The 57,379-nt window shown below is 30.9% G+C and overlaps 2 protein-coding genes across 3 annotated transcripts in view; one reads left to right on the top strand and one right to left on the bottom strand.

The window, feature by feature from the left end:
* LOC134683156 (protein mono-ADP-ribosyltransferase PARP3-like) overlaps positions 1 to 13,086 on the top strand; it is a 15,135-nt gene extending 2,049 nt beyond the window's left edge. For both annotated transcript variants that reach the window (XM_063542271.1, XM_063542278.1), the window contains exons 3-12: positions 4,135 to 4,260; positions 4,840 to 5,019; positions 6,386 to 6,512; positions 6,890 to 7,113; positions 7,802 to 7,858; positions 8,434 to 8,538; positions 8,845 to 8,934; positions 9,717 to 9,894; positions 10,847 to 10,990; positions 11,501 to 13,086. In XM_063542271.1, the coding sequence (XP_063398341.1) occupies positions 4,135 to 4,260; positions 4,840 to 5,019; positions 6,386 to 6,512; positions 6,890 to 7,113; positions 7,802 to 7,858; positions 8,434 to 8,538; positions 8,845 to 8,934; positions 9,717 to 9,894; positions 10,847 to 10,990; positions 11,501 to 11,673 (1,404 nt within the window). In that variant the 3' untranslated portion in view covers positions 11,674 to 13,086. The remainder of the gene's footprint in view (positions 1 to 4,134; positions 4,261 to 4,839; positions 5,020 to 6,385; positions 6,513 to 6,889; positions 7,114 to 7,801; positions 7,859 to 8,433; positions 8,539 to 8,844; positions 8,935 to 9,716; positions 9,895 to 10,846; positions 10,991 to 11,500) is intronic.
* Positions 13,087 to 31,522: 18,436 nt separating this feature from the next.
* On the bottom strand, positions 31,523 to 52,049 carry LOC134709707 (paired box protein Pax-1-like). Its single transcript, XM_063569858.1, has 5 exons — positions 51,682 to 52,049; positions 46,880 to 46,916; positions 44,017 to 44,237; positions 42,875 to 43,247; positions 31,523 to 32,031 (listed from the first exon to the last, which is right to left on the bottom strand). The coding sequence occupies exons 2-5, from the start codon at positions 46,890 to 46,892 to the stop codon at positions 31,709 to 31,711; spliced, it is 930 nt and encodes a 309-aa protein (XP_063425928.1). The 5' UTR covers positions 46,893 to 46,916; positions 51,682 to 52,049; the 3' UTR covers positions 31,523 to 31,708.
* Positions 52,050 to 57,379: the final 5,330 nt, after the last annotated feature.

Here is a 57,379-nt window from a genome sequence, read left to right as displayed (position 1 = left end):
CCAACATGGCGGATATTGTACTTAAATAAGCTTATTTTTTAGGGAGGGTAATTGAAATGTGTTTTAACGTATTGCTACTATCATTATATTGTGAAGGATTCTTTCTTTGGTGCTTCTGATGGATACAATGTATAAGACATATGTCTTAAAAATTCTTACTTCTTTAAATATTCAAAATGGCGGACATAGACATATCATTTTTTTATTCAAAGTTTCAACTTTTTTCAAAATGTAAAGAAAATAATTTTATTTTGTGCTGGTCATTAAACTTTTGGCTTAAAGTTATCCCCTAAACCACTTATTCTAGCATGTTGTAAATATTTAGATATAAAGTTGACACTTCCGGTAAAAATATGACGGAAATTTCAAAGATGAGTCCTCAATCTATTTCTTCGATGTAGAGTTTTGGATAGATTGATTAAAACAAAATAAAATCACCATTATACTAAAAAATATTTAAAGTTACTACTATTTGGCCAAGAATACATTTTTATTCACAGTCACTATGACATGCACACATCGCAGTGCACGGGATACCCGATTTTCAACATTAAAAATAACCGCATTATCCTTTCTTACATCCACAATGTTCAAGCTTATGACAGAATGATGAGGTCTCAAAAAGAGTTTTTAAAAAGCTATCCTCTTTGTCCTCACCTTGAGTGGGTAGCATAAGAGCCAATTCCAAGCTCGTCTCACTAAACACCTACCTAAGTAAACTGCATGATTTACATGCTGGAAAAGACATGACCAAGTTGAGGGACAGCATCAAAAAGCCTTCCTTTTTGCGCAAATCGTTATTTTCTTGCTTCGTTAACAATGTTATACCCATCTGTTAAGTTTGTGCGATCTTACAGTAAAACCCCGGTGATTTAGTCTGATTAAATCACTCATTGCCTAGTGCATTTGAAAGGCCATTGATAGATATTCATCTAAAGTCTTTTGCCCTCCCAAACACAATTCATAGTTCGTCTACCCCTATGTGACAGAATAGCGAAACAGTAGTGACAGCATCATCATTAACGACTGTTCGAATCATGACTCGTTTAAGTTCGTGTTTGACTGCATCAGACACATGCACCATGATTTTAGTGTCTGCCTCTAAATGTGAACTTGGTGCTGAACTTGAAATACTTCACATGGTGGATAAGATAGAATATCCTGACCATTTGTTGCTATAACTACCATACGCATCCAAGACTTCATCCACTCGTATTTCAGTTTCAAGGTATTTTATTAAGGTAAGGACATAATACCCAATCAGCATACTCGTTAGGCTGCAATTCACAATCGGAGAGCTGGTTTCTAACATTTACAAAGACTGCGGTATTGTTTCTCACATCGTTAAATTCCAAAAACACATATTTTCTTGCCTTGTTAACCAAATCTGTTTCTTTTTTTTCGATCTTACAACAAAACCACGTATCGTTTTCAATGACATTAAACTTATCAAATCCATATTGTGATGTTGGCTGGTCAATCATCATTCTAATTGCTATAGTCACATCTTCAAACTCCATTAATGTCACCAGCGCAGTTCCTTTTCCAGCAAATGTGTTATCTTTTAATGCCTAGTGCATTTGAAAGGTCATTGATTGATATATATCTTATACTTTTTCCCTTCCAAATGCAAACCAAAGTTTGCCTGCCCCTATGTCACGGAATAGCGAAACAGCAATGACATCAGTATATGTTTGTGTCATGACTCATTTAAGTCTGTGTTTCACCGCATCAGACACATCGATCTTGGTTCTAGTGTCAGCCTCTTCGTGTAAACATGGTGCTAAACTTGAAACATCATCAAGTGTTGGATAACACTGAACATCCTGAGCATTTGTTGCTTCAACTACCTTGTACTCAAAATTGTATTGAGCAAGCTGCTGTGAATGAAAACTTAAAAGTTCTTTCTTACTGTCGTCATCTCTCAGAAAACTTTGCCAATTTTGAGGATGTTTTTTTTATCCTGGATTCGTCAGTGTATTCCCTTTCCCCTAAATGTTGCTCTTGCTTCTTTTAGCAGCTTTCAAACTACCAGTATTGCCTATGTTCACATCCGACACTACATCCACTGTTGTTACAGTTAAAAGTGTTTCCGAACGAGTATGATGATTGGGTATTATGTCCTTACCTTAATAAAATACCTTGCAACTGTAACAAGAGTGGATGAAGTCTTTGGTGAGTATGATAGTTGTAGCAACACATGCTCAGGATATTCTATCTTATCCACCACGTGATGTATTTTAAGTGTAGCACAATGTTCACATAAAGAGACTGACACTTAAATCATGGTGCATGTGTCTGATGCAGTGAAACACGAACTTCAACGAGTCATGATGAACAGTCACTGATGATGCTGTCAATACTTTTTCGCTATTCCGTGACATAGGGGCAGACAAACTATGGATTGTGTTTGGGGAGGCAAAAATCTTTGGATTAATATCTATCAATGGCCTTTCAAAGGCATTAGACAATGAGTGATCACACACACTTATTTCTGACCCATACCTTTACCGGTTGTGATACGGTTCTCTCTTTGCTTTAAAAGGAAAAAAAGACTGTGCGGGAGACATTGATGGTATTAGAAGATGTGACTTTAACATAAAGAATGATGATTGATCAGCCTTACTCACCGGGGTTTTACTGTAAGATCGCACAATTTTATCAGATGGAGCTAACATGATTAACGAAGCAAGAAAGTCAATTTTTGCACAAAATGGAAAGCTCATTATAAGTGAGGCTATTCCCACGACTTGGCCTAGTCTTTTCGAGCATGTAAAACGTGCAATATACTAATGCAGGTGTTTAGTGAGACGAGCTTGGGATTGACTCTTATGCTACCTAGTCTAGTCATTAATGGATCGCGAAGGGACAAAGAGGGTTCCTTTTCAAAAAAAAATTTCTGAGACCTCATCATTTTTTCAGAAAGGATGCCGCGGTCATTTTTAATGTGGAAAACCGGGTATTCCGTGCACTGCGATGTGTGCTTGTCATGGTGACTGTGAATAAACATGTATTCTTGACCAAATAGTAGTAATTTTAAATATTTTTTAATACTATAGTGATTTCGTTTTGTTTTAATCAATCTATCCAAAACTCTACATCGAAGAAATAGATTGAGGACTCATCTTTGAAATTTAGGTCATATTTTTACCGGAAGTGTCAACTTTATATCTAAACATTTACAATATGCTAGAATAAGTGGTTTTGGGGATAACTTAAAGCCAAAAGTTTAATGACCAAGACAAAATAAAATGATTTTCTTTACATTTTGAAAAAAGTTAAAATTTGAATAAAAAAAAGATATTTCTATGTCCCCCATTTTGGTTATTACCGGAAGTAAGGGTTTTTAAGACATATGTCTTGTACATTCTAGCCATCAGAAGCACCAAAGAAAGTGTCCTACACAGTGTAATGATAGTAGCAATACGTTTAAACACATTTCAATTACCCTCCCTAAAAAATGAGCTTATTTAAGTACAATGTCCGCCATGTGGGATTTTAACCGGAAGTGGGTTTCTGAAGACATCTTATCTATTTAATTTATCAAAAAGTAGTAAAAAACAAAGGTCTGTACCAAATATTATGATAGTAGCATGATAATAACACATTTTTACACGCTAGCCTTCGATATTGGGCTGATTTAAGTATGACGTCCGCCATTTTGGATTTTACCGGAAGTGAGACATTTGTTTCAAATGCCTCCCTATCTGAAATAAAAGAGTAATAGTTGAGGAAGGTCTATGCCAAATTTCATGCTTGTAACAGGATGTGCACAATTTTTCACTAAGCCGCCGGACTACAATGAGACAACTGTCCACAATAGACCAAAATGACACAGACTTTAACAACTATAGGTCACTGTCGGCCTTCAACAATGAGCAAAGCCCATACTGCATAGTCAGCTATAAAAAGCCCCGATAAGACAATGTAAAACAATTCAAACGAGAAAACTAACGGCCTTATTTATGTAAAATTGTGCACAGAAAAACAGATGAAAGGCTTAACTCCAAATGTAATTATCCAACATGTCAGAACCATTTTTTTTTTTTTTTTAGGTTCGTCTTGAACCAGTTTAAATGCACACAGAATTAAGAAAAAAGAAATAATTGTCATGTTTCGGTTATTTAATTCCAGGTTCATGATGATTATGACTGTATGTTAAACCAGACAAACATAGGACATAACAACAACAAGTATTATGTCATCCAAGTTCTCAAGATGGGACCCACTTACTATACATGGAACAGATGGGGTCGAGTTGTAAGTAAATACCATGACAACCAATTTATTAGCCCTGTATATAAGTTTAAATCTTGAACTCACTACAAAAAGAAAAAAAAACAAAATCTGTTGTATTTTTCCTTGTAAAAAAACTATGTCAACCTATGATTTTTTTGTTGCTTTTAGTTATCTAAGTCACCTATAATAATCAACATTTAGAACAGGTTGTCAAACTTTGGTAGAAACAATACTTTTGATACTGTGTTATACTGATTGTACATCATTTAAAAAATATATATGAATTCTAAGAAATTCTATTATGACGTCCTTATTACGCTTTGTTAACAAATCCATGTTCTAATGAGCACAAAAAATATGTTTGACACATGCGCATGTCTTTTTATATTAATGTTATTTCCATCGTTACAGTATCCTTTTAAATATTTACATTTAAGCAGCAAGCATAAACTTTTATTATATATTTTTATCAAACATCATATATTTACCAATATATCAACAATAATTTCAGTTCTCATTATTTGTTAAAAATCTGAACTCATGATCAAGTTTACAGACATTTACTGGAAGTAAATTTCATTGTAATTTACTCTGTTATAGGGAGAATCTGGCACAACCGCTCAGAAATCATTCGGAAATGTCAATGATGCCACTAAAGATTTTGAGAAAAAATTTAGAGACAAAACCAAGAATAAATGGGAAAACCGAGCTAGCTTCAATCCAGTGCCAGGCAAATACACAATGATAGAGATGGCAGGAGAGGACGACGATGAAGTAGATGTAAGCAAATTTTGATCCATGGTTCAAGGTTGCACTTCTGCAAATATAGACTATGCAATTTCCCATAGGAACTCCCTTATAGGCTTGGCTAAAACAGTGCCGCTTTTACTATGAAGATTCATAAAATGATATATCCTAGAATGGAAAGTTGATTTGCTGTGTGGCATATTTTCAACAATTATATGCCCTGAATTTCTAAGAGATTAAACTTATACTAAAATTCTGTACTTATTATACCCCTTCCTTCACTTTTGATCTTCCTCAGAATTCAATTTAGCCACTACCTGTAACCATGTTTATTTATTCCACATGTATTATCTTAGCCATGTTTATTTATACTACATGTATTATCCTAGCCATGTTTATTTATACTACATGTATTATCTTAGCCATGCTTATTTATACTACATGTATTATCTTAGCCATGCTTATTTATACATGTACATTTTTTTTGTACTATTATCATTGCCAAGTCATGTCGTAATGAGATGAAACATAGAGATCATATCTGTAGACCAGTATGTAAATATATCTCCCCCAAAGAGATGTGGTTTGGGAAACAGCTGTATTTACAAAATCCAAAAGTCAAGGCAGATAGGGAGGCGACATGATTTTCATAATAATAAAAGTATAATAAGTTTCAGTTTTCTAACTTCAGTTTGCTCAAATGTTATAAAAATGTTATACACAGTGCTCATTATCACAAAACACAGATCAAGTTTGAATTCGGTTTTTAGTCATTTTTTCTGCCTTTGGGTTATGTCCCTTACCAATTCTATATGCAAGCTTGGGAATGATCTGTGTCCTATGGAAACATTATCCATTAATTTGAATATCAACAAGGGTTGGTAAGTATGCCTTCTATGCCTCAACCTGAATCATAATTGTCAGGGCTATCACTGTCTCTATATTTTAGGTCTCACTCTGTGATGATAATTCTGTATAGTCAGATCTTCGAAAGTATTTGTTGTAAGAATTCATAACTTATTTTGCCTCTGGCTAAATTAGAGCTTGCCATACATTTTGCTTGACACTATATGGTGACCTCTATATGTTTTTCATTTAGTGAAGCTAGGTTGCTGCCTCATTGATGTTTACCAGAGATCGACCTATATTCTCAAACAGATTGTTACACGAGATAAAACATATACCAGTATTTGGAAATTGGAGTTGTTTTATGAGTTTAAGGAATTTCTTCTCTATTAAAAAAAATGCCAACATTTCTGAGACAATTAGTAAAAAGTTCATATAAGTCAGAGAAGAAACTAGCTCAAATTTATTTTTTTGATTTATTGATTTAGGTAAAATACATATGTGAAAATAGTAAAAAGAATTACATTAGAAAATATTGTTATTTCTTTTACAGGCACCCACTGTTAAAACCCCAACAGGACCAACAGCTGCCTGTACTCTAGATGCCCCAACACAGTCCCTCATGAAGCTGATATTTGACCATGACATGTTCCGAGATGCAATGAAAAGTTTTGATATTGGTATGTTTATTTAGATTCTGTAAAAAGGGGAAATTTGTGTTCAGTTTTTGTTGTCTTCTATTTGTACTACTAGTAATAAGAATATCAAACTTACAAAGATGTAATTTTTAATTTTAATCAAAGTTTATATTTGTAAAATTTTTATTTTAAAATAGGATAACCTTTTCTGTTGATTTTTACAAAAATAATAAAATCACAAAGCCTTTGTTTACTATTTTTCTAGTAACTGAGTATATTTGTTTATGCATATAAATAACCATACAATATGTATATTAAATTTGTATATACAAAATATATGATAACCTGATATAAGCTTATTCATCTTTTGTTATAGTATTCCGCTAAAATTTGAAAGAAAAAAATCTTTTATTTCACAGATGTGAAGAAAATGCCTTTAGGGAAACTAAGTAAGTCACAGATTGCAAAAGGATTTGAATGTCTTGATGATATAGAAAAAGGCATCAATGCTAAAACAACAAAGAATATGTTAACACATCTATCATCTACATTCTATACCTTGATACCACATGACTTTGGACGTCGTATTCCACCAACCATCGATACTCTTGAAGCACTCAGATCTAGGATGGACATGCTTCTGGTAAGAATTTCTGTCATTGATAACAGTTTTATTGACTATATGTTGTGTTAAATTTTTATCTTCTGAAGTTAATTTAGTAGTTAAGGGCTGGTCCAGGAATTTAAGCTCACCCTGTAATTCCAGAAATCATAAGTGGAACAAGGCGAAAAAAATTTAGAAAGATTTGATGTCAAAAAGTTATATTTTTTCTGATCAAAGTATATGAGAACTCTTAAAATGTTATCATTTACAAAAATAACAGTTGAATTTTACTGTCTTAGTTTGTTTATTTAGGCATTTGATTTCCTTGCTGTAACATTCTCCATATGTGCTACAACATTTTAACTTCCATCAATCATTCAAAAAAGGATTTTGTTTGTGGGTTTCTGGATAAAATTTTAGTATTGGTCAATGGAAATGTTTATTTTCTGATACCAACATAGTATTTGTATAATACTTAGCTGTATAAAGGGGGATAGGACCTTTATCAGTACTCTGAGATCTGGTGTTTTTAAGCTCTGGATATAGGGATTGACTCTTTCGGGATCTGTGAATTCTTGTTTTCAAATTTAGGGATGTCAGGAATTTAATTTCTTTCAATTCGGGACCTCAGGATTTCATGTTGTTAAGCCTGGGATTTGGGATCAGGACACCTCTGACCCCCCTCTCCCCTGTATATGATATTAAGATGTTTATGTTTTTGTTACAGGTTCTAGGAGACATTGCATTGGCACAGGAAATGGAGAAGGAGAGAGACAAGATGGCGGTAAGTTTGATGTTTATTTTTTTTCAAACTTCAATATCTAAGACATGTTCTTAAAAAAGTATAAGATATACTAAGACAACATAATAAATTATCTTACAGTTTCATTGTTAGACATGCTAGTATAATATATGATTATAAAGAGATGTGGTAACATTGACACAACTTTGTGCCAGAGATCAAAGATAGAGATGATTACCCAATGATACAAACAAATTCATGTAGTCATTATATTTTTACATTGCCATTTTATTAAATGCCCCATTGTACCACAGTCATTTGGTCATTCCATTAGAAAATCACATAACTAAGAAAGTTATGCTATAAATGTATGAAAATTACAGCATTCATGCTCAAAGTTCATAACTATAAAACTTCAAATCTTTTTCTTAATGTTATTGACATTGATTACAATTTGTTTTATTTCAAACATAGTATCAAGAAATGGACCAGTCATATAGCTCAAGAGTAAAAAATTAGCATCAGTATGGTCTAAGTTTTGATAATGACAATTTCTTTTTGATTGTTTTATAAATTATTTGTTTTCTATGTAATAATAAATAGCTTGTTTATTTCAGGGTTCAAAGAAAAATAAAGACAAACCTGCTCATCCTCTTGATGTCGATTACAATTTACTCAATTGTGACCTTGAGAGAGTTGACCCCAAGAGTAAAGAATATAAAGTGAGTCAAAATATTGAAGACATTTTATTTATCACAGGTGACAAGTGTTCAAATTTTTGTCTAGCTTGACAATTTTGACCCATCCCCTTAAGATCTTCCCTAAGAAGTGATTTCAATCAATGAATAGTTGAGAACACTATCACATTTTAAACAGTAAGCTGAGGAATTGTAAATTTTAGAAAAAGAAAATGTCAGTATACCCGTTTCTTTATTAATGGAGGATTTGGACCGATTACAGTGTTATTCCTCACTTAAAATAATATTTTACACAAAATTAGCCTTATTTTGATTTATTTTTATTATCAGATATTGGAGACCTATACAGATAATACCAAATCTTCTGGATGGAGACCATGTAAGATTAAACATGTATGGAAGATGAACAGACACCCTGAGGTAAGCTGACATCACTGAACAATATTCTTTTTGGACATTTTTTTAATTTTGTATTGATCATATACTATAAATTCAGAAATTATTTTGTGCATTTATTATTGTAATTTTTGAAGAAAGGAAAAAAAATGTGAGAATATATGCTTACGCAGGTAAAGCTGTATACAAATTTAAATGTCAGATTTCAGAATGAGAGTTCTTATATTATTGTGATTATCACGCAGACACATACTTTGCAATCATAAATATCTTGCAAAAATTTCTGAATTTACAGTAGTTGATATATGTCTCACACTTAGTTTATTATATTGTTGTCTGCATCACTTTGGTGAAGATATCTTTAGATTTTGATTAAACCCTCTAGTTATATTACTCTTTTAAACTGACATCATCAGAAGCATACAAAACACTCAGTGGGCTCTTAAGAAGCTTTTTTGAAAATATTACTCTGTGGTAAAGCCAAACATTTTAAAGATAAACATTTGAAAACTCTATAGACCAATTTACAAAATATAGCCATGTTACAAAGTGTCAGCTTCTGAACTATTAATAATGGCTTATCTAATGTGCTGTTTACATATAGTAAAATCTATTTCCAAAGATGTGCTTTTAGTATTTGAAATTTTTCCATCCTTGCTTCTGTTTTTAAAACTTAAATTATTTCTATATGAAGTTTATTATTAAATGCCATCATTGCTATAATTGTTGAAAAGTAGAAATAAAATGAGAATGAATTTCATTAAATTTGTTAGAATATATATTTAATAAAATCTATGATTTTTCAGGGAGACAGAGTCAAAGCACATGATAAAATTACCAACAGGAAATTATTGTGGCATGGAACAAATGTGGCTGTAGTGGCGGCTATTTTGAAAAGTGGACTACGTATCATGCCACACAGTGGTGGCCGAGTTGGAAGAGGAATTTATTTTGCTTCAGAGAATGGAAAGTCTGCAGGATATAGTAAGTACCAAGATTCGTGAAATATTACAATGTACGGTCACTGTAACAGTCAAATTGAAATTAAAAAAAATATGAAATTGAGACTGAAAATTGGGAATATGTCAAAGAGACAACTACCCAACCAAAGAGCAGACAACAGCTAAAGGCCACCAATTGGTTTTCAATGTAGCAAGAAAACCCTGCACCTGAAGATGGTCCACAGCGGGTTCCTAAATAAAATGGTGTACTAGTTCAGTAAAAATGGAAGTCACACTAAACTCCAAAACATATAAAAGACTTTAATTAAAAAAAAACATACAAGACTAACAAAGGCAAGAGGCTCCAATACATTGTCAATGACATAAATCTCATTTGGACTTGTTACTGATATACATTTTATTTGTACTTGAGGTATAAAAGGAATATAAATGCTCTGTGAACCTATCATTTCAAGTTCAGATTTTGGTTCAGATCATTCTTTTTGTGTAAGTAAAGTTGTGTGTTTCTACAGCTTGTTGAACATTTCAATTTACCACTATGACATTCACAACCAACTGTTCAGAATTTTTCCACATACAATAATATGCCTGCTTTTAAGTTAACAGTTATTTTTCATATACCCTATGTCTTGATTGAAAGAAATTGAGCATCTTTAGAGCATCATTTGTTATTGATAAAATGTTGATTGATTTATTGTTGCTTAATGTCCAGTGACAAATATTCAATGCATATTCTGAACAATATTGACAAATAAACAATAAAACGGCAGATGTCTTTTTATGGTCATTCCTTTTAATAATTCAACCGTCAAATTTCAGAAGACAAGCATTGCAATATTGCAAATGAGGCTGGTTATGACACATTGTAAAAGAGACTGATAAGTATCAGACTTTTTGTTGAAAAATACACTATGAGGAAATGTGATATTGTTTCTTCAATGTGTGTATTGAATTATATTTTTTTTATTATTTAGCTCATCCAGCAGGAAAAAGAGGCATCATGTTTTTGAATGAGGCTATTTTGGGTAAAGAAAAACATATTGCCATGGATGACTCTTCACTGATAAAGGCTCCAATTGGGTTTGATTGTGTTGTTGCTAAAGGATGGACTGAACCAGGTAAAAGTTATTTCCCTTCCTATTTTCATGACAGTAGATAAAAACACAAATATTTATATTTAGCTGTATGCAAATGAGGTGATATATATATAAATATATTATATAAGTTGTCAGATGTCAACTCACTAAATCAAGCATGATGAGAAATTATACATCTTAAGAAAACATCTGGGGGAGAATTTTTTTTTGCTTAGCTAACAATGTATGACTAACAATCTCAAAAAAGGTTTAAAATTAAGTACCTTCATTACAATAATAGTGTATATTGTATAACTGTACTTTATGTATAGCTGACCTTAAAGGGGTTTGGCTATTGCATTTAGGTCTGTTTTGGTCAAAAAGCTCTTCAACTGTTTTGTCCTTATTTATCCTTGCCTTTTAAAAATTCAGCTATGAGCGTTCCTGATGAAGCTAGGTCCAGAAAAGGGCTTTGAGGCATGAAATTTATAAAGTGTTGTTTCCATTCTTCATAATTTTGTTTTTAGTTAATACATATTTGATTTATTACAGATCCATCAAAGGACACATTTTTGACATTAGATGGAAAGAAGGTTATCGTACCCCAAGGCAAGCCCATTAGCCAGAGTACATTTGCAAACAAAAGCAGCTTCAGCCAGAGTGAATACTTGGTCTACCAAGAAAACCAAGTACGAATGAGATACATCTTTGAAATGGAAATGTAAGATGTGAAAAGATTTTATGGATAAAGGACAATCTGTTTTTTAACACCATAGAAATGTGAAATATCCTTGGAACGTTGTTTCTATATTTTATCACATAGACAGGAGTTAGTTTTTATTTAGTTATAGAACCTATCAAATGCGAGAGATAAAGTTATTGTATTTTGTTTTATTAGAGGTACTAACCATTTATATACAAGATAAATTGTTAATGTTGTGTTAAGACTCGTTATTGAACAATCAGTTATTTGTTATGTTTGTTTGGTAGTACATTTATTTTAAATTTTAAAACTTTATTGTTATTTTTTTTTATTTTAATAATTTTGTACTGGATGGGCAATCAACTGTTGAATTTATTTGAAATATTGGTTGTTTATTTGTGCTTGGTTGTTGTTCTATTCAAAGGTAGCTGTAAATTTCTGCCTTATATTTTAACTACTTTGGTCACTGTATGTTGTCCAATACTATTTCCACTGGAGAAAAAAACAATGAAAATCCAGATTTGTTGTTGTAAAGGATAGTTTATGACTTTGTTTTTGTCAAAAGATAAATACACCCTCTTTAAAAAAAAAATGATAACTACAGAAAAAGAAGAATATTTTTATAGAAATAAAAGTTTATGTCCTTTTATAGTACATTCATTGGCCTAGTTAAACTAATAATGAATATGTTTTTACTCTTTAAATACATAAAGAATGAATATTGTTTGTTAAGATTTTTTACTGCTGAGTAAATTTGTATTATATATATACTTCACTGTGTTATTTCTAGACAAAAAGTAACATTACCATTCATAAATAACATAGAAATATCCCAAGTGTTTGACACATAATCCTTATAGGATATAGAGTGCATGAGTTATTTCCCCTTATAAAGAAATATTACATCCATTTCAAATAGACCTACTTTTGCTATTGTAAGATAGATAGGAAAACAGGATGCTCATAGAAATTCCTAAAACATGCAATAATATTTTTTTTTAATGTATAGTTATGAAACCATTTGGGAATGTATTTCCACTAAATCCCTGTATTATACGATGCACCAATGTTCTGTTTTATGTATATGTGAAGTTTTTATAAACACACATAAAAATGTTTATATATATATATAACCCTGTATAGATGTATTATCTATAGATTCTGCTTCATCAAAATGTGGCTGTGTTAAACTGAAAACAATGATCTGTGATAGTCTGCTGCCAAAAGGGAGGTAATTGTTGTTTTATGTAAAAAGTCATAAATTTAAAAATAAATAAATGATAAAATACATGTATAAATAAGTTTGATATACGGTAAAAGATTGATAAAATAAAATAAAAAACTAGAAAAAATATCTAATTTGAAATAAAGATAGAATTCACAAAAAAATCACATTAAACATAACAAAGAGGTTAGTGTAATCAAATTAAATGGACAGTGTAATAATAGAAAGGCAAACCTTTTTTCCTGACAACAAAGAATTTCTAATTTTGACAATACTTTCTGTTGAGGTTATGGAAATGTTTGACAGACTGGCTGTTAATAAATAATAAATTGTCAATTGAAAAATCTTTAATTTATACAACCAACACTGCCTAATGTCAGTAGATTTTAAAGCGTTTCAAATGAATGGAACAAAAGTGGTATCAATGAAATTTTTTTAAGCAACAAAAAAAAAGAAAAACGACTTTTTATGATAACAATGATTACTCCCTTCAAGCAGAAGATTCTGTTTCAGTCATACTCTGTATGGAGATGACTGGCTCATCGTGAGCTGTGATTTATAAGTACACTTGTACCCCCACACATGTTTCATGTTTATTTTGCACTATTTGTAAAAAAAATCTGTTTGATTCACAAGCAGTGTATTGTAATTGGTGTATAACGTTAACCTTATTGGAAGTAGGAAAATTTTAATATGATTTTAACTCAAATATAGAGATAAATTTATTGGATAAAAAATATAAATTAAAAAAAAAAATATGATAGAATAGACACATTGTTGTATTTTTTTTTATATGGTCTTAAGGTTAAGAACATTATTTATGGAAGGTAATTTTAATCAAGATCTTTAAAAGTAGTTTTGTACCAATTATGATTATATTTCTAAAATTATTTTTAAAACACTATTAGACCTTTTTATTACAGTAAAGAAAACAAGGGAGTTAAATGTAATGTTCACTATTATATCTTTTATTCCTTCACAACTATCAAATATTAATCACCTTTATATCATATCTCATTATTAACACATCATTGTATAAGACCAATTTCATTTCTTCTTTCAAATTTGTATTACATTTGTATTGTTAAAATCATCCATATTTTTTTTAAAGAATGCACTTCAATTTATTAGAAGTTACATCTGATGTTGATGTTTATAGTTATTTAGCTGTATTGAAAAAGGAAGAGAAATTCTATTTTTTAATTGTGCTAAATCAAAATGTTTTTTGAGTTTTGAAAAAGTCCATTTCATTCATATTGAAAGAAAAAAAGTATGTTCTTGTATTACAGTTCCCATGACATCAACATTTGTTGGAAATAGCATTTAAAAAACAAATTACATTGTTTTATTGATTTATAGTTTTTATCATAGTAATTTTGATTAAAAAAATATGGATCAAATATATCCTGATTTTCAATGGTAAAATAATCATATGTCTCATCATAGCAAAACACTGCCCTGAAGTTTAGATAGTTGTTGTACATGTATAGATAGTTTTCAGTTGACACAATTTAAGCATGACTTATTTCCCTTTTATTGCCATGGTGGGACAAAGGCCTTGTTTGTATTAAATATTTCAATTTGGTTAGTCAAAAAGAAAAGCAATTAGGTACACCTTTGCATAACAGTTGGGGAAAATAACTCTTAACTCAAACTACATCATATTGAAACCTATTTATACCATCACATCTCATTTAACTTCACATTTTTTTTTATCATAAATCTCAACAAACTTTGATCACATTTTGTGTATATATATATATATATACGAGTCTAAATTGAAAAATACGTTCAAACCTATGATTGCGTTGGATAAAAACCGCAATTTTTATACGTGTGCATGTAAAACAAAATTCGTTGTAGAAGGGTCTAAAAACAGCACAAACAACATTTTCCAAACGACCAAAAAAGTGAAAAAGTATATTTAAACAAAACGCATTTGACTAACAGGTCGAACAACTGATGTTCTTTAACCCTGTTAACTGCCATTGGCGATTGCCAAATAAAATTGATCATAAAATGTAACAAAATGGATCTTAATATAAATTTAATACTAAACAGAAAACAATTTTAACTTGTGGCCACGATGTTATGCCACAAACATACGGTGTCAATATTTTTTTAGTACACCAGATCCTGATTTCGACAATAAATGTCTCTTCAGTGATATATATATAATAAGTATGTCCATGCAGGGTGTTATAGTATTTCAAATGTACTGGGAATTTTATGTTACTTGATTATCTTAAACTCATTCACGACCATGTCTGATCATTGTCCATTTAATATCAAAATTTTTCTTAATTAATTATTTATGATTTTTTCCATTGTTTTCCTTTGAATTTTTGTTGTCTAGAAATGGCTGCTTTATAATGAATGTCAACGCTTTTCAAAAGACTTTATAACAAATAATGTTTTTAGTGCCATTTTAAATATGATATTTTTTGAACTTTTGATTATTTAACCTTTATCATAACAGTAATTTTAACATTGTAGACCCTTCATGATTTCAGACAAGACTTACATCCACCTTATTTGGTCTCTGATAGAAAATTGTCTTATTGGCAATCATATGTCTCCATATTTTTATGCCAAGTCAATCACATTTATTTCAACTTTGAGTCTATATACTTTTCTTTTATCTTATCCAAGTACATACATTTTTATTTGGTTTTTATGTTTATGTTTTTTTTTAATTGTTGGGTTGCTGTTTTATGGAAGTTTATCCCATATATTCTTTATTTTACATGCATTGTGTTTTATTGTTTTTATTCATAAAATTTAAATTATAGTAAGGCTGCACATTAAAATCACTCATTAATATAAAATTAATCATTTGTTCATATTATGATAGTTGTTGATTTGTTGTTTGTTTTGTATGAATTGCGATTGTGTGTTTGTGTGTTAAACTGTTAGTTTCACTCATTTAGAAGTATATTATTGTTATAACTACTAATGTAAGCATTAGAGCACTGTAAAATTCAGATATTTTTTGTGTGCATTTGTAATAGCTATTTTTGAGCAAATGACTCAAATTTTTGATTAATTACTGTGAATTCATTTATTTTTCGTATATACCATTTTTTGTTGACTCGAGAAAAAATTGTATTTTTCATGGATGTTTGATTTCATGGTTTTTAAATTTCAAAATATTTTTCATAAATATTTTGCTTTCAAATTAAGAATGCAAGCTTTTATTTTTGCCAAACCTGTCCCATCACAATTCTTGCTATAATAAAAACATTGCAAAAATTTCTGAATTTACAGTAATTGTTGAATTGATTTGATGACTAGTTTACTAACATGCATCACCCTCGAGTGTCTGGTTATGTACTCACTCATACTTACTGTACTTTTTTGTTTGCAAAAATCTTGACATGAATAAATAATTTAGTTTTAGTCTTATTTGATTTTCATATAGTAACAAAAATGTGTATCAAGAATGCTATGGTTTCCTTGATGTCTCTGTCTTGCCTTAACAGATTCAAAAGGCAAAACTAAGGTATATATGTCCGACATCAGTGGGGTTTGTGATATTGGAGATAATTTGGCACTGCCCTCAGTCATGGTCTATTGACTTTTAAACTTTTGTTGCTTACTTTTTTACATGTTTTAGCTTTTGATTAGGTCAGTGATAGTTGGAAATGTTTTATTTTCATGTGGTCATCACATTTTTATGGAGATAATTTGGTCTTGCCCTCTCAGTCATGGTCTATTGACTGAAACTTTTGCATGTTTAGATATAAGAAAATGTGTATGATTGTCAATAAGACAATATGATATGGAAAGAGTATTTGCTATGCAGTGTTATAAGTAGTGTTATTTTTAATTTCCATGCAGAGTTTTTGATCCTGCATCATAAGTTATAGTTAATTGACTTTGAATGTTTTGCAGCTTTCATGTTAACAAATAATTATATTTAGGCTCAATATTTGAATGATACTATCGAAATTACAATAAATGAGACATACCTTTGTGTCAACTGTTTTGAAATTAAAAGAAATAACTAGATTAGGTTAGAATTTGCAGGTAACTACTTTTTTTTGGCTCACTAGCTAAAAGGGGTGGCTGGTGTGAACTTTTGCAGTTACTTGTCATCCAGCTGCTTTTTTAATGCTTAGAGAAGATGTATAAATAAACCTCATGGCTGAAATAATCAGACATCTAGTCTGTTTAGATCCCTATGGTCATAAAGCTCTTCACGTTTCGGGTTTTTATATCTCATTTGAGTTCCACATTTTTGAGTTTGAGTATTCCTCGTGAAGTTAATTAACGAATAGAGCTTCAAATGAAACTTCTTTTTAATGTGTTATTTTCGTTTTCTCTGAACCAGAGACACAATAGACTAACTTAGCTGTATTTGATAAATCTTTTATGAATATTTGGTCCTCAACGCTTTTTAATTTAATACTTTAGTTGGGTTTTTTTTAACATTTTTTATTCGATTGCCACTGATGAGTTTTGAAGACGAAAAGTGCAACTGGAATATATAACAAAACTCAATCCTGGTATCTTTGATGAGTTTATTTACAACCACTGGGCGGATGCCACTGCTGGTAGAATTTAATTCACCGATACTATCACCAGCCCAGTAGTCAGCACTTTTACGGTGACTTGAGTTATCATTAATATGTTCATAATTATAAATTCCCTGTTAACAACAATTTTGAATTTTTGAAATACTAATGATTTTCTATACACATGGAAAAAAGTATTGCAACACCTTGATTTTTTAAAACTTGAGAAATCAGTCTCTTATTTTGGATGGAATATGATAAAATATTTGTAAAATAATATTGAAACGTAGTTAATGATAACATTGGCTTTAAAACGAACAAAAAAAGTATGAAAAAAAAGGTTTTATCGAACCAAAATTTTTATAACAAAATGACGTGTTTTTTGTAAAAAAAAATGCATTTGACAAGTATTACTGTAGTCGAACTTTACAATGTCAGACATTTCAAAATTAATCTTCAGTTGATTGTTCACATTATGGTTGATCGTTATACGCCAAAGAATTAGTACTTTGTGTGCAGCTTCCATTCAAACGGATAACCGCCTCTTAACGTCTTCTGATTCCTGCCATAAGTCGACTCATTTGTTGCTAAGGTAACAGCAACCATTCTTGACGAAGGGTATTGTTTATTTCATGACTTGTTTGAACTGTGGTGTCCTTTCGTGCACTTCACGCCCAATAGTGTCCCATATATGCTCGATATGGTTCAAATTCGGGCTACGATAGGGCCAAGGAAGATAAACCGAATTCCATTGGAACAATGGATCTTCCTCCACGACGTTTATTTCCAACTTTGGCGAGCTCTGCACTATATTGGATACGGGCATCTGTGTATCTGTTCGTAGGCAAAGGTCCCCGAAATGGTATTATCGCACGATAACCAGTAGCGATGAGCTGATCTTGAACAGTTCTTGTTTAAAGGCTCCTGTATGGTCATTATTCTCTTTTTAGGATTGTATTACGTGCAATGGTTTTCCTTCTGACAAACCTTCATTATGCTTAATTTCCCCTAGCAGATGTTATAGGGGGTCTTCTTAACCTCGGAAGGTCTTTAACATCGTTTCTTGCCTGATTTTATTCTCAAAACGACTTATAGTGGAATGGAGATGACCAAAAATACGTCCAACTATCACAGCGACATACCTGCTTCCCTCATGCTGGATATCTGACATCTTGCTGCAGTTATGAGTTGTGGATGACCATTTACAAGGTGTCAATAACATATATTTATAAACTTGGTTATTTTAAGTGTTGAAAACAATGAGGATTAAAACAGCTGTTTTAGTGTTTACGAGTACTGTAGCTGCATGTGCAGATAAGAACTGATAGAGTCGATATTTGTTGATTAAACTCAGGTGATATTTAAATAATGTTTAACAAGTTCGATTTCAAGAAATTATTTAACAAAAAAATAAAATGTATTTTTTTAATTTTAATTTGAATTTGGTGTTGCAATACTTTTTTCCAGGTGTATACCTCAGGAATAGATTTCATCAGTTGTATTTGGCAAAACTTTTGGGAAATTGGTTCTCAATGTTTTCAAGTTCTTACTTTATTTTTTTTTTTGTTACATTTTTTTATTCGAGCGTCACTGATGAGTCTTTTGTAGCTGAAACTCGCGTCTAGCGGAAATAAAAAAAATCAATCCTTGTATCTATGATGAGTTTATAAAAAAAGAATATCATATGTCTCTGTTTTAACAAATTGCTTTGATACAGCTAAAAAGAAAAAAAAACTAAACTATTAGTTTAATAAAATATGATAACTGGGTGCAAATTAACACTTTCTTTCAAACGTCAGCTAGTACATGGGTTCATTCTACTAATTTGCCCATCGTTCACGAAAATCTTTTCAAATAACGACACTGTTATTCCTATTGTAAAGGATACATTATTTGTGAATATTCTACACTCATTGATACCATAGACGTTACTAACCAAAATCACATATCGAATATATTAAATAAATATGATAAGATTAATTCAATGTGGTTGCTTAATTTCAAGAAACAAGTTACAGGTTAATTCTGAATACATAATACTGACTTATGAGTCGGATAACAAAAACAAATATGCTGTATACTATAAAAAAAAAGTAAAATCACTATAACATTTGTTTTTTGCTTTTTCCGTTTTGTTACTGAGCACGAATCAGGAGACCAAGAAATGAGGTTCTTGGATGATTGTCATGACTGTAGAAATAGTGTGGACCACCATAACCAGTTGTTCTTATCCAAGCATGGCCATCTTTTCCCATTCTATATATCACTGTCATTGAGGCTGACATAAAACTAGCAGAGTCAGCATCTCTCTCCCCTGTGGATGTGATGACTTCATCACCTACAACCAACTTCGTCATGGCACGGTTGACACCATGAATTGATACTGTCCATGAAAATAGATATCAACCATCACGTGGAGCCACAAATACACCATCAAAGTTGTTTTAATGACTGCCTTCGTTTATAACAACAGTTTCAAACACGACTGTAGATTCCTTATCTAGGCTGAATTCTCTATCTTTGATTATTGCGAAGAACATCACTGCATCTTCCTTTTTATCTAAAATAAAAGCATACAATTATTTTTTTTGTCAAAGCTTTTACAAATATTTAATGAACACACACAGTCGATTTAATGTATGTAAAAAGGTGGCCTTCGGCTATTGTATGCCTTTTGGTCGGGTTGGTTTACTTTTGACACATTCCTTATTTCCATTTTCCATTTTATGCTACACTGAAAAAAATGTTTTGAAACTCTGTTCTTGGACAGATATCATTTTCTCTTCATTAATTTTGTTATGTCAACTCAAATGATGTTATTACTTGTAACAGCTTTTAGATTATCAATTAATATATATGAGATGTATTATACCTTAATGAGACAGTAGCCAAACAACAAACACTCAACGCAGACAGTGTTCCATGAGGCCATGTATGTATGTGGGCGTTTTTCAATAAAAAACGTACTTTCTTGTCCTAGCCACTTTAAAAAAAAAATGTGTTTGATCTTTGCAAGTATTTTTTTGTGGAGTCAGTACATTGAATTAGATTTAACATTTTTAAGCAAAGAAATAGTTTATTTTTAGAGGGATTGATAAGATATTGATTCCTGAATGATCCAAAACAACCAAAATGGCATGTCCCTAGACCGCCTGTTCAACATTCATACTCTAAAATATCGTAAAGAAATGTAGAAATAAATGTTAATTTTACTTTTTACTTTTGTTTATATAGATTAGACCGTTGGTTTTCCCGTTTGAATGGTTTTACACTAGTAATTTTGGGGCCCTTTATAGCTTGTTGTTCGGTGTGAGCCAAGGCTCCGTGTTGAAGGCCGTACTTTAACCTATAATGGTTTAATTTTTAAATTGTTATTTGGATGGAGAGTTGTCTCATTGGCACTCACACCACATCTTCCTATATCTATGTGAATATGTCCCCTACGAAACGGTCCCCTACGAAACAAATATGAGAGAAAAACGTTTCGTAGTGGACACTACCACTAACATTTTTTAAAATTATTTTTTCAATTATATTCGTACAAAACAAATAACAAGGGTTAGTTTCGTGTAATTTGTATTGTGTTTTATTAACATAGAATAGGGTTGATGTCAACTACAAAACTTTTTGTCCACTACGAAACGGTTTTGTGCACTAAGAAACGCATCAAAATGTCCGCTACGTAACATGAGTTGTACCTTCATGTGTGAAGTACTGTCTAATCTTTATCGATACAAAATGGTTCTTCAATTCAGAAAAAAATGAGATTTTTCTAGTTAATAAAGTAAAACAAACTAGAATGTCTATAGGAAACATTTAAAATTGCAAAAAATATGTGTGTTTAGAAGCAGTACACACATTATGAAAATGATATCATTTTAAAGAGTATTTAATATTGTACTTTTTGTTTACAAACAGGTCTATAATAGAGGTATTCAAAATAACTCTTGAAATTAAATTTTTGACAAGTTGATTTTCCATTTTTTTTAGGTCTGAAAGTTACGGTTTTATTAAAAAAACGCCCATGTAAATTATGTCAACTGTTCATAAGCAGTGTATATAAAGTGCGAATCCAGCTAGTTCATTTTTACTGTTATATGCGGGTATATCTATTGTAGAATAAAGGATCATGGGAAAACTGTATTTGTTTACGTTTTGAAAATATCAAGTTAAGTGATTTGAAGGTAAGTTTCAACATATTTTCATTGTGATATGTCTTTATAATATACAAACATAGCATTAAAGTTCAAATAAGTATTATAAAAGCATCATAATATAGCATATCGATTATTGAAAGCGATCAATTTTGACTATAGATGCGATAAATTATCACTGTTAGTGCAGTCATTATTAATGTAGAATTTTCAAAGATGCGAGGAATTTTTATTGTAGAATTATGTGATAAATGCACTTGCAACAAATGAAAAAACTTAGTTGATGACTTTAGGATTTATGATACATGTATTTTCAAATTGAAATACAAACTCCTCATTCATTCTTCATAAAATATATAGCTTTTCAAACTTGTAACAAAAGCGATTCTCAAAATGTCATAGTGTATTCTTCAGATTACGTTTCTCCTTGATTTTAACCAACATTTAGAAGATATTTTCATATTTTTTGCAGTTAAAGATTGATATGGCGGAGTTTAAGTGCAGTCTGTGTAAAATTGAGACGAGTACATTTGAGGACGTTATCTTCCACGCAATACATACGCATGCGAACAGAGAAATATGCATCTTGAAACGTAATGGTGACAGAAAAGTTTATAAACGATTAACTTTCCCAGTTGTACCTGAAGTTGAGCATAAGAAAGGAAAAATTGTACTCACAAAAAATGCAACCCACTATTTTACTCTATTCTGACTCATATTAACAATGATTAAGGCCATTATAAATATATTTAAAAAGTAGCGTGGATTTTTTTTATCCCTTTTTATCCCGTCTCGTTTCGTTTTTGAGCCATATATAGATGTCGTATGAGACAACTCTCCATCCGAGTCACAATTTATAAAAGTAGACCATTATACGTCAAAATACGGTCTTCAACATGGAGTCTTGGCTCACACCGAACAGCAAGTTACAAAGGGCTCCAGTGTAAAACCTTTTAAACGGGAAAACAAAGGTTCAATCTATATCAAGATGTACGTAATTAGTGGTGAAGTGTCATGGAAATGGATAAAAAAAATAAGGATAAAGATCCCTATACGCTTTATAAGAAACTAAATGGAATACATTTGAAATAAATGGTATTTCTATTGAATTTATTAGAGTGTTTTAAAACCAAACTTTCCTCCGTAAGTTAAATTTTATCAAATCTTTCTCTTACTTTATCTATTGTTTGAGCAATTCGGCTTTATTAAGGCTTTACATCTAATTTCTAATGCATGTAAAGCAAAACTTTGGTTGGCTTGCTTGCTTTGTTTGTATAATTGTGTATACAAACTTTGTAAATAAGATTGACATTTTTAAACAATATAAATAGGCATAGTTTAACCTGTATTTTTAATATTTGAATTAAATTGGGTGTTATCATAATGATTATCCAATAAAAAAAGCAGGCAAGTCAACTGAAGTCTTGCTCTTCATACTTAAAGAAATGAGCTGTAATAGATAAAAAAATAAATAAAAAAATTATACAGTGAAAATTCACCGCATATACAATACTAATGATTCGCTCCACAGTGAAAATGAAAGAATTGTATCATTATTCGACAGTAAACATGACTAACATTACGAAATCATCATAGTGGAAGTTAGTTAAATATGAAGAAACTGAATGACAAAACATATTCTACGTTATACAACTTTAATAATTGTATTAAAATGAATATTTTTTACTGCAACAACATCAGACCTGTTAGTTATAAAGCACCTGCACGATCTGTTCGTGAAATGTCCTAAATATTCACCTATTTTGGTATATATTTCACAGCTGGATGGCTTTATGCGCGATAAAACCCCGCTCGCATCCCTTACTTTGTTTTGTTAGTATTATGTATTTCTGAACATATACATTTTAACTCATTTTCTTCATTTTCTTCAAAAATTATAAAAAGTTCGTCTGTTTATTTATCATTCTACATTAGACATTTATGGCATATACAGTAAAAATGATATTTTAGGATCCGCACTTTACATACACTGATAAGTGTATTCTTATTTTTGTTTACCCACATCTAGTAATGCAATGTAGTTTTTATTCTCGAAATGTAACTTCAAAATAAATGAACCAATAATCTTAGCAGCTATTAATTCTGACATCAAAGTATATTTCATCGAAACAAATGTTTTTGAAAAGTAGATTTAAAAAAACCTCATTTATGTTTATAAATAAATTACAAATGTTTGCCATAATTCAACAAAAAGAACGCAAGTCTTCTGTATCTTATCTTTAGGTCAAACCAAAACTTGAACATAATTATATTAGAATGCAAGAACCGAGAACTACATAACAATCATTTTGAAATTGTACATCGAAAAATTATCAAATCCCAAATAAAACCAAAGTGTGTTATTAAGCTTTTTACAAAAAGGAAAATATCTTGATACTAAGTAGTTATCAAAGGTTCCAGGTTTATAATTAAGTACGCCAAACCCGCGTTTCGTCTATATAAGACTCATCAGTGACGCTCATATCAAAATATTTAAATAACCAAACAATTACAAAGTTGAAGAGCATTGAGGATCCAAAATTCCAAAAAGTTGTACCAAATAAGGCTATGGTAATTAATGAATGGGATAAGAAAATTCTAAGCTTTTCGAAAAAATCAAAGTTTTGTAAACAGATAATTTAACAAAATGACCCTAATATTGATATTCATGTCAACACCGAAGTATTGACTACCGGGCTGGTGATACCCTCGGGGACTTAAAAATGGTATAAGCTATAAATTAATCTTGGTATCTATAATGACTTTATTAGACAACCCAATAAAATAGTTTTTTTTTTAAAGATTGAAACATTTATAAAAACAAAAATAAAATTACGCTACTAACAATGATATGGGTTAAATTTCGACACAAATATGCGAAAACGTGAAACTGGAATTTTGCAAAAAATGCGCAAACGTTATACGCACCTGTGTTTATGTTCTTGATAGTCGATTCCAGAATATTAAGTGACTCCTCCATTTTATCCATTCTACTTTGTAGAAATTCACTTGAAATATCTGTGACATTTTGTATTGACTTTGCATAAACATCGCGTCCAGAGAATAAGGAAAAGATAATAGTTATAACATTCATCTTTAGAATAATCTTTGCCATTTTAAACAACTGTTCCAACGAACAAAAAACTTACTAATGAATATATATATATATACCTCAAGAAAATTATATGATGACAAAAAATGTGAAAGGAAGGAGTTTTTGTATAAAATTTAAAACAACTTTACAGAAACACTGATATGAGAAGACAGATGACGATGATATTCTGACGTTAGATAAACTAAAAACACGAGGGTTACGATTTTTTTTTATCTCATTTTAAAATTTGCACTCTAAAATGAAATAAAAAAAAACGTAATTTAGTTTTAAAAACGTTTACACTGCTTTATCTGCTTTTTTGTTCCAAAAAAAGCTTAAGGTGAGGTTTATTAATCAATTTGATTATTCAAGATATGCATGAAGTGTGTTAATCTTTTGATATAAAATTCGCAAGAAACCAATACACTTCCAAGATAACATTTTTTTAACGTAATGAAGCAGTTCTATCTTGAAATCCATATTATTGTTCTTTTAAAAAGTCCGTCAGTGGATGAGTCATAGTTTATTAATCAAATAAAAAACACCAATATTTCATATAGAATTTCTAATGTAATTGAATAAAAATTAGAATTTTGGGGAAAAGTACCAAAAAGATAAAACCATAAATCGAAGAAAAAAGACAAAACAAAAGACATTAGAAATCAAATAACGAAACAACAAACATAATTTGTTTTACAAAAATCATCGGTAAAAGACCAGAACCAAACTCAAATTGATTGAAGTTATACGTTGCTACTCTGGAAAGTAAGGACAACAGGAATTGACCGATGTTCAAATCTCAATAATCGATTAAAACAATGGAAACAAACAATATCGATAAGAATCGCTTGAACTCGGAAAAAAAGAAACTGGGTTTGTCTACAGGATAAGGGTATCCTTTTGTATATGGATCACTCACGATGCGAATCTACTCTCAGTAAAAATGTCATAATCGGGAATAGGACCCAAGCGTTAAAAAAAGATTATAGAGGTATATTCTGTTATTTAAGGATTGAATACTCTAAACATGTCGCTTAATTGGTTGAGACACAAACACTGTATCGGTCATTTAATTCGTGACGCGGACAGTAAAGGGATTCGAAAATACCAAAAGGTTATTCAAACTCATAAGTCGAAATAAATGTCTTGGCTAAAAAGGAACAGTCAAACAGACGAACAACAGCACATACAACTCAACATAGAAAACAAAAGACTGAGCACCAAGAATCCTACCAAAATCAGTGGACTATCTCAGGTGCTCTTGAAGTGTAAGCAGATCCTTCTCCACATTTGGTAAAGGTCGTTTTGCTCATTTCAATCTCTTGTTGCTTCGATTCTAATATAGTGTGAACATGCGCATGTATTAACTAAGAAAATTTAAACATCCTTAGTTGGGGCAGATGGTAAGTTTCTGCTGATAAATGGAATGTTAAACCATTGCTCATGCCATAGATTCTAGTTTGAAGTTACTCATTCCTGTTAATATCAAGCGAACTGCTTTTTTTGGTGTCCTAAATCTCAACGGGCATATATTACTTACAAGCACTCGCTGAAACGTAGAGTTTTCAGTGACAGGACATGAATAATATATCTGAAAGTGAACTATAAGAAACTTGCAATATTGTGCTGTACGAAATCGGCATCAAAGGTTTGGGGAAAACAGTTAGCTAATACTATGAAGTTGTTCAGAATTTGGACATTCAAAAAAACATACTACTTGTTGAAATGAATAGGCACCAAATTGGACATATGTGCCATCGTTCAAAAAGACCAGCAATGGATGATTATTTTCTGTATATTTACTGTTTAGGAATTTTGGCATAAAGCATAGACATATTAAATAACAATTTACACCACTGGGTCGATACCACTATTGGTGGACGTTTCGTCCCCGAGGGTATCACCAGTCTAATAGTCAACACTTCGGTGTTGACCTGAATATCAATAATTTTGTCATTTTAATAAAATTTCCTGTTTTCAAAACTTCAAATTTTCGTAAAAAACTAAGGATTTTTTTTTTTATCCCAGGCATAGATAACCTTAGCCATTTTTGGCACAACTTTTTGGAAGTTTGAATCCTCAATGCTCTTCGACTTTGTTCTTGTTTTGGCTTAACAATATTTTGATATGAGCGTCTGGCACACTAAATTATAATCTTGGTACATTTGATAACTATTTACACCACTGGGTCGATGCCACTGCTGGTGGACGTTTCGTCCTCGAGGGTATAACCAGCCCATGAATATCAATAATTGGGTCCTTTTCATAAATTTCCTGTTTACAAAACTTCGAGAAAAATAAGGATTTTCTTATCCTAGGCATAGATTACCTTAGCCGTATTTGGAATTTTGGATCCTCAATGCTCTTTTACTTTGTACTTGTTTGTCCTATACATATTTTGATATGAGCGTCACTAATGAGTCTTATGTAGACGAAACGCGCCTCTGTTAAGGAATATACATTTCTCATTCAATAGATATAGGAAGATGTGGTGTGAGTGCCAATGAGACAACTCTCCATCCAAATAACAATTAAAAAAAAAGGTAAACCGTTATAGATCAATGTACGGCCTTCAATGCTCTCATTCGTTGCATACTTTATTGAAGGTCCTATTTGGTTCGATCAGCTCTTCAACCTTTGCATAAATTTTGTGTTTCAAACGTTTGGACTCTTACATCACTAAAGCGACATTAATCTTCCAAATGCGGATCTGGTTCAGTAGAATTGTTACCTTAAATTTAAATGTAATTCAATAGTTTACGTTTTCTTGTATAAAAAGTTTCTTGTTCCAAAGTTTCTTTTACTTTTCATACACACTTTTATTATCAAACACGCTAGTAACTGAAGATATATAAATTTTTGGAAACCAAATGTTTAGAATGTAAAAACTCTGTTAAGTAGATATTGGTGTTGTATTTACGTTTTCAATAACAAAACACAAACTCTGTCATCTACTGCAAGGATTCCTTTAAATATAGTTTCCTTTTCTTATCTATGTGGACTAATATGGAACTCATTAAAACTTTGTCACAATCTCTATGTTTCTAAATTTATGTAAATAAATATAAATAATAACTTAAAAAAATATTTTTTACATGAAGAGTTATGCCTCTTATTACAAATTAAAGCGACATTAGTTTACCGGTGTTTAAATTTCTTAAATCTATAAAGAACTGAATAATCAATGTAGCTAATATAATCTGCTGGAATATATGACATAGCCCACACTTCCTGTATTTTCACATACATTAGAGACGTTGTTTAGAGTAACTTTTTGATCTGTTATTAGGCTTAATACATTATCTCATTCAACGTTGGTGTCAGCTATGTATTCCTGATCAGTATATTTGTTTCAACGACATAGATCATATAAGTTATGAAATATACTTATGTTTGTTACATAGGTCAATATATTTAATATGAGCTGTATACTGATATGATATTGTAATTATCATGTTTATTTATCTTGGCCGAATTTGATTTGTGTGCCCTTATAATATGTATAACTTGCAGAGATGTCTACTCGGTGAGGATTTACTAATTATTAATTTGTTTACAGAATTGGGTAAAAGTTGCTTACACATCAATTTTATAAAAAAAGTTAAATCACAAAAATTCTGAACTCCGGGTAAAATTCAATACGGAAAGTCCATAATCAAATAACAAAATCAAAAGATAAAACACATCAAACGAATGGACAACAACTGTCATATTCCTGACTTGGAACATGCATTTTCTTATGTAAAAAATGGTTGATTGAACCTGCTTTTTAAAGAGTTAAACCTCTTACTTGTATGTCAGTCGCATCTAATTTCTTTATATTGACAATGGCGCGTGAACAAAACAGACATGCTAGGTATAATTGTCCGTGTGCAGTTAAGAAATCACCCGTTCGTAAATTTTACGTAAGTCATTAAGAGCTGGTTGATGGTTATGAAATATCCGTTTCACAAATCGTATCGGATATGTTCCTTATGTCGTAACTACAATCCAGTTCCCTTTTCCGAATGTGACCTACCAAATTCACCGGGTTGATAATAGCCACGCCATATGTGGAGCAGGAACTGTTTACCCGTTCAGAGCATCTGAGATCACCACCAGTTTTTGTAGGTTTCATTTTGCTTATTTTGTAGTTTTCTATGTTGTGTCTTTTGTACTATTGTGTGTCTGTTTCTTTTTTGTAGCCATGGTGTTGTCAGTTTATTTTCGATCTATGAGTTTGAATGTCCCTCAGGTATGTTTCACCCCGCTTTAAGAAATTACTGGACCAATCATAGATACTGAAGGAATGACGAGAAATTTCTATTTGAATTACATGATAATTCCGAAACTATCATAAATAACGATGCGTAATTTGAACTTCAACAGTTTTCTAGAATTTTCCCTTCTACAGTTTTCTAAGAGTTTTCCTTGTACATTGTTCTGGAAGTTTCCTTGACATTCTTAATTGGCAGACACAAGAATTAGACAGACTCACATACATTAATATACCTGTAATCTCAAAAGTTGTCTGGAGTTGTTGGATTAGCTCCTTTTTACATATCGTAAAGAAGGTTATTTTTGCGGTATGAAATCACGTGATTTCCAATGAATAAGGTAGAAAAAATATTTTGAATGTTATTATTTTGGAGAATTCATAAATTTTATACAATACATTGCATGTACACTTTTAAATTGGCGGAATGTATTTTGTCTAATTGTTCTATCCGCGAAAATTTACACTCCGCGAAAATTACCCGATATACGAAACTAGATAATGAACTTCTAAGGCATATATATTTCAATGGATGTCGCACAGTTAAGAGGAAAATCCTAAATAAAGAAAAGTCAAAGGATAGAACATATGTAAAATAGGAAGGCAGTATATCGGAGATTATTACAATGCCAGAGTATTATATAAAAAGTCGATAGTAGTTTGCAGATGTGTATATCTCATAAATTAACTAAGAATAAATAAAGGCAACAGTAGTATACCGCTGTTCAAAACTCATAAATCCATGGACAAAAAACAAAATCGGGGCAACAAACCAAAACCGAGGGAAACGCATTAAATATAAGAGGAGAACAACGACACAACACCGAAACGCAACAGCACACAGAAACGGACCAAGCAACAGACAATACACCACGAGAATAACAAATATAACATCAAAACCAAATACATGAATATGGGATAGACAAGTACCGTGCCACGTCTTATCTCAAAAATAAGAGAAAACAGAAACGACTCAACGTTAAAATGCAACACACACACAGAAACGAACAATATTATAACAATGGCCATCTTCCTGACTTGGTACAGGACACTTTTAAAGGGAAATAAAAGTGGTGGGTTAAACCTGGTTTTAAGGCATGCCAAACCTCGCACTTTAATGGCACAGTTAAATATAACATTAAAATGAAAACAAAAAATTACAGGACTACAATACAAATAAAAAGCAGAACATATTAGACAAAGAAAAGCATGATCAATAGATAACAAAAAGCATCAGGTTTAAAATTCAATACGCCAAAAAATACGTAAAAATTAATGTACAAAAACTGAGAGATTTGAATGAACCCCAAAAGGAGCGAGACAGTGTGTGTCGATAGTTTAAGCGTTTCATGCGGTGCATGCATCACCCGTAATATAAATGAACGCTTTATAGATACCAGGATTAAATTTTGTTTCGACTCAACAAGACTCATCGGTTGCGCTTCACAAAATTTACACCCCAGCTCATTTGTTCTAACAGGGATGATCTGAGCCGGATCACCCCAGTTTGAGTTTCTTTGTTGTGCATGCTTTCCTTTGTTCTGGGATATTTTGGCGGGAATGTCAAATCCACAATAAAGCTTATAACTAATTACACGGAAAAGACTATCTATCAGAATTCACGTCGAAAAAATTCAGTGAATATGATGAATATACACTGACACAACGCGTTCTCGTGGGATAAATATTATTACATTACCATATAAAGTATTTTGAAGAACATTGAGGACCCATTATTCCGGAAGGTTTTGGCAAATACATGGAGGAAATCTATTACGTTTTTGAACAGTTGATTTACTATTTAATTAACCATATAAATGATAATTCATGACAACTCAGAAGTACTGACTACAGGACTAATGATACCCTTGTGAGGGTGGCATCGACTGAGCGTTTGTTAATAAACGTATCCAAAGATACCAGTATTACATGCTTGTACACCAGACGCGTGTTTCATCAAAAAAACAAAACAAACAGTGACGCTCAATTTACAAAAGTTAAAAGAACCAAATACGAAAATGAAGAGCATTGATGACCCAAAATGACGAAAGGTTTCGAGAAACACATCCAAGGTAATTCCCGAAGAAAAAAATCCTCAGTTTTTTTTCGATAAATTCCAATTAATTCTAACAGTTATTTTGTTATTATGACAGTGTCGATGATAACACAAAAATGCTGACTAGAGGGCTGCTGGAACTCTCGTGGTATAAAACGTCTACCTCTGGCCTTTATTAGTCTCATATGGTTTTTAGTTTTAGTTTAATTATATATTTCTGAGTTAAGTATGACGTCCATTGTCACTGAACTTGTTGACAACTTTGTTTAGGGGCCAGCCGGGTGTGAGATTGTCTAGCATAGTTGAAGATCCATTAGTAGCTTAGGTTATTTTCTGCTCGATGGTCGGGTTGTTGCCTTTTTGTCACGTTACCTAGTCCATTCTCATTTTTTTTTAAAACCAAGATTGATTCAAAATATACAAGGAAGGTGTAGCAACCTCTAGAAATAATTCCTACAGCTGACAATATGGTCAAGCTTATTCGAAGCTATTAAATGCATTGCAAGTTTTTGCTCAAAGCTGATTTAAATAAGACAGGGTACAAAGCAGAATACTTTATTAACGTTCACAATATACACAATATAAAAATAAACAACGAAACACAGTTCTGATTGATTTTGTTTTGTAACTTCGTGTTCATGAAACGTCTTTTTTCGTTTATGATTATAGTAGGGTTCATGATACCAATATAAGGATTTTGATTTTCTTTAATCACTTATTTTTGATTTTCCTTCATCGTCAAGTTCATCCCCATAATCAACTAGTGTGGAATCGTTGTAAGAAGTGTAGATTTCTTCTCATTGTTTCTGGAGAATAAAGATCAGACATGTTTGAAAAATGATGTGCAGATAAGTCATAACTATGGTGATGAGATTGAAATGGCAGCCTTCTAGATTGTTTTGCTATTGAAAACGAGTCATAGTCATAAGGTAGAGATTTCAGTCTGTTTTCTTGAAGATTCTTTCGTTTTCCCTCGTTTTCAATTTTTGTGCGAATTAAACTTGGGAATCTGTCCTCAAGACGGAACTCTTCCACCGATCCTTCACTATTGCGGTTAGCTGTTTTTTCACAGTGTATATCTACAAACAAACATAAAATAATGTAAATACAAACTTATTATCTTCGTCATATATTTTGCATCTATCAGAAATAATAAGCGTCCATTCAGTTTTCCATTGTTGTTTGTAACTCAACCGAATTAATCGTTTATATGTAATTTCGTCAATTTTGAATGTTGCCTCACACCAATACATAATTGCTTGGACAATTATCCAATTCTAGAAAAGTACAGGCAGATTAATTGTTTTATAACAATGTGACATACTATTCATATAAATATCGCAAAGACATTGATTACAACGTCCTACTCACAATATATCAAGTATTTGAGTTGAGGGGAACTCTATAAGATCGTATTTGAATTGAAATACTAGTATCATATATAATAAAAATCTTATTTAAGTATATCTAGAACTGGAAACAAAATATAAATATCAATATATTCGACGAATCATAACTATAGTGCATTTTCTGATTGTATATATACTATATACAATTGTCAACAATCCCCTGTAAAATTATTTCTATAAAAACAACTTAAATTTGATCATATATTGTTGTCATAGTTCTGGGGCCAGTTTCACAAAGCTGTCTTAGGACTAATAGGACTAAGACATGTCTTAGTATGGTCGCACGACGTATCTTAGTTCTAAGTGGGTTTCACAAAGTGGTCCTAAAAGAGGGACGAAAGATACCAAAGGGACAGTCAAACTCATAAATCCAAAACAAACTGACAACGCCATGGCTAAAAATGAAAAAGACAAATAGAAAAACAATAGTACACATGACACAACATAGAAAACTAAAGAATAAACAACACGAACCCCACCAAAAACTAGGGGTGATCTCGTGTGCTCCGGAAGGGTAAGCAGATCCTGCTCCAAATGTGGCACATGTAAATTAGGACATATTTTAAAGTTTGTCATAAAGTTAGGACTACCAGAGAGGTGTCTTATGATGGTCTTAGGATAGTCATTATTTGTTTAAATAACACGCAGTTTTTATATCAATTTTGCAAAAAATATCTTATTCTTATCCAATTGTCTATTCTCCATTTCCTGCTCACAACTAAATCTTTATTGGTTTAGGGATTATCATGATTTTGTCAACAATGAACATTCGATGTATTGGTATCAAGTGGGCATGATTTTATCCTCTAACCTTTAGTTATTTCTTTAAACCGATACAGGGACATATGGAATTCAGCTCACTTGTACAAAATATGTTATAACTTTATTACCTTTTCTCAATTTTGTATTTAAGTTCATATGTATATTAGTAAATTATTAATAGACCATTTATATAACGCGTACTCTTTATATTAATTTTGCAAATTATCTAATTATTAATACGCTAAGTAATTTTAGGGAAGGATATACTACATTTACATGAATTTTTCTATAAATCCATGTTTTTGTCTTTAAGATTTAAAGAAGTTGCGACATGTTTATGATGTTTTAGCTAAGATCATCAATAGACAGCTTCGATACGAAGTCTAAGATATGTCATAGGATAGTCATCAGAGGATCATAAGACATGTACAAATGTACAAATGAAAATCAGATAAAGGTGACACTACAAGATATCCAATGCTTCACCATGACATTAAACATTATATAAAGATATGATCTTAACATTTCAATTTCTTTTGTTAGGGGGGGGGGGCATATATGACACTTGATATCAAAACGTACCTTGTGAAATTGTTATTATAACAATAAACATAATTGTTGCTTTGAATATGATGTAAGTACGATTTAATTTACGTGAAACAGTAGCAGTTTTTCTAAACGTTACAGTTGATGTGATTCAGCAAAATTTATTTGTAACCTTGTGAATAAATTAATATTAAAGCAACCGTTAAATTGGGACATGCTTTGATGAATACAATGTAAGCACTCTCAGGTGTAAAATTTAACAACCGCTTTTGTAAAATGTATGAGAAAAAGAAAGCATGAATTTCGCAAATGACATACGTATATAGTATTTTAATGGAGACTGAGTGTTTATTTGTTTCTTAAGAAGGCTATTAATTCATAATAATTATTCATTTCAAATGTCTCAATTCACTCATTTTAAATTTCACATTGCATTCTGAATAGTGACATGCTCGTTTGATCGGTGACCTGCGTGATATCAATTTCACGTCCTTCCAATTAATTTGCAATTTTATTAAAATTAAGAAAGACAGATTACAAGAGCGAGTGTAATTGAATCGATTAGAATGTAGAAATTTTAAGGATCTTTTTAATTTATGAAAAGAAAAAGATGTCAAATATGAATGTCTTTATATAAGAACGCCATTAAAATTAAACTGTGAAAGATAAAAAGGAAAATGTAACATTTATTTTTTAAGAAGACATAAAAAATGAACTTGGAATCAAGTCTTTACTTAAACTAATTGTATCCATTTATAAACTGAACATGTGTGTTGATTTTTAAACGAAACTGTAAGATAAAATCTTTTTTGTCTGAAAGAAATATCATCTTGAAACTTATATATACCTCACGTATATATATATCTCTCTCTTAGATTGGATATTTCATTCAATCGAATCAACATATACAAACTATTTATGATAGCATTTATTTTACTCATTTTTAATATTATCCTTTAAAATGGGGGTTTTATATATCGTCTTTGAAACAGATTAGAGGCAACATTAATTAACCGATGCTCAAATGGTGCTACTTTAAAGGTTCTTTTGAATTATCAAAAGAAAAAGTTTGTAATATATACCTCATTATAAGAGCGCCATTAAAATTAAATCGTCGAAAATAACAGTTATATGTTGCTAATTATTTGCTTTTAGAGTAAATAAAAAAATGATCCAATAAACTCGTTTGCAAAGCTGCGAAAAAATGCACAAGAGTAAGAAGTAAGAAAATGTTGCATAAACATTTACAGCTTTACGTTTAACATATGTTTTATTTAGTTTTTTAACATGAAAGTACTACATCTTTATTAAGGAATATAAGTTTTCGAGCAGTTAGTAAGGTTTCATATATCGGGCTTACATTTAAAAATTCTCGACATTAAAAATATTTTAGAACCCTGTTTCATTTTTTTTTTATTTCACTGTATCATTGCTTATTGAAATTTCATTACCTGATGATAATTTCCGCATTTTCTATTTGAATCTGATAAGTGACAAACTATTTTATCATTGATTTTATATCTGAAAGCTATTATTTCAAAATGTCTTATGTCGCCGAATCCTTTAATTTAAAAAAAAGTTTCTCACTTAACAGTTCTTTTAACATCTCAAACATTTTTATTTCATTATCAGGGCCATTATAAATGATTATTTAAATCATACTGTGACTTCTTAATTATTTCTGCTCTTTAACCGTAAAGCAAAATTTATGTCCGTGCTTTTAATATTGGTAAAACTTTACTTTTCATCAACCACTATAATAAGCCGGGTGATTTTGTGTGAAATTAAGAAAGCATTTGTATCGATATTCCATTTAAATGTTGCATTTAAAAATCGAGGAACATATAGTACCATTATGTTCAAAGGGGAAAAATGCCGTGGATAATTTTATGTCCGTTCTATGGAAAAAAAGAATTTGTCCAATTACCATTAAAGTTATTAAAATGCATTTTGTACAATTAACCTTGGTTTTATACGGTGACCAGGGACTTCAAATCCAATCAAAAATCATTCTTCCTAATGGGGTCGTTTGTTAATATCAAATTTATATTGAATTTATCATTCGAATTTCTTGAGTTTGTATACTTAGCTTTATATTAAACGATAGAGACATCATGGTGAAGTGGCTTTCAATCCTGACACACTATGATACCATAATAATTTAAATCCACCATTAAATTATCTCAATATCTCATAAATGTCATAAATACCATATTGTCTTTTTTAAAATGATTTAATGTAGATTTCGTATAATCTTCAACCAACAAAGAGATGAAAGGGTTTTTTGTGGTATCTATTTTAAAACATAAAACGTCGATAAAAAATATTTAGATTTTTGAAAGAAAGAAAAAATGATATTATGTATTGTAGTAATAAGCAAAAAAAAATAACACAGAAAACTTATGCAATTAAAAAATATGCATCCATTTAATCATGCAAATTTCAAAAGGTTGAATATTTTGTGGATTTCTTTTTTATAAGTGGCAATATAATCTACTTATCTTTTTGGCCAGTGATATATAATGGATAATTTGAAAAAAATTGAAAACAACTGTCATATTATTCCTAAGAAAAATGGTGGAATAAACCTGGGGCCTGTTTATCGAAAATATCCTAAGTTCCGTCCTAAGAATTTCTTAGGACAGGATTTAGGATAAAGTTAGGACCGACTTAGGACACGTCTCAGCATACACATCGAAGCTATCTTAGGAATATCTTAGCAAGGATTTCCTAACCGATGTCCTAAGTATTGGCGGAAAAGAAAATACAAATGAAAAATGAAAAAAATAAGATATGATATCATATTTAATCAATATTTTGTGTTTGTTAAAATATGGTTAATTAGAAACTTATTATTAGTTTTAAATTAAAGGCAATAACTATTAATTGTACATTTAAACTGTATAAAATAAAACACAAGACACAAATTATATAAAAAATTAACAAACTAATTATAATCTAGATATATATAGTCGGTAAAAATCATTCCATGTTTTTGAGTGAGTTGAATTCGAAGTGTCACGGATTTATTCTTTCGAAGGCAAATCTCGTACATTTTTCATATAAATACGGAGAATTTCAACTATATTACTACTGCTTAAAAAAAGTGTGAAAATGAATAAAACACGAAATTCGAATATATCCTAAAGTTAGGACCATCCTAAGACCATCTTAAGACAACTAATTTGGTATCCTAAGAATAGGACAATTCCTAGGATTTTCCTAACTTGTGACATGTTTGAAAAACCCACTTAGGACTAATATGTATCCTAAGTTGGTCTTAGGACATGTCCTAATCCTAAGAGAGCTTCGATAAACAGTCCCCTGGTTTCATAGCTAGCTAAACTTTTCAATTGTATGACAGTCGCATATAATTCCAATATGTTGACAACAATATGTGAGCAAAATAAACAGGCATAATTGGTAAAAATTATAAGTATTCTGTTCGACCATCTGTTTCAAAAGATAGGTATGTTTTATCATATTTATTCACAACTTGAAATGATTTTGTTCATTATAAGTTAGATCATACATCCCACGTCTCATTTTATTCATAGCATGAAGGAGACTGTTTTAAAGTGTATTGACATGTCCTGATATAAACTAAATGGGCACTTGTAAATGGGTTGAGGCACAGAAATATGACAGGAGATAAGACTGGTCAACTCTTATTATCCGGACGGATGCTATCTTTTTCAGTCGTAAGTCGTACAGATTTTGATTATGCAAGTATTGTCATGATGAAGATATGACTTTGTAGTTATTGAACCCTGTGTTAATTATTGCTATCTAAATAATAAAATAAAAATAACATACTGTTATAAAGGATATCAATAACCATCAATGTGTTGAAAAAAATATTTCTCACAAATGATACATTAGGATGTAGAAGATAGAAAAGAGAAGTATTGAAATTTGTTCGGTAAGCTGAGATTTAAAAAAAAATATCTGTCAAAGTGCTTCATGCATAGTACTTGTAGATTTATAGGAAAACAATCAAAAACCAAAAGCTAACTACAACAATCTTATAGTTGACATATCTTCAAATAACTAGAATAGTAATCAAAGGTACTACCAGGATTATAATTTAGTATGCCAGACGCGCGTTTCGTCTACGTAAGACTCATCAGTGACGCTCCTATCAAATATTTATACTGAAAATATGTTTTCAACATTTTGTCCCTCATCTTAAATAAATATACTGAAGAAATCGTGGAAAAAAAACCCAATTGTCTATACCAAAGAAATCAATAAATGGCATATATCAAAGATACTTAGAATAAGAAGGTGAAGGTGAACTTAAAAAAACAATTAACAAAAAAGTAGCGTTACTATAGACACAAATACCCAAAAAAAATCCAGATATATACAAGAAATATAAAACAAAAGGAATAGTTAGATTTAAAAAAAAATAAGAAAACAAAAGTAATAAATACACCGAAGAAATTAGAAACAAGGAAGATGGATATACAGAAAAAAAAATCAATAATTAAGGAATAAATATACCAAAGAAATCACCATAAAAAAGTAAGGGATATAGCACGGAATAAAAAACAGAGGAATGTATAAACAAAAGAAATAAAGAGCAAAAGGAAAACATGTATCAAAGATATAAAGAATTGCATACACCACAGAAAATGAATAAAGAACAATGGAAATATATATACCAAAGAAATAAGAACAAATGTAATGGATATACCAAAGAAACCAAGAACAGAGGGAATGCATACAAAATAAATCGAGAGAAAAAAGGAATAGCTAAAGCAAATAAATAAAGAACAATGGGAATGGATATCCCGAAAGAAATAATGAATAGAAGGAATGTTTATACCAAAGAAACAAATAACAGAGGGAATGGATATTCCAAAGGAATCGAGAAAAAAAAGGAATAGCTTTACGCGGCAAATAAAATAAGAGCAGAGTAAATAAAAACAAAGGCAATGGATATACCGAATAAATAAAAACAATGGGAATGGATATACCATATAAATAAAATCAATGGGAATGGATATACCAAAAAAACCCAAAAAAAACCCAAAGAACAAAGGAAATGAATATGCCAAAGAAATAAAGGACAGAGGGAATGGATATACAAATAAATCAAGAGAAAAAAAGATGGAATTAACAAAGACATTAATGATATAATAAATAAAGAAAGAGGGAGTGAATCCACAAAATAAATAAAAGAACAGAGGAAACAAATATATAAAATAAATTAAATACAATTGGAATGAATTACCAAAGAAAAAAGGTCAAAATGAATGGATACACACCCCTAAAAAAGACCCAATACCAAATGGAATTGAAACACCAACGAAAGAAAGTAAGAAAAAAAAATGAGAGGGCATAACTTAACTATGTTTCACTTTTTGCCTTCTATTAGGGTATTTATTTCATATCGGTTGAGATTAAGCTTCTCTTATTGGATAAAAAAGAGGTCACATGACATTATTTATTTTTCACTAATAAATTCCATCGGTCATTAACAGAACAAAACGGACCAGAAAACCGGTCGTTAACGGCTTTTTTCATGATAATGACCGGTGGGGTGTGGTTTCCGTCTGTTAATGACTGCTGGGGGCGTGGTCTATCCTTTTAGAGAAATGTCCCTTTAATAAAACATTTTCATGTTTTCAATATTATATTTGTGTTGTTGAATTGTTAACCATATGTTTTGGTAAATCATAAAATTATAGACAACTTGTTCATCATATGTTTTGCTAAATTATAAAATTATAGACAACTTGTTTACCATATGTTTTGGTAAATTATAAAATTATAGACAACTTGATTTAGTTTTCAGATATTAAAACAATGCACTAAAATGAATGGCATTACTACTATTTAGCCATAAAATCGTACAACTACTCGAGTTTGCTTTGGACATTTTGAATTTATGAGAATTTTCAAAAAGATTGTTCCTTAATGAAATAAACATAATAGTTCTTGAATAACTGGTCATTATCGTGATATATGGACTACCCGTAGGATAGTGATATGTCCTGTGGGCAGTCCATATATCACGATAAGTACCAGTTATTCAAGAACTATTATATAAATATTTTCGAGAATATTCTTCAGACAGTCAATATGTTATCTTGTTCAAACGTACACAACAACATATGCAAGGGACATAATTAGTTGTGGAAAATAGTATTTTGTTTATGTGCAATTGTGTTTAGATGCGAGAAAAGTTAAATTTGGTACCAAGGTAACAGTCAAAATCATAAATCGAAGAGAAAATGAAACAAACCATGTTCATAAGCAACGAATAGACAAATAATCAATTAATAAAATATGACACAGAAAACTATAAAGACAAAGTAACGCGAAAACCACCATAGACAAAATGCTAGCAACGAGATAGTGTCCGAATCGGATAAGAGTGGTGGACCAACTCTACCATTAGAAGAACATGTGCAATAGCTTCCTTGTAACAACAATATTTTAAAAAGAAATCACAACTGGAAAGTAGTCGAACACCGTAATGACTTCGAGATATACAGTCTCGTTCATTTGAATCAGCAAGAAAACCAATGCTACCCACCAGACGTTGATATGTACATAACACTAATCCCTATATATTTCTAAACGAACTTTACAAAGACAAATTGTTAAAAAAAAATACTATATATTGTATTTTTTATTCGTTTGTGGGTTATTTTTTCCTTTGGACTTTTACTTACAATTGTTTGCAGGTGTTACCTTCTTGTAAATTAAAATGCATTTATCACAAGTTACGAGATCAAATGTTAAAGGCTTTAGGTCTTTTCGTTTTAAAGGAGTATTCAATATGACATTCAAATTTAAAAAAAATACAAAGTGAATGGGAGGAAAGTTGACACAATCAATACTTTTAATCTCTATGTGTGGCAAGTATTGTAGAATAATATACATTATAGGAATTTCTTTATCAGGAGTATGTTATTGAAAGAAAATAAGACATTTTACTGAATTTTGATACTATCTAATTGTATGCAAATTTGGTAATAAATATATAATAAAACATCACCGTACTATTTCACGGTGATTTTTACAGTCAATTATCTTACAATATATTTCACTAATATAGCAAATATAATATGTCAGATTGGTATCTAGTTTTTTTTTATTGTGAGTCATAAATCATGTTATCTATCAATATTGCTTCAGCATTCCAATATTATGGTATTAGGGTACATCTGCGACTTTTTGATACAGATTTGAAGAACAAAGCGAAACGTTCTATGAACTGATGTTATGAAATTTGGAAAGAACCTTCGACATGGAATTATAATGGGAACACAAATGCAGAATAATGGGAGAAGGAAAGACTGTGTATTAGAACACTTAAATAAATTGGCAAGAAGTAGTTTACTGATGTTCAATTTTCGTGAATTGATTACGAAGAGACAAAGCAAAGTAGAACCAAAAACTGAGGGAATCACACGACCCGAAAAAGGAGCGAAACCGGGTACTCTCCCCGAAGAAAATATACGCACAACAGTTTTACAAGTTTCAATTTCTCAATGTACAAGACTCGAAATGAAAACTTGTTTTTCAGCTTAAAGTCATAAAAAAACCTCAAATTAAAAAAAATATGCATATGTTTTTTATAACTAAATGGATAGTTGTCATTATACAACTTATGTACATATACTTTTTTCTGAGGAAAATTCTTTAATTTGTCCACATTTAGAAGAAGTTTACTTATTTTAAATAGCTTGCCTCCAGGAAGAAATTCGCCGACATATATTCCGTATGCATAGTGACCCGAGCGTAACCCTCCTCGTAAAAATCCGGTAACCACAATACGCATGGATCTGTCATTGAAATAAACAAATATCTGATTATACATGTTAAACACGGGCTCAATACCCATGCTTTTTGTGATTTGTTTACTATAAGATGACGATCGGTAAAACTCGGCTTCAAAACACGGCATTTAATGAGCAGCCATGTTTGTTAAATCATAACAAACAGAGAGAAAAAAAATTGAGGATTATATGATATATTTGCGAAAATAATGATAAAATCGTACACAGAGGACTAAGTTTATGATGTATACATGCATTGGTTCAAGAATTGGACAAACATTAATTTTCCCCACTCACTCGTTTCATATGACTTTAAAACAATGTTGAACATTGTTCAGCGGTATACTTCTGTTGCCTTTATTTTTCTCTTTTAGATTATAAAACGGATCCATTAAATCATCCCAACATATCAATTTTTGACTTTATATACCTCTAGTGCAGCTTCCGAATATAGCACTTCGATTGTCTGAATGTATTCCCCTAAAGGTCCTTTATTTAGCCTGATTTTTTGGTATTGCATTTTTAAGATCAGATAACACATAGCTATCAATTTAATGCTATTAAAATAACCTTAACTTTTCAAAACATTATAAACATATTTTATTTGACATTGTATATGGTTTTCATTATTTATTAAGTAGATAGTTTGCTAGACCTTCATATTATTTATTTGAATGTTTACATCTGGTTGTGACAATTGCCATCTAAACGTTTTAAAACACAAACTGAGATTTATAGACTTGTAAATGGCATCGCTCTTTCTCGCTCCATAAATATTGAAAATTAAACATAGCATGTTGTTTGTCTTGCTTTCAATGTCAAATTAAAACCCAATCATATCTTTATCACATTGGCATAATGACATTGCTTTTATTCAATAAAAGGAACTCACAGTTATATTTACCTACCCTCAAGTATGAATTTGGACAATTATCACATTAATACGAAGAGGAAGAGTAACCTTCACTGACCCCAATTAAAATACTAGAGGAAACGACAGTTTTTTGCTCCCGAAATGCTTATTTTAAAAAATGAAAATTTGTCATTCCATTTGAAGATGTAATTGAACAATTGCATACTTAAGATTTCATTTAAGATTTGATACATGTATCAAGCAATAACTATTAGCAGGTTGTCAGATTATTGAGTGAATAGAAACTGTATTATATAGCAGGGTTAAGGAAAAATAGTTTTGTATGTTTTCTTTTTTATTTAATTCTAATTACTGCTGTATACGATAAGACTCAAACAGACAGTCTTTTTTGTGTAAATCATGTTTTTGCGCAAAAAAACACTAAACTTTTGTCCATATTTTTATCAATATTGATTCATTGTCAAATTGAAACAATTGAAAACTTGATTTAGACTAAGACTTTAACTTTTTAAAACCTTCAAATGCAAATATATACCTTTAATTTGTTCAGCAACATCGGTTTGGATATTACTGTCATCTGACGAATCTTTAGAATCAATCTGTTCGACTATTTTTGGATACGATAAACCTGGTATTGTGAATGGGTATGTTCCACTTCCTGCAACAGGTGGTGACGTCATTATAGGATAGGCAACAGGCATGACAGGATACGAATCTTGGAATGGGAACATTCCGGATAAGTTACCCGCATTTCGTAATATTCTATTTATAGAGCTGACACTTGGTATTGTTTGTTCATCGCATATATTTTGGGTTAAAAGTTGATCTCTGATTTCCCAGGCAAAACTTGACGGGTTCTGTCTCTTTAATTCGAGAATTTTTTTGATGACGAATGGGGTTGCCACTTGCTGTAAGACAAAATCCATAGAACTTTGTAAATTTTACCTGTTTATAATTGGTTTGTTTGTACTTTAAGAAAAGGAGGGATCTTATACAAGATACAAAAGTGGAATATAAAGCATATTCCTAGTGTACATACATTTATTTAAGATTGCCATTATTTTGACATGTAACTTCCGTGTTTTCAATAAATTTTGTTCACGTTGCCCTGCCTTTTTCCTTCATAAATGTGTATACAAATAGAGTAGTCTCACGTTTTATTCAACGTAAATTATTGCATTGCTGTTTTAATAATGGCATAGATATGTATCGGCTTCTGAAATTGTTTTCAATTCTCTATATAAATAAATCTATGTAATTAATGTCAAACGTTTATATATAAATATCGGGAAGGGCAATTCAAATAGTACGTTTTGTGCGAAACCATTCCTTCACTTTATTTACGACAATGACACGTGTATCAAACAGTAATTAAAAAAGGCGAAACAAAACCAACTATCCCTCCAGTATCAATTTGATAAAGTAAGTTAAGGAAGAGAAAAATAATATGTATTTTTAATTATATTTTGAAAGTTAAAGAGTCCTATGTGACTGAATAGGGGACTTTAAAAGTAAACATTTCCTGGAATCCGAAACTATCCACGACATGCTCTAAGCTTTAAAATTTTGTTAATTTTAAATTGTATCGTGTTTAAATACAAAAAAAATTAAGGCGATATTACTGCATGTGCATGGTATGTTTTTGTGTGCATGTAATATCACATAAAGTGTTTATACCTTTGGTTTACTGCCTCCAATAGAACCAGGTTTGATAGAACCGGTTTCGTAGTACCTGGTGAGTATTTTACTGACACATCCATGAGAGACAAGGAGCTGCCGAGAGATGTCACAAGGTCGTACACCCATATGAGCAAGTTCCACAATCCGTCGTCTTACGTGATCTGGAAGGGGTCTTCCATTGACGAATACGCCGCCAAGTTGATTTACACCTGTTTGGCCTAGTGATGAAAAATAAAAGATTGGTTAGCTTTCTTAGAAAAGATATCAAAGACGTGTTGTGTGGATGTTTTTGTCCTCTTTTTTTCTTTCTACCATCAAAAAGTAATCGGAAATGTTAACTATTAGTAACATTCTTTAAAAGTTACACTTGATAAGAAAAAATTAAAATCGAAAACAATAAAAATCCTATGAACCGTAATGAACATTGCGGAATATTAGTCATTGGATTAATTTATTATTGCCGTTTTACGCTTGATTTATCATATATAGTGGCAAGTTTGTTTTGACTGAAGAATCTCTGGACAGACACAAACTAGCCAAATTCTTCACTTACGATGAAAGTCGAAAGCCATTAACAGGGTTCGACAGCAGTTCTATTGAGGTTTAAAAAATCATTTACGCCAATAATATTTTTCTAAGGTATGAATTGCGCCAACATATTAAATTCGTTTGCGCCAATTCGTCTAGATACAAACGTATCACCGATGTTCGACAGCAAAATTGACAATTTTGACCAGATTCAAACATACCTCTCCATTAAAAGGAGTTTAAACTCACAACCTCAATTTTGAGAGGTTAGTCATCACTGTAGATGAACCACTTATGCAACTCGGTCACCGAACCCTTAGTTACTGCACGTTAAACAAAAAAGATTTGCGTTCTTTTAAATGTTTTTAAATTCGAACTACCTTATTTGAGGATAGTTAAAAACTTCTTTGTAAAATTAGGATTTCAAAATAATCCAGACAGATCGCTCGATATGAGTGACGCGTGACTAAGATTTAAGGATAAGTTTGCAAATAATGAGATTAAAATGCAAATTTTTAACATATTGAAATGCATTAATTGTTAAACTTCACACTAAACACAATGTAAATGAAGAATTTATATAAAAAAAACACCAAATCAATGAGGTCATCATTGGACAGATTTACATTGTTATATTAACTGTTTCAGCAAGGTTTGAATTGAACGATGATTCTGTTAAAAGGTGTCATTAAAAGTTTAAAATAAAAATCACTTTTATTTAAAATTTGGTTGGGATTTAAAAATTCCCGTTTGTGGCTTTCATCATAGATATAGGAAGATGTGGTGTGAGTGCCAATGAGACAACTCTCCATCCAAGTAACAATTTAAAAAGTAAACCATTATCATGCCCATTCCTTGTACAAGTAGAAGGAAATAATAAAATTGAGAATGGAAATGGGGAATATGCCAAAGAGACAACAACCCGACCATAGAGCAGATAACAGCAGAAGGTCACCAACAGGTCTTCAATGCAACGAGAAATTCCCGTACCCGGAGGCGTCCTTCAGCTGGCCCTTAAAGTCTTTGAGAACCCTATTTTTTCAACAATTAACGTGGATATGTATTTTAAAATTACTGTCATTTATGGTCGGTATTGTTTTAGACGTCCCTGATTGGCCAAGACGTTAAGACAATCTACGTAGACGTTGAGATAATGCAGTACCATTAATCCGGGTGTTGGTAATTTTCTGAAATTCTAATTTAGTATCTTTGTACTTTGTCAATCTTAAAACCATCGCTTTACCTTTGCCCTTAGTATTTATTGTGTATATTTTTAAAAATATAAACCCCCTCTCAAATCAAACGAAATCAAACGCGAGGACCAATAAGAAAGTTGTGTTGAACATAATCAAGTAACAAACTTGATTGATTACAAAACATGATTGTTGTGATTCCAATATAAATTAAAAAAGGCCGCATATTTTTCTCTGTGCTTTATACAAAAGAATAAACATGATTTATATACACAAGAATAAACGTGCCTTTATACGCAAGAATAAACGCATCACTCTGAGTTGGAACCGTAAAAACACGAAGTAACGAGCGGATTTCATATCAGCTTTAAATGCTGACTTAAGTTTTCTTTTGAGGAGTTTGAGGACGGACTTGAACTTGTCTTTCAGTCTGATTCTTTTTGACTTCTTGTTTCACATCATCCCCTGGTATCGCTGCCCTCTTTTAAAAAGACAGACATGAAACCCAACTGTTTGACAACTGTATTAAATAAAGTCGAACGAAATGAATTCGTGTACTTTGATCCATTTATAGAATACTTTGGGAATGTCTTAATCAATGTAGAATAATAATAAAAAAAAAAAAAAATCGACCATTAAGCACAAAGTAAAGATTTGATACATTTTAAGAAAGGCATTTTTACATCTATAAAGTTCTTTAATGGCTTATTATTACAAATTAATCTATCTTTCCTCAATTATATTCCATTTCTGAATAAAAGCCATTTTCATGATAAGAGAAAAACTTTTGTCAAAAGAAAGCGATTACTGTGACGCAAAATGTTCACTTTTTTCAATTTTAAATTTCAACAGCTTATTTCACAGTGATTAAGAGGTTTCAGTAATAGCATCAATTTCTTCACCGGTGTCAGTGATTTAAAAAAAAATGTTACTATTTCATACTAAATCACTCTCTCTGATTTCTTTAAATTAAACTGTTTGTCAAAGGGTCTAATTTCTTATCATAACTAATTTGAAGAAATCAAAATATACACGGTTATTGATCAAAGAAACATAAAGTGATTTTTAAGTAAAGTGAGAGAGAAACTAAACAAATTAATGATAAAAAATTATATCAAAAAGGTAAAATTATTGCTTACCAGTGTGAGGCATAGTGTGATGGCTGTATAGAAAGTCCTACAAAGAAACAAATAAAGATGTAAAAACTTTGATTATGTGATTAATAAAAAAATCATTTTCGAAAATCATAGGAAATTATTTTTCGAATGGCCTTTAACATACAGTTCGATTGGTAATGACATAGCATAGAGATTTGACAATTTAAGTAATTTTTTTATTCAATAGTGTTTTTTTTACTTTGATGCTTGCACATTGAATAATTATAACTAGCCTTTTAGTGGCAAATAATTTCACTTCATAGGAAAGGTTTACCATATGGTCTATCTTGTGAAATATACCAGTAAAAAAACTATACAAGGCAACGCATTTTCCATATGTGAAGAATTTGGAATCATAGTACCAAGCGAAGAAATTATCGAATAAAGCTTATTTTCACAGAGTATTGTTTTCTACTAAAACATCGTTGATTTCAGACAATAAGGTGAAATTTTGAATTAGCATTTTATTGAATTCAAATTTGTTTAATTTTTCTTCAGACATTCCAAACGATGTAAAACCCATTTATTGCACCATAACGTGAAAACTTTATCAAAATTAGAAGAAAACATTATTGACCAACAAAAAAACCCGAAACCCACACAAATTTAGCAACAAAACATACACAAAATCTGCAATAATCGAGGAAAAAGCCGTTTTATAAGATAAAACAGTAATCAATGTTCTTCTAGTTGCTGTTATTTGCTTTGATATTATCCAGGGTTTTGATAAATTACAAATATTAAAATAAGAAGATGTGGTATAAATCTCCACCACAGACATACTGATATAAAAGTGAGCAACTTTAGGCCTTCGACAAAGAGAAAAACTCATATCGCTTAGCAAGATGTATGATTTTAGAGGATGGAAACAATATGAAAGACTTGTCTCACTTTACAGTTTTTAGATTTTAAACAGTACTTACTTGACGAGAGATTAAAAAATTGAAGACATTTAAATAAAAACGCAAGTGATTACATAAGACAAAAGAAATTTGATATCCATGGAAGTAGTTTTTTTATTAGATCTAACACATTACAGAGCAAGAAAATTAACTAGCAACCAGTGCCGTCAATTTCAAATTAGAGCAATATTTTGCACCAAACTTCATCGTGTTTTTTTTCCTATATATCAACATCATTAATACAACAAAAAAGAAAATCTAATTAGGAAATCTCAACTATACCTTTAAGTAAACATCAACGGAATAAGTATGAAACGATATTTTGATTTTTTAATATATATTTTTTTCTGATTTCAAATAATAAATATAATTTTGAATATTATTATGTATAAGTTATGTGATTCAGGGTGGGGTTGTTGTATTTTCTCACTTTGATGTATGAGCTCAATTATGTGGTTTATATTGGAACAAATTAGTAAATATTCATAATGAAAACAGCAACATCCATAAAGAATTAATGCACTTCATTAACAATTTCATGCATTCAAAAATAAATCACGACTTTGAAAACGGTTGTATATGAAATTGAGTGTAAAATGAATATATTAAATTTTACATTATATTTCAAAAAAGGAAATACCACGTTTAAAAACTAGGCCGTTGGAACACTAGTACCTTTACTTATAACATCAAGAAAAAGGTGCAAACGACTTAAAAAAGCACTAGGTATTAGTTTTCATTAAACATCTTTTTTCTCTATCAAATTTTAAAAAGAAAAAAGAAATTATAATGAAGATGAAAAAATAATAATAGTTATGATTTTTGTGTATGTTTTATTCACTCAAAGTTTCATTATTTTCACATCAAATTTTATTTATTTATACAGATATTAAAAATATCTTAAGTGATCATTCCTGTAATAAATTCGGTTAAAGACGTATTCATCAACTAAAGAGAAATGGGTGCATAAATAAAATTCAGACAGCAATCAAACGACAGAAAAAAAAACTCATAAAGAAAGCTAAAAGTACATATATAGCCATATATGTCAAACCACTTTGAATTTTAGAATCGAGAAATAATAAAAAGATGGAAAAGATAAATAACTGCATGCTTATCGAGGCCTTTTATAGCTGACTATATGCGGTATGGGCTTTGCTCATTTTTGAAGGCCGTACGGTGACCTATAGTTGTTAATGTTTGTGTCATTTTGGTCTTTTGTGGATAGTTGTCTCATTGGCAGTCATACCACATCTTCTTTTTTATATGATAGTAGGTCATAAATATGTAATTAGACATCACACTTTTAAATTCTTCCGATTGGGTATTTCAGATATTGGATTTGTAAAATTCCTATTCTCGAACAGCAAACTTCAAATATTGGATGTTTAGTTTCTTATATCAGATCTTTTAAGCATTAATTTGTGTTTTTCTTGAAAAATGTTACATTCTGACTTGCAATTCAACTACATGTATTTATACCTTTCCTTGCTATGTATACACGAAGGTAACAATACGAGTTTCAATGTCTAATGTACCTCGTCCTTTATATTACAATTCGAACGCGATTCCTTTACCAATTGTTTTAATTGATTGATTAATGTCCAGTGACAAATATTTCATGCATTTTCTGGACGATTTTTTATTCTTTCTATATTTCCAATAGCTCATATTAAACATTAATCAAAAACCTATTGACTAAGCTACACAAAGTGATTGACTAGCTACACAAAGTGATTGACGAAACTTTGTTGTTTTCACAAATAAATGTAATATCAAGCGATCTATTGGACACCGAATTCGGATGTGCGACCAAAATTGTTGGTAGTAGAAAAAGTTGAAAGCCTTTTTGGTGTGAATCTGTTACTTCTCACTATACATTTTTCTGACAATGATGCGGATACGATTTCCACTTTGCATTTGATTTTCAGCTCTTACACAAGATCATCTTATATTAATATTATATAATATTATGGATATGGTTGAAATCGAAAATTTCAACTGCACGATATATAAGTCAACTAGTTCAAAAATTTGAAAGGGAGTATTTATTTCTTTACTAAAATGTTGTAAATGAAAAAATATGTATACAATAACGAATAAAAACATAGTGATATCATAAATAGGAAACTGAAAATGTTTTTAAGAATGGTGGTATATCGCTAAATTAAACAATTATACCAAAGACAAAAAACCAAGGGTTCCCGTTCGGGATGAACATTTCAGAAACTCAATTTTCGGCTCTCCCTTGATACCATTTGCGAGTATGGTCTTAAGGAAACGATGATAGTCCGTCGGAAGGGGACGATAAATGGCTGACCCGTGTTAAGAGAGAGCCATATCTCTTGCACGTTATAGACACCCTTGTACATGTAGATTTCGAAAAAGAGTAGGCTAATGCCGCTACAAAGGCAGCACTCGCACCCGCAAAGTGGAAAAGATTAATATAATTTGCAAAACTTGTTTCCCAATCCACTGTAAATAAATATGTTTAAACTAAAGACCAAGGAAAACGTTTTTATCAATTATGGGTTACCGTAGAACAAACTACTCTTCAACAGAAAAAAATATATTGTAACTTCCGTAACTATATTATTAAATATCTCTTATTCAAAGTCATTCACAATTTATGAACACAAGCAGAACGAGATTTTCCCATCATTTATATTTATTAAGTAATTTTTCTGAATATTTTCTTGAATAGAACAATGCCCTTGGGAAAAAGAAATACCCGAATCTTTCATTCCGTTAGAACATGTAAAATGTATAAATTAAAAGAAATATATAAAATTCCGTTATATGCTGAAGCAGAACAAACTCAAAAACTTTCAAGTCTTGTACGAAATAACTTACACACTATAATCAGAGAATCGGTATTATATGGATAGGAAAAACTTTATATGCACAAATGTTGGTCCAAGCCATAACGAACAACTAGTTCATGAAAATTATTTTGATTTAAAAAAAAAAAAGAAATAGCATTAAGCTATAGTCACTATGCATTAATCTAATGAGGATTAAAAAAAATGCCTTGCTAAAAACTCAATGTGATGAATAGCAGTTTTCACACTTGCTGGATTTAAAGTTCTTTCGACTAACCTCAATCTTGAACACCAAAAAATGTTGAACTCCAAAGATGTACAAAAAGGGTTTATACAAAAGAAATGTGTTATAAAATCGGTGCGTTTCAAAATCGACCACACAGCGTGCTTTAATCTTTCCAAAAATATTTGAAGTGTTCCGAAAAAGACAACAGAATATGCTATATATATATATTTCCTTAAAAGTGCATGAAAAGACCAACTGTTGCTAACTTTTAAGTCAGTTGGTCACAAGTATAAAGTTGTCTCATTGACAATCATACCACATCTTCTTGTTTTTATATATTCAAATGTTTCATAATTTATCATTCAAGAAATAAATCAGCCCCATAAAACGTACAAGAAATCAATTGATTTTTTTGGGATTTAAAATAAAACCTGATCATAATCGAAATAATTGTAAAAATAGCTTATAACTGGTGCGCTAAAAAACCTCTACATTAATGGACTTTCCTTGATAATGTAATTTTTATTCATTACTTCGTAAGCCATAAATTCATTCGATAAGAAGCTAAAATGTAACAGCATATTTATTACTTTACAAAAAATCAAATCAAAAATCAAAAAAAAGTATCGTGTGTTTTTAAATTTCGGTCATGATTTTTTAAAGTATCAATAAAAAAAATCAGACGCCAATTTGTATTTTTTTTTGGTATTTGAATTTTGATAAAATAGGATATTAGTATGATTTTTTAAAAGAAGAGCATATAAAGTAAAATATATAAATGCATAGAAATATCTTTCAAATACCAATTTCTTTTACTAAATAAAGTTTTCTCACCTAAGAACTGTCTTCTCTAATCATCCAATCAAAGCAGACTGAGGCAAAATGTCACGGTTTCACTATATCAAGCCAGCGGAACGATGCGCGTGAGGCTTGTCATTGCATCACCTGCGTCTTCGCTTCCAGTTCTCCAACCAATCAAAATAAGCGATTTTCTAATCAACTTTTATGCCCGTTATAAGATGAAGCAGTTTACTCTGACGATCTTAGTTCATTAATATTTCAACACTTTCTTCACGTTAATTTCAAACAAAATAGCGATAGGCTACTGAAAAACAATCGATTAGTAATTTATAAGATTCTTGCAGCTGTTTTCTTTAAACGGCACAAGATGTATACGCGTTTGCCTATAAAATGACCACTTCTTTTCGTGTATGCGGCAAAATTAAAGGCATGAAAATGACAAATTTAGTATGTTTTGCTTCCTGAAGCGGAAATAAGATGAGATTGCCGCAGGTAAAATTGACAACTCAATCTTTCGATGTACCTGTTAAATTAACCGAAACTGTTTCGTGTTTGATGTAAATTGTATATCTATTACCCACAAATAAAATCATCAAAAAGCTTCATAGAGATTGTTTAAATTTTAATGTAATCTTAAAAAGACGAACACGAAAGAATGAGATATAATTTTGTAAAGTAATGATTTCGTTCACAAAACAAATAGTAAATAATAATTGAAACATGCAATTTCCGGATTTCCGACTAATTTCCGAAATAATGAAAATTAACCAAAAAGAGTGTGTACGGGGTTAAAACTATTAACATTTAAATAACGTCTGACAGAAAACAAGTATAATTAATTATTAAAGAACAGGCAAACTATTATACTTTTTAAACAGTTTCATAAAAGATACTTTGCACTATCTATCCTGGGTAAATTGCTTTAAATATAATTTAAACGCTTCATAAGATCGTTTACGAATTAATTGAACAGAATTAATTTCCTAAAAGTATTATGCAGATATTACGAAACGAACATTAATCTATTTCAACGCATGATTCTGAAAGATACGGACTTGACCAGTTAAAAGAACTATATTAAAACTTGTGAAACAAGACCCAAAGTGTAACATTAAAAATGATTTACATGTAATACCAGTAAAAAGAGCATTCATAACATCAGTTGTTGCTGTTCATTATTAATTTCAATATATTTGTTTTGATTTGTAATGCATCATTTTTGTTTTATAATTTCAGCATTTGCACGTGCATTTATAGATTTTCTGGAAAAAAACTGCAGTTTGTTATAACCTATATATTTACATAACAAGACAGTATTCGTTTTACAAGATTTGCTAACTGCATTGTCGTCCATACAGCCATACATTGCACGTGCAAATTTATAATAATGGCAAGGATCCTTGTTTATAGTATGTGATTGTATTTTAAAAGGCCACGATAGCACACAGCGTGAAAAAATGAACTGCTAATGGACATTTTAGCACCGACATTATAATCCTTTTTAGCTCCAGATTGATATTAGTTTAACTCTTTAAAAATATGTGGTTAGTTACATAGGTAAACGTCGTAAGTATTGTTTAGTTAATTACACCATTTATGTAAGAATCCTGGATTTTGATTGGTTGATAGCCAGTGTAGTTTTCACCAATTTACTGCTATCAAATGCATACAGTTAATTTTTAACGTTGCCGGGGTATAAACCCTCTCTGCCGTGGTATTTGCCAAAAAATACTCTATCCGACTGGACGCTTGTAACGTCACGATCATCAATGCGTTTTAGACATTCGGTGTAATCAAACAGATATAGCATGTTCTTGAGGGGTATTTGCGAAAAATACCCATCAATAACATGATATATCTGTTCAATATAAGATTTTTGCCCATTAGTAGCAAGACCATCGATAGATGCATAAATAATTTTGATACTTTTATCTTTGGGTATTCAGTTTAAACAGTCAATGATGTAATTGTTACAAGGACGCAACTCCCATATTCAATTACATGAGAATGAAAATGGGAAACATGTCAAAGAGACAACAACCTGACCCAAAAGCCGATTACAGCCGAAGGCCACCAATTAGTCTCCATGCAGCAAGAGAATCCTGCATCCGGAGGTGGACCTCAATTTTTTGCGGGAGTATTGATGGGGTAGTCTTCATTTATACATTATTTATATCCCAGCAAATCTGTTTTTTTTTTTAATTTATTTTTGGTGGCATTTTTCTCTTTTCTGCAATACCCATCCTCTCTAATTTACAACATGTATTTGGTATATCAAACTGTTGGTCCTTAACGTACATATTTAGTCTTAGATGCATGAGTTTTTTATTAGTTGTTAGTGGCTTTGAACTAGCCGTTAAATAACTGCGATTACTCTCAGATAAGTTCCTAGTGTCTTTTTGTTGTTTGGATGTACAAGTACCCGGCCACGTCCACTTGTATGTTTGTCCATCTGATGGGATAAGCCTTTTTCTTAACTGATTTTTATAGTTCGTTCTTATGTTGTACTATTGTACCACTGTCCCAGGTTAGAAGAGGGTTGATATCCCGCTAAAATGTTTAACCCCGCCACATTATGTATGTATGTGCCTGTCCAAAGTCAGTTTCCTGTAATTCAGTGGTTGTCGTTTGTTTATGTGTTACCTATTTGTTTTTTGATTATTTTTTTATCTAAATTAGTCCGTTAGTTTCCTTGTTTGAATTGTTTTACATTGTTATTTAGGGGCTTTTTATAGATGACTATGCGGTATAGGCTTTGCTCATTGTTGAAGGCCGTGCGGTGACCTATAGTTGTTAATTTTTGTGTCATTTTGGTCTCTTGTGAACAGTTGTCTCATTGGTAATCATATCACATCTTCTTTTTATGTATATTTTACAGTAAATAGGTGAAATTAGGAATTACATGTTATTACTAAAATTTAGGAATTACATGTAATTCCTGATGCATTTAGTAAATACAAGAAATTCCTGAAATGGCCCAGTTATTACCAGTAATTACTAACTTTAAAATGATTTTTTATACCTATTAACTAATGTTGTAATATGGTTAGCTGGACAAGAGTTATGGTAATACTAACAGTAGAAGATCAGTGAGTACTCTTAAAAAATGATCAGCCTTAAATGTACCTTTTTGTTATAGGAGCATAAGCTAAGAGCTATATTTTTTCCTTTTTTTTTTTTTTAATTATTAATGAAAATGATATAGTGAAATTATTCACTTTTAGCAGTCAATCTGGTTCTATTTTTATTAAAACATTTTGTTAAATAAGCTGAGAAACCTGGTTGATGAGCTGTGCACTTGCAAGTGAATAATTAGACCTCATTGAATACATATTTATGTGACCTTCAATTCAACCCTGAGCTGCAGATAGGTTACCGCTGTATTCAGATTTAAAATTCTAAGAATTTTGCGGAACTCAGTATCTCGCCTACTTTTGCTGTTAGTCGCAGGCTCTACAAAAAAGCGAAAAATATTCAAATTTTCCTCCAGATGCTATCTTTTGACTTTTACTGTAAGAAGCTTCTGTCCAAATTTGGTTAAAATCTAGGATGGCTTATGAAAAATTTATAAATGTTTAAAAAAACCTTAAACAAAAGAGTTTATGTAATGTTAATAACTGCATTACTGGAGAAAAAAAAACTAAGTCCATTCTTCAAAACTATCTTATGATCATAAGCAAGCTTCTCTTCAAGTTTGGTAGAAATCCAGAATAATTTAAGAAAGTTATAAAAATTGAAAGAATTTTAACCACATATGTGTGGACGCTGCTGAAGACAATGGTTTGCTATGTCTCGCTTTTGATACAAAAGTCGCAGGCTCAACTAAAAGAAACAGAAATTGAATAACAACATTGAAAGTAAAACAAAAGAGACGATGATAAAATTTTGTTACAGGTTTATAAGCCTAAGTTTAAAGGTCTTGAAAAACTCATAAAAAAGAGAAATACAGAAACATGAAATGTGACTCTTCACCCCCTCAAATTGTATAAATTGGTTTGTGAAAAATGTCAACTTCATCGCAACAGTCTGACAAAAGAAGTCGTTAATAAACCTATTTCGTAAAAGGAATTTAACTTATGTCATTGGGCAAGTTTATATACAAAGTATGTCTGATGGAGATTTTAAGAATTATCAAGATTATTCAACCAAATTTGGCATTATCCAATGTCTATCATAAAAAAAAGAGGTGGCAAAGTTGCTTATAAACATCTCACAAATGTATTTCCCAATATCAGATTGATATCATTGACTTGCATGCTGAAAATGATTTTTAGGGACTTTCAAAAACTTTTAAAACAACCATTTTCCAGTTTCAATTCACAAACACTAAAGGGTATACACTTTTGATGTGCCTTATATTCTTTAATCCTTGATTAAGTGAGCCCTAAAATACATACCCTTTTACTTTCTTATTTGGTATCTTGAATTATATCTTTGATTTTAAAACAAAAATATATAGCTAGTAAATAGCTGTAAAAATGACTAAAAAAAAATCAGTGAATACCAGTAATCACTGAAACAGCTAGTAAATACATGTAATTACTAAATTGGCTAGTAATTACAGGTATTTACTGAAATGTTTAGTAATTACATGTAATTCCTAATTTCACCTATTTACTGTAACATATATAAGAAAGTGTGTTATAGAAATATGTGGCACGCATGTGCTTCTCACTTCATACGAATATCTTTATATCTAACTCATTGTTAGATAAAATGATATTCATATGTTATAAACTCAATTTGCGACCATCAAATCACTAATTCTATTGCAATCAGTTTGTAACGATACTTTTCATTGGACGTTGACAATTATTTTGAGGGGTTAGATTCCACGTTCTACCAGTCCGTAACTAAGAAAGCCACCATTTTGAATTTCATTTTTTTTGGGGTATGTTATTTCTAAAAAAATAAACAAGATTAGTCACATTTAAAGCCTCAAAACCTTCTTTTTGTCCATATTTCAACCATTCTGAAGCGTACGAAAAGTAAAAATACGTTGAGTATTCATTTTTGATATCCAGAGTATACATATGACGTCACATTGTTTAGATGCTAAAGACGATGCAACAGTTTCGCGGACTTTTTCATTTATGCCATTTTTTTACCAAAATATTTATGAAATGACATTTATTTTAATTTGTGGCATTAGAATGGAGATAACTGTATTGTATTTTAAGCTTGGCCTTCGTAAAACTTGATTTTACTGTCGCAAATATCCGTTTACCTATCTCCGCTCCGCGTCGCTAGGTCAACTCAATTTGCGACAGTAAAATCTACGTTTTACGAAGGCCCAGCTTAAAATACAATACAGTTATCTCCTAGTTGATGCCGTCGGAGCTTGAACTACAGTACAGTTATCTCCTATTTGTAACACCAGATGCAGAGATAGCAAGTATTGACTAACTAAACAGTGAAATATGTCTAACCAATGAATAGGGTCAAGTTTTTTATTGTTGAGTTTTTGTTTTGTGCATATTCTTATTCCAGAGAGTAACACAACAAAGGTCGGAATGGGAGTTGATTTTTTTTTAAACAGATCGGTTTTTTTTTTTTTTAGATATTTGTTTTATCAAGTCTTTTTAAGAATTTGATGTTATATGTATTGAGTCGTTCTTAGGCTGTTTAGACTCTGAAACGATTAAGAGGCAGACATACAGTGCAGATAGTTTTCAATTGTATAAGACTGTACAAAGTCAATTAACTTATTTCTTTTTGGAATTTGAATTTT

Source organism: Mytilus trossulus, chromosome 1, assembly GCF_036588685.1.
Source record: "Mytilus trossulus isolate FHL-02 chromosome 1, PNRI_Mtr1.1.1.hap1, whole genome shotgun sequence".
Lineage (NCBI taxonomy): Eukaryota > Metazoa > Mollusca > Bivalvia > Mytilida > Mytilidae > Mytilus > Mytilus trossulus.
The sequence above is the reverse complement of the archived record's forward strand: the minus strand, read 5'-3'. Positions and strand labels throughout refer to the sequence as shown.

Coding starts and splice junctions, on each gene's coding strand:
- LOC134709707 (XM_063569858.1), bottom strand. Junction 43,248..44,016: donor TTGGAGGCAGTAAACCAAAG/GTATAAACACTT, acceptor TTTGTCTTACAG/CAAGTGGCAACCCCATTCGT. Junction 32,032..42,874: donor TGTTGCTGAACAAATTAAAG/GTATATATTTGC, acceptor GTTTGTTTGTAG/ATATACACTGTGAAAAAACA.